This window comes from Lycium barbarum, chromosome 2 (genome assembly GCF_019175385.1).
Source record: "Lycium barbarum isolate Lr01 chromosome 2, ASM1917538v2, whole genome shotgun sequence".
In the NCBI taxonomy this organism is placed as follows: domain Eukaryota; kingdom Viridiplantae; phylum Streptophyta; class Magnoliopsida; order Solanales; family Solanaceae; genus Lycium; species Lycium barbarum.
The window spans coordinates 15,139,222-15,211,310 of record NC_083338.1 but is presented as its reverse complement, the minus strand read 5'-3'; the positions used below and the strand labels follow the sequence as shown (position 1 = coordinate 15,211,310).

Genomic DNA, 72,089 nt, shown 5'->3' with positions numbered 1-72,089 from the left:
TGCCCGAAGACCTAATCATGCTTTCTCCCGTCAATTCTATACGTATATACGACTAACTAATCAAAGTCTAACTCAAGTAAACTGTAACCTACCTCGATGACGAGCAACTATTCAAACTTCCATGAAGTATCCCCCTTCCCCGCCTGTAGCCGAAATCCGTGAGAGATGATAATTGACGGAGAAGATGTGAATAGTTTTGGAGGAGCCTCATTTTCTTGGTGTCAAGGGTTTTTCTTAATGTAAAACCTAATAGCAGTCTTGAAGGGTCTTTTATTAAAAAAGAGGGTGAAATATAAAACTAGGTGAAATATAAAACTAAGTGTGGGAAAACGCGTTCACTGGTCCATGATGTACGCTGATTTAATTCTATCAACTCAAAATGTTTTTGAACCATTGCCCGCTAGTGGGATAATACTGGGTATGTTGTTGTTTTGTTGTTGTTGTTGTCCGCTAGTGAAAAAATTCAGTTGGAGCACCGTATGGAGAAACATAATAGTTCTGTACAAGCTAATTTTACAAACTATTTAATTGTTCCAAAGGAAACTGTCACGCCCCAGAATACCCCCATAAACCCGACCATTTCTATAAGCATTGAGGGAAGATATGTGCAAGTCCAAGTGCATAAAAAATCATTAAATATGAAATAATAATCCAACCGAAATAATAATCCAACCAATATAATGAATCAATTTACGAAATCCAAATTTTAAATAATAATATCTTGCCCAAATCCCACACTAAGACCATTGAGCATCTATAGAGTAACATGAGTTTAAATGTCGGGCATACAAACCCAAGGAAAAACAATAAATGCTATAATCTAGATAGAGCTGAAACAACAGCCTCCACGAACAATGCGAAGTCTCACCTCAACAATAAGATCTACGCAAACGAACTCGTCAGCCACTAGTCTCGCCCACAGCAACAGTATCTGCATGAACATGCAGGTAAGGAGTGAGTTATACATTAATATAACCCAGTAAGCTCCTCAACCAGCCCCTTTGAGTACTCCTGGAACAAGGGTTAGAAAATACAAACATGAAAAGGGCACATAAATAATATGTACAAAATATTTTATAATATAAAGCTGAATAAGGTCCAAAAACATGGGCAATATGAACACTATATATCTTAGCACTGTCTACACGGACTTGTCATAAACGGTAGCACATATTACCCCAAAAGTATACTACGACAGCAAGTACAAGGGCCCAAACATATTACGGCAACATATGTATGCTACTAACATTTTACGACAACGTATGTAAGCCCCTAGTAAATATATCACGGCAGCAAAGAAATGATATCCAATGCCTCAACGCCATGGTACGAGACCACGCCATACCACAAACAACTCATAAAATTAGTTTTAATATTCTTTTCAAAATAATATATCTGCGGTTGGTCGAAGACCACCGATTCTGCCAAGCACACACTTGTTCCAACACATAGACCAGGCAGGCAAAACATATTTTTGAAGCAGGTTTGGAAAAGCAAGCATCAAAGCTTAAAGTCACACTTACCTCAAATTCACAATTCAAGCACCTTTCCCAATAACTAAAACTGCGTTCTCAAGTCTCCGGATCACCTCAAACTACACAAAAACAGATTTAGAATGGTCAAAACACTTAGGATTACCCACTTCTATATTTTTAGAGGCTTAAACGGTCATAGTCAAATTTTAAAGGGCGAAAACGCCCTCTGCCCAATGGGTTCAAAACCTGACAGGAGATATGTTTTCGAAAAGCTCTTGACGAGATGATTCCAACGATATATTGAAGTCTAAAATCTAACAATGTATTCCCTTTCAAATCAATTATTTAGGTTGAAGAACCCTCGGGCTAAACTTTCTCAATTCCTCAAAATATCGCCATGTTTTCACCATAAAAATTCACCCATAATTATGTAATAAACTTAAATAAAAGATTAGAGTCATTACCTTGATGATTTGGGTTGAAACTCTCTGTTTTTCTCCACTCTTTTCCCTTCTCTTTCTCCCTTTCTTTTCTTTTCTTCTATTGGTTTTCGGTTCTCTGTTACTCGTTTGTTTTTCTTCAGCGTTTTTGTGTTTGGCTTATCATAAGCCATCAGACTTCTTAAATAGTTAATTTCTTTTCCTTTTCTTTTTGGGCTTGGCCCACTTAATTCTCCTTTTATATATTTTTTTAATTTTTAAAATTCATTTTTCTTTTCTTTTTATTCCCTTTTAGCTAATCTAAAAACTGAGTTATTATATTCTCCCTCACTTAAAATGACGTTCGTCCTCGAACGGATCTAGAATCATACCTGCAGGGTCAAATAAGTGGGGATATTTATCTAGGATGTCAGCCTCGGGCTCCCAAGTAGCCTCCTCGATTGGATGATTGCAGCAGAATACTTTAATTAAAGCCACCTTCTTCAACCTGTCTCACTTTCCTATCAAGAATAGATATCAGACCTTCCTCATAATTCAAATTCTCATCAAGCCCCACATCCTCTAGCTGAATCTTGTGACTATCATCACGAACATATCGTTTAAGCATGGACACGTGAAACACAGGATGGACATTAGACAATCTCTGAGGTAAAGCAAGTCTATATGCCACCAACCCAATTCGATCCAATATCTCGTAAGCACTAACATACCCAGGACTTAGCTTACCCCTTAGGCCGAATCTCATGACTCCTTTCATAGGTGAAAATTTTAAGAAGACTTTTTCACCCTTCATGAACTCCCTATTACGAACTTTATTATCTGCATATGACTTCGGTCTACTCTGTGCTATCTTAAGCCATTCTCGTATCAATGCAACCTTTGCGTATGACTTCTATCTGCTTTGAGCTGTCTTAAGCTGTTCTTGTATCAATGCAACTTTTTTCAAGGCTTGCTGAACCAAATCTGGACCTAATAGTTGTGCTTCACCTGGTTCGAACCATCCAACTGGTGAGTGACACTTGCGACCATATAGAGCTTTAAACGACGCCTCTGTATACTCGATCGGTAGCTATTATTACAAGCAAACTCTGGCAAAGGAAATTGATCGTCCCAATGACCACCAAAATCAATCATTTAAGCTCTATGCATGTCCTCCAAAATCTGAATAACCCGCTCAGACTGTCCATCAGTTTGTGGATGAAAAGCTGTACCCAACTCGACCTTTGAACCCAATGAATGTTGAAAAGACTTTCAAAACTCAGAAATAAATTGTGCACCTTGATCAAATATTATAGAAGTAGGCACACCATGAAGTCTTACTATCTCACAGAGGTAAATATTCACTAGCTATTCTGCTGTATGAGTAATTCGAATTGGTATGAAATGGGCAGATTTTGTGAGTCTATCCACAATTACCCAAACTGAGTCGTGTTTCTTGAAAGTATTCGACAACCCAACTACTAAATCCATCGTAATCCTCTCTCACTTCCACTCTGGGATAATTAAATTTTGCATTACTCCACCGGGTTTTTGATGTTCATATTTAGCCTGTTGACAATTTAAGAAACTAGTCAAATGTTTCAAAATATCAACCTTCATACCTTTCCACTAGTACAATCAACGTAAGTCTTGGTATATCTTCGTAGCACCGGGTGGATGGAGTATCACGAGCTATGAGCCTCTTCCAGAATTAGCTGCTTCACATCACCCACCATGGGAATACATAGTCTACCATGTCGACGTAACACGCTTTTAATAGAGCATTCTTAAAGCCCCCATTTTACATTCGATCTCGTAGTCTAGCAAGGCGGGGATCTTCATATTGGCAAGCCTTGATATCTCCAACTAGGGACGATTGTGCCACCATCTATGCAAGTAATCCGCCCTGCACTGTATGATAAATCTGAACTCCCCGGTTGGTCAATGCCTGAATATCCTTAGCCATAAGTCATTTTTCAGCAGTAAATTGGGCTAAGCTACCCATAGAGTTTCTACTCAAGGCGTCTGCCACCACATTTGCCTTACCAGGATGTTATAAGATAGTAAGATCATAATCTTTAAGTAATTCTAACCACCATCGTCGCCTCAGATTTAGATCTCTTTGCTTGAATATATATTGCAGACTCTTGTGATCAGTATAGATTTCACACGGCTCACCATAAAGATAGTGACGCAAGATCTTGAGATCAAATACAATTACCGCCAATTCTAAGTCATGAGTCCGATAATTCTTCTCATGTTTCTTTAGTTTTCGAGATGCATAAGCTACCACTTTGCCACTCTGCATCAAGACACAACCCAACCTGACTCCAGACGCATCACAATAAATGGTGAAACCACTCTCATCAGTAAGTAAGGTCAAAATTGGAGCCGTAGTCAATGTAGTCTTTAATTTCTGAAAACTTTCTTCATATTCATCTGACGTATGACCACTGGAATACCACACATTGCTGAGTTAAATGTGTCAATGGGCAGCTATCTCTGAGAAACCCTCCACAAACCTTCTTTAATATCCAACTAGTCCCATGAAGCTGCGTATCTCTGTGGGAGTACTGGGTCGAGGTCAATCTCAAACTACTTCAACTTTCTTTGGATCAACTTGAATCCCATCTCGGGACACCACGTTTCCTAAAAAGGAAATTTTGACCAACCAGAACTCACTTTGTTACGGTTTGCTTTTACGCGGGTAAGGCATAAAAGTTATTACGAGGTTGTTGGTACTCTAATTGTCTAGTATTTTTAGAGTCGCCACCTAATTTTATAATGGAAATTAGAAAAATCGGGTAAAAAGGTTTATCAAAACAAGAGAAAATCCTTTTAAACCAGAGTTTCAGGTAAGGGGTTCTGATGATCCCCTAGGGAAGGTTTTAAGCACCCTAGTATTAAGGATCCGTAGAATACGGTTGACCAACCAGCTTCAATGTGTGATTTAACCGTATTTATTTGTTTAAAAGTGTTTAACTTTACACAAAATGTCATTCTTGTTCAAATCATAATTTAAAAAACAAATTCGACAAAAAGTCCTCTTATAAAAGGGGTTTTTGGGTTTGAAAAAGGGGTTTTAACTCACTTTATTGCCGAACTAAGACACATCCGGGATTTTTGGGTTTGAAAAAGGGGTTTCAACTCACTTTATTGCCGAACTAAGACACATCCGGGATTTCTCTCGAATAGAGTCTCTACTATTCTAGTCCTAATAAGATGAGTTTAGTTCTTACGGGTTTTTATTTTACATAAGAAAATGTGGAGTATTCTCCTATATATATATGAGAAAAAAGGAAGATCTTATTAAGTCCAAGTTTTATCATTTTTCTTAAAGCCCATACGATCAAACGATATTCCAAGTCCAAAGTCTATCATATATCAATTTGGTCCAAAACATGCTTCTTATTAATCCGTGCAGTATTGGGCTTCCAGGCCCGAAGCTTTTTTTTCCAGAAAAAAAAAAAAACATATCCAATTAAGACGTTCAAGTGATCTGAATTTTGTGTTGGACTTCCAGGCCCAAATGTCTCTTTTTGTCCTCGGTTCACAAACCTTTGTTCCAAATAATCTCCAAACTATTTATGTCAAAATAAAAGCAGTCCTTTTTTATCCCAAATAAGACCAAGACTTTGACTTTACCAAAACCTAGATTTTCTCAAAGTATTCAGAAGGTCTTTTACATATACAAAAAAAAAAAACAATTCCACCATTTTAGACAATATTCAGGCTACTCAAATTTTATTATTTTTTGTAAACAGTCCAGTTCCATCAGTGAGCTTAAAGGCCCAAAAACAGTCCAATTACTTCAAGATAATAATTTTCACAAAAGGGGGCTGAAGGCCCAAATCTCTTTACCGCTTGAATCCACTTTAAAATCATTTTTGCCCTTATTTAAACATCAACCTAGTTTTAAACTTAACTAAAAATTGGATTAGGCTCTATTTTATGCAAAGATTTAAGCTGTTTGACTTTGAAAAGATGTTTAGGCGACTTTCCTAAAACTCTAAATGTCATCCTAAGTTCTAACATCCATAGGGGTTCCAATATACAAGTGTTGTTTACAACAATATATACAAGCAAGATATATGTAATGCAAAGTAGGAGAGAAGTAATGTAGATTTTTCTGATGGGCCTACCCAAGCCCATTAGTGTCATTTTCACCCATGACTGGGCCTTCAACATTTTAGCTTCCATTTCTTCCCCATCGGACTCGATAAAAGAAGGTAGTTGGGCCTCTGGCCCAACGGGTTTCATGCAAGGATACGACCCAAGCAAGGTTGTTTTATGCAACAAAGAAGAAAGGGAAATATGGATTAGAGAGTATCTAAAAATTGAGACTTAATGAAAAAAAAACTTGATGTGAGAAATACATATAAGTCGTGTAATTTTAAAAATATACTTCATTTGATGAAATAGAAACTCAACTGGATATACACACCCACATGGACTGAAAACGATAAAGAAGCAGGCCCAAAAATGCAAATAACTATAGGCTTATAATTTTAAAGTCCACATAAATTGAAACAGCTTAGAAACAGGCCCAATATTGGAAATAGAGAGAATTCGGCCCATAAGATCATCTTCTTGAACAAACAAGCAATGCCACACAAATAAATATACACAACTATCAGCCAATAAATATACTATGGATATACACACCCATGGAGATACCAAAACAGCCCAATAAGGAAAGCTTTCACCCTATTGTTCCTGATGCCGCACATGATCCAAGGGGTTTTCAGGAACTCCAGGCATGGCATACAACAGGAAAGGTTCAAGCTTAATCCCTAAGTGCTATTTTGCCTCTCCATTAATATGTTAAGCTCATAATATATAGGAGAGGAGGTGTATACCTAATGGTGCCAACAAGTTGCCCCTAACAAGATATCTATGTATATCTAATCAAACTTGGCTAATTAACATTGACATCAAGTTTGAACACTTTTATCACACAGCCAAGACAAGGTAAAAGTAATCCACAATCACACAGACATAGAACCAGTATACACAGTCTATACATAGTATCAATACTTGATCAACTTTCAGGAGGACATTTTCCAGGTAAGCACACACAAAAGAGGTTTAACAGTCATGCAATGACATAAGTATTATACATCATCAACCAATTTAGAGAAAGAAAAAGGTAAAGATATACACTTATATATTGGGTATACCACTTAATATACACTGGAGTGTATATGAAGCTAGATATGCCTTCTATGTCAAATGTGTGTCTCACAGGCTCAGAAAATTAAAAATCAGAGGGGGCAAGAAAGGAGTGCAAGAAGGCTAAGATATTTAATTCATACTTCAGGCAGATGCGGGAATAAAACAGAAGAAACACACACCACATCTAAATATGGGATTTGACATCAAATAAGACAAAGTAGTCCCTACAGATCCTCTATTTCATTTACTTGCTTCAAACATACTCTCATACAAAATTTGGAGTCAAGCAGTCACATTAATTAGCACATAATGAAAAAGAGGATGAAGAGAAACAATTTTCAGACTAATCAGACACATACAGACCTAGCAAAGACTACAGGTCATGCACTTTGTTTCTTTTTTAGTAAGTTTGCATAACATAATAATCCCATCTTTCATACAGACATCATGTTTAGTGGGGTACTTATTTGGCTTGCTAAGTGGGCATAAACAGGTCTCATTTAGCACTAGGGTCAAGCAACACATTTGGTAAGTGCATCCCAACATGGCACTTCAAACATTCAATGTATAATTTTGACAGAATGCTAATGCTGGCTCAGAGATGCTGCAAGTCAAACTCAAGTTCCTTTTTGACACATTTTAGAGTTATGACACTGGAACAACAATAGACCCAAACAAGCATAAACCTCATAGCTTGGCATGAGATGATTCAAGAAAACATACAGAGGCTTTGGACATTACTCAGCTGAGCCATAAATTCATTTTAATCTCAAAAGATTCAGTTCAGGTCCAGTAAACATGAAGTTCATTTCTTTTTACCCTCAAGTGCATTTCAAAAATAGAGTTTGATTCAAAACAAAACATAGCATAGAGGAGACAGTCGCATGCCTCAGAGCATGAGTCACGAATGGTTAAGTTAAAGCATGAAGAAATATGGGCATTTGCCTATAGTCAATCACTAATACAAGTTGGTTCAAAATCAAGGAGGTGGTTTGGTACATCAGTCTTGCTGCCAACAAAGGGATTTAATAACCAATTCAATATACATATAGATTAGGAAGCTAAGTCTAATATTCTAAATGAACAACCACTACAAACAATCGACATTGCCCCAGGACTCATATCAGTCATGCTTGGCATGACTTTGCCCATCTAAACCTAATGCAACTTCACCAAACAACACAACAGGAGACCACACAAAGTCAACTCAGAGAATAGGCAAGGACATGATGATTCTCAGTGCATAGGTTTTTTTGAGGCATATTACTAGTTTAACCTTAGGCACTTAGTCCACAAAAGATTTCAGTTATGCATAAGCAGAAAAAACCTAGCATTTTAGGTGAAGAAAAATGATTTTAAAAAAAGGCTAGCATTTGATCACTCAGTGTTATTCCCTTTTGTCCTACCATCAGGATACCTCTAGCATAGCACATGAACCATACAAGATTTTGACTGGACTATATGATACATTTGATAAGGCAAGGAACAAAGGTCAAAATATGTAAACAGGTCCCACTACTAAGTATAACCAAGGAAGAGGGACATTACTCATCTAGTATAGCTGCCACACAAACACACTTAAACACATTAAGCTTGTACACAAAATCACACTTAACTGAGGTACATTAACCAAACAAGATGTGACCAACATTCAAGAGTAGGAAATCAAATGCAAATAGTCAGCAAGGCAACTTAAGCATGATGAAACTAACGATGTCAATATACTTGGTAGGCTTCAAAATCATATTGGAACATAACAATAGACAAACATCATTATTAGTAAATTCTAGGTCCATAGTTTAGCCTAGATGCTAACAAACAATCATGACTTCATAGTAGGGCTTAACCAAACTAGAATAACACTTGTAAAGAACAGATTTGGCTCAAATAAGTTAAACTAAACCTTGTTTAATATGATAGATGCATAAGACTAAAGCAAGTTGATGTACATGACCAAATAAGCTGGACTAAATCATCCTACAAAGAGTAGTTTTAACCACTAAACAAATATTAAGACATATGATATTTCATTTAACTAACATATAACCAACATACTGTAATGACCCGTTTGGTCGTTATTGAGTTTACAACCCTTTTGATCATTTTCAAGCTTGGTTAGCTCATTTTGACCCGAGAGGACTGTTGACATGCTTCCCGAGGTGTCTAGACTTGATTCGGGCGACTTTTTGTAAAATTTGGGCTTTAAGCAAAAAAGTGTTGACTAAAGTTGACTTTTGGGTAAACAGACCTTTTTTGGAAATATGTCAATTTTGAGAGGTTCAAATGGTCATTTAGAACTAGTGTGTATATTTGGTTCGATTCCCAATGCACTCGGATGCATTTTGGGACTTGAGTTGGGAAATTAGAATTAAGGTATCGGGGGTTGACTCGGTCAACGAGACCTCCGTTGGGAATTCCGAGGCCACGAGCGCGTTCGTAGCATGTTTTTATATGCGTTTATGTATGTGGTATGTGAGCAGATGGCCTCAGAAATTTGTCAAAAAATCGGATTGAAGTGTGAAACTTGGTAAGTTTCTAGTGTCTGGTGCCCACTTTGGCGGCACCAGTACCGCCGCAGAGGTGCCACTGGAGTGGTCCCCCTGCCGCTGGAGCGGTCCTGTCATTTGGGCTTGACCGCTGTAGTGATCAAGGGACCGCTGGGGTAGCGCCGCTGAAGCGGTTTGAGTGACTGCGGAAGCGGTGATCGGGCAGTGACTGAGGTATTTAAATGACATAAAACCCCAAGTCTTTTATTTCATTGTTATTCAGAAATTGGTTCATATCAGGAGCATTTCTAGAGGATTCTTAGAGGAGACTCTTGGTGGTAAGTCTTGCTAACCTCTTTACTAATTCCTTGTTCCTAATCTTCTTAGAAATTCCTCCTTCCTTGTTAGTCCCTTATTAATGGAAGATTAAAAGTGGGTTTTGATGGATCTTCTATCTAGGCTTATTAATGATGATGTTGATTGGGTTTATGCTAGATTATGATGTATCGAAGGATATTAATCATATATCTTCCATTATTAGTGTTGGATTCTTGAATCTAATAGTTAGGGTTTATACCCAACATTGGGGGTTTTACTTGAATTTCAAAATTAGGTGAATCTTTAAGTTAATTTACGTATTGGTTGATGGGATTCGATCACCTAGTGTTTAATTTGATATTATACCCCCGACTTTCTCGTTTTGCGCTTGTGGGGTCTGTTTCCCCAAATTCTAGGGTTGGCTTTTGTTACACCTCGAAAAATTTCATGTCGTTGCCTAGTGAATAGGCTAACGCAGGGTAAGGAGTATATGATGTTTCTATAAGTAAGAAAGGTTATTTAACGATTTTAATTAAGATTCCAAAGATGTTGGAAGTAAGAGAAGAAAGTTCGTTAAAGAATGTTGAGCACAAGTTGTATTTTGAAGAAGGATGTGTAAAGTATCGAGTTAATGTCGACTTGATGATGTCTTAAAGAAGAGTTATAACGCTCATTAGATTGGTAATGAAGTGTTAAACAAGTGTCAAAAAGGTTCCATAAGGATTGGAGATCAAACGAACGACGGAAACAATTTCTGAGAAATGGGGTTATATGACTGCTTATATGGTCCGTATAACACCCAACAGGAAGATGTTTTCCCTGATGGTGAACCACAGACACTTATACGGACCGCATAGGTGGTCCGTATAATACTCGACGGGCTGAATAAGTTGCAAGTATAAATACATGTTCCCACTCTTATTTTCTCATTCTTTCCACTTCTCCATCTCTCTCAAGACTTCTAGAGGGTTATACACATTTCATCTTTAAGAATAAAAAGGAAATCAAAGGTTCATATCATAAATTCAAGTGAATCAAGTGCAAAAATCTCACTAGGGTTCATCCAAGGCAAGAAATTCCTTTGGAAGTGGAAGTGGGGTTTTCCTCAAGTGGAGTATTGCTATCCGAAACTCATTCCTACTTAATCGAAGGTAAGTTTTATGATTATTCCATGTTGTTTAAAGTATTGAGAGGTTGAAATACTTGGATTGTGGAAGGAAGTAGAAAATGGGTTACAAACATGAGAATAGTGACATTGTTGAGTAGTAGATTAATATGAATCACGATTCTTGATATGTTGTGATTATAATTATGTTATGAATGATGTTAAGAACATAGGAGAAACATTAGATGATGATGAATGTAATGTTGTATTATGATCACGATTATGGATGACCTTGAGAGGGAGTTGTGGGAGTTGGATAATGATGAACTTGACAAAAGTTATTGATTAAGATATTATGAATGTTATCATTGATGATTGGGAGTTGATATATGATATGGAGAAAGTTGTATAAACAAAGAAGATGCTGCCCAATTTTCTCTAGCTTTAGTTCAAGCGTGTTTACGTTATCGATTATCTAATGTTAGTATGAACTCTCTTGAAGGTAGAAACGTGAATATTGGAGAGGAACGTTCAAGTGATAGAGTAGCTAAATGAAAAGGTATGTGAGACTAGTTCCTTCCTTTCTAAGGCATGAATCTTATGACATGATTTTCCCTTATTCTCCATGACCTTCTTACATGCCGGAAATTATGAGTCTATGTTCATGAAGAGCCTCATATGAGATAAAGATAAGAGATACGTTATGAGTATGATAATGATGATGATGAGCGTAAGTCTAAAGATTCTAAAGTTCATGATATGATGCTTCTACAAAGCTAATGATCCTAATTATGATTAATTGATGTCGTTCTTTGTGCTACACTCACCTTATATGCTAATTCCTTCAAGATGAGGCAGAATCCTTATGAAACTCCATAATGGAATCGGGGGTTCATGACCTTATGTCACCCCGATAAAGTATAGTTATCTTTGAGTTCCTATACATGCATTATGATGAGTACACGATGATGATATTACCCTGTGCCTATATGGCCGGGCAGACATCGCTAAGGCGGGCAGTGTATACATCATATCTAGATGGCATGGGCAGACACCACTGGTGGGCGACATGAGATGGTTACCCCGAACGCGGGAGGCCTGGACGCGGGCTAATGATTATCACACCGTACCTATATGGTCGGGCAGCTTATATATTTATATGCATACATGACATGATGATGTTTATGAAGTAAGTTAGCATGCATTATTTCCTTCTTAAGTGACAGTCAGTTATATGTTGTTCTTCATTTTATGTTTCCTTATTTATTGATATGTCGTTATTGCTTATGCCTTACATACTCAGTACAATGTTCGTACTGACATCCTTTTCTTTGGACGCTGTGTGCATGCCCACAGATAGACAGGGAGGCGACCCAGATTCATAGGAGCTGACCAGCAGATTTACGAGAGCACTCCATTATTCTGGAGGTGCTATTTGATTTATTATTTTGTGTACATATTTGGGCACGGCGGGGTCCTGTCCCATCCTTATGTCTAGTACTCTAGTAGAGGCTCATAGATATGTATGTGTGGGTGATATGGTCTCATGATTTCCCTCATTGTATATATATTATTTTGATAGCCGAAGGGCTTATGTATATAAAGGCAGATATGCTTGAAATTGAAAAATGGTTTTCCTTATGGTTAGATGTGTGAGGACACTAAATGTATGCAGGATAAGTTTGATGAGTATTAGAATGAGTGGTGCTCGGTAGTTAGCTCCGGGTACCCGTCATGGCCCCTCGTTGGGTCGTGACAGTTTTGACCTAAATTGAATGATAGTAATATTAGTATCGTTCTTCATGATTTCTAATCTAGATTTCGAATATGCCTAGACTTCTTTGATTTTGTTAGCGGAAGGAAAAGGAAAAAGTGTGATTGTTGGTGTTTGCTGTTCGGCTATCCAGGTTGGTTATGGCTTACCCTTAGTGAAACTTCGTATACCGAAACATATATTTAGATTATATTTTCGGAGAGAGAGCATGTAAACCTTTGGGTGTGAAGTTGGGTTGGATATTGTCTTAGGTTGGGCCCTTTTGAGTGATTGGGGCTAGCCACCCTGTTGTGTTATGACTTGATTGTTCTATTGTGTTGGCTTGATGCCACGTGTTGTTAGTGGCTACTGGAATCTGTTGCCCATCTTGATTGTGATATTGTAGTATCTTACGGCTTGATGTCGATACGAGGATAGAGTTCTATAATGACTTGTGTAGTCTTCACTGATATTGTTAGCGTACCCATGTTGGTACTTGTGACACATATATTATTGGTGTACCCATGTTGGTACTTGTGACTTTGATAATTTATTGGCGTACCCATGTTGGTACTTTTGACTTTGATATGTTATTGGCGTACCCATGTTGGTCATTGTGACATTGATTATATTGTTGGCGTACCCATGTTGGTACTTGTGATATTGATCAGATTATTGATGTTGACACATGCATTGCACGCATTCTCGTCCATTCATGATGCACTGTTGATACCTTGATGATACTTGATGAAACACTGTGATGAGCTGGGCTCGATTTTTACTTGAGTGACGTGAGAGTCTGATATCCGATGTTCGTTCCGAAATCATGGATTGAGTGAATTGATACTTAATAAAAACCCTTTTTACTTGAGTGACATGAGAGTCTGATATCCGATGTTCATTCTAGAATCGTGGATTGAGTGAATGCATGGACACCGCGGGTCCCCCATGGTGGTGCCTGTGAGAACCCCCCGTGGGCAAAGATCCGGAGTCTCGTCTGTCTATTGGAAAAAGATCAGGGCGAGTGGTACTTGGACTTCGCGAGTCACCTTGGGTTGTGCTACCGAGACGTCAATATTTCCATCCGGAGTACATGTGTACACAATATTTGCATGACATTACATTGCATTCATACATTATCGCATTGCATTGCATCTTGGCTTATATTATGATGATTCAGTGTTGTTCTTCTGTTATTTGATTTTCGGATTGTATATATATACTGAGACTTGACATACTTAGGTTTAGATGCTTCGACCTAGGTGATGACGGATACTTGATTCTGATTGTGTTTTGACTGATACTTGTTGATTTATCTAACTATCTTGCCTTATTGTCTGAATTATGTTATCTATACTTAATCGGCCAATGATACCTATCAGTATCGTTGTTTTGTACTGATCTACGCTTGCGACATTCTTTTATGGATGCAGAGTATTTGATAGGTTCCACTCTTTTCGCTCGTGATTGATTGGTGAGGCTGCTGTAGAGTCATTCCAGGGTGAGCACAATGACGGCCGCTGCTCGGATGTTCTTTCTTTTACTTATGTCACGACCCGACTAGGGGCCGAGACGGGTACCCAGGGCTAACCACCGAGCACCACTCGTTCTACTACTCGTCATACTCATTAGGCGATCTTTTATCAAATTCATACTCAAATCATAAGAAAATCATATTCATTTGAGAACATAAATAGTTTTATATACATAAGCCTTTCGGCTATCAAAATGATAATATATATATATATATATATATATATATATATATATATAGAGAGAGAGAGAGAGAGAGAGAGAGAGAGTAGTAACCTGGTGAGACCATATAACCCACGCTGCGTATCTACGAGCCTCTACTGGAGTGCTAGACATAAGGACGAGATAGGACCCCGTCGTGCCCAAACTATTCATATGTACACAAAAGAATTAATCAGAGGCACCTCCGGAACAATGGAGTGCTCTCAAATCAGCTACTAGCTCCTACGAGTCTGGATCAAGATCACCTCCCTGTCTACCTATGGGCATGAACACAGCGTCCAAAGAAAACGGACGTCAGTACGAACATTGTACTGAGTATGAGAGACATAAATGCTAATAATACATCAATGAGATAAAGGAAACATCAAATAAGGAGCAACTATATCTGACTGCCAATTATAAAAGAAATAATATATGCTGGCTTACTTCATAATCATCGTCATGACATGTATGCATAAATGTATAAGCTGCACGTCCATATAGGTACGGTGTGATAATAATTAACCTGAGTCCAGGCCTCCCGCATCCGGGGTATAAGCTGCCCACTGCAGTGGTGTGTCTGCCCGTGCCATATAAGCACGGTGTAATATCATCAACATATATTCATCATAATGCATGTATAATAACTCAAAGATAGCTATACTTTATCGAGGTGACATAAGGTCGTGAACCCCCGATTTCATTATGGAACATTTATAAGTATTTTGCCTCACCTTAAAGGAAATAGTATATAAGGTGAGTGTGTACAGTAAACGACATTATTAACTTTATGGTAATCTGCCTCACCTCGAAGGAAATGATATATAAGGTGAGTGTATACAATAAATGACATCATTGACGTTATAGGAACATCATATCATGAACTCTAGAATCTCTGTACTTACTCATCATCATCATTATTGGGCTCGTCATGTATCTCTTATCTCATGTAGCTATTCATGGACATAGACTCTTAGCTTTCCGGGATATAGAAGATTCATAGAGAAGAAGGAAAATCATACCATAGGATTCATGCCATAGAAAGAAAGGACTAGCCTCACATACCTTTTCCGTTTAATTAATCTATCGCTTGCTTGTTCTTCTCTAATGCCCACGTTTCTACCTTCAAGAGAAGTCGCATCAACATTAGTTAATCGACTATAAGAACGTGTTACTATTTCTAGGGAAAATTGGGCAGCATTTCCTTTGTTTATACAACTTTCCTCATATCATATTTCAACTCCTAGACGTCAACAATAACATTCATAATATCATCATCAATGACTTTAGTCAAATTCATCATTATACAATTCCCACAATTTCCTCTCAAGGTCATCCATAGTCATAATCATACTATAACGTTACATTCATTCTCATCTAATATTTCTCTCATACTCCTAACATCATTCATAACGTGATTACAATCTCAACACATCAAGATTCATGCTTTATATTAATCTACTATTCATAATTGCCACTAATCTCATCTTTTGTAATCCATTTTCCATTTTCTTTCATAATCCCAGTGTTTCAACTTTTCCATACCTTAAACAACATGGAATAATCATGAAACTCACCTTTGGATGCGTAGGAATGGGTTTTGGTTGGTAATACTTCACTTGGAGAAAACCCTAACTTCACTCCCAAGAGAATTCTTGACTTAGAGAAACCCTAGTGAGCTTCTTGTACTTGATTCACTTGAATTCTTGATACTGATCTTTGCTTTCCTTTGAATTCTTGTGTATGAAGTGTGTATGGAACACTCTAAAAGCTTGGAGGGAAGTGGTTAAGTGAGGAGAATGAATAAAGTGAAGTGGGATCACATATAAATACTTGGAACAACTCAGCCCGTCGGGACTTATACGGTCCGTATAACATTTCACGGGCCGTATAAGTGTCCGTGGTTCACCACCATGGAACACATAGTTGCTGTTGAGTTATACGGACCATTATACGGTCCGTATAACATTCCACGGGCTGTATAATGTGGTCGTGTAACTCATAGTTTTTCCGAAGTGGTTCTCGTCGTTTCGTTTAATTTTCAATCCTTATGGAACCTTCTTAACACTTGTTTAACGCTTCAATACCAATATAAGAGACATTATTACTCTTCTACAAGGCATCATTAAATCATCATTGACTCGTTACTCATAAGTCTTTCCGATACACAACGTATGCCATACCTTTCTTGACAACTTTCTTCCCTCACCTCCAATGTCTTTAGAACTTCGGCTAGGATCGTCAATTGCTATTTATTACTTATCAAAACATCGTATAAGTCGTGCTCTTCGTCAGTCTATTCACTGTGCATGAACGGGAAAAATTTTCTGAGGTGTAACAACTTACTTGTCTTATTCTTATTTCGAGACAGTTGTATTATGAGACTTTATCATCCTTCGGACTTGTAGTATTTAGTTAGTGCTCTTGTATGAATTAGATCAGATCTATGGGGTTGTATTTAGTATTTTCGCACTTTATCTTATATGGAAGATTTGAGACTCATTCTATATTTATTTCTTCCGCCTTTGCTTAAATTAGTTATATTGGGATAATGGTTTGCCTATCGCGGTGGGAACGATAGGTGCCCGCACGTCCTAGTAAAATGGGTCGTGACACATACATACTAAACTAAGCACAAGACATAAAGCTTTATCTAACTAAAATAGATTAAACTAGACTTAATAAGAACAAAACAGATCTTAGACTAAGATTAACACATCAAAGCATACTTCAACTACATGGACTAAATTAACAAGCACAGAAAACATATTTAAACAGATTCAAGCAAAACTAATGCATAAAAGCATCTAACATAGATAACTAAACAACTAAGCAACTAAGAATTGCAAAAAATAAAAAAAAAGGGGAAGATTACCTCTTCTTGGAGCAGCCTTGAGTCAAGATTTGGACTTGGAGATCTTCTCCTCCCAAATTAACTCAACCACAAACCCAAATACAACAAAGAAGACACAAAATTTTAAAACTAATTAACTCAAAAAATTTAAAGGTCTCAAAATGTTGAAACCCTAGGGTTTTTCGAGTTTTTTTTGTCTATGCAAGTGAAAATTTTCAGATTGGCTCTCCTCAAACCTTTTCATTTGTGGTTCTATTTATAGAACCTCCATAAATTATAAAACCCCATTCTCAAATGATGTGGGACAAGCAACGTTGCTTCTCCACATTGTTTCAAGGGCCCAGATTTCAGCAAATTGAAACATTTACGACTAAGATCTACTAAAAAAATACTCAGAGTAACAAATTTGACCTCAATCCGAGAGGTTTTCAACGAACCAATGCGAAATTGGCATTTCAAACACATGCAAACAAAACCCATTAAGATTTGCAGAGCTTTGAGACCGTTGTAATGGAAAAGTAGAGTAAGAAATACAAATTTATACCTCTTTTGGCTTGGTTTTGGATAAAAGAGGAAGAAGCATTAAATGCTTTTCCTCAAAAAGACCACACCACGAATGTGCCATGCCTATGGCACTCTGAAAACTTGCCAAAAATGGAGAACCACGTAGGAGAGAGGAAGCCACCTCCAGGTAGCGTTAGGGTTTAAACTCTCCATAAGAGAAACGTAAACAACCCCTTTAGGGGTCCGTTTGGATGAGCTTGGTCCTTTATATTTTTAGGCTATTGGGCCGGGTCAGTCCTTAATGGACTGGACTAGGCCATTTAAAAAAAAAGAGAAGAAACGCGCCGACCAATTAGGCATATGTATATATGAGATATACACATATATACGTATATTCATGTGTATATCCATGTATACATATTGTTATACCTCGCACTTTCAGAGCATGAGCATGCCATGTACTTCACCATATTAATGGAGTATCAGAGACGTCCCATGAAGTTTTGGAAGGTACAAGCCATGGGAAAATGAAGTAAAGGATGAATTACGATCTTGTAAGTCATAACCGGGAAGGACAACCTTGAAACCAAAGGACATGGACATTATCAAGTATTATTAATGATACATATCATGTATGGAGAGTTTCGGAAGATTCCGAGACCAAGCAGATCGAAGAAAATAAGTGTCGAAAATTTGGAAAAAAGTTGGCAGAATTTTGGGTCAAATTTGGAGGGGTGTATATCTAGGTATATTAGGAGTTTTAAGGTGTTTCAAAAGCATAAAATTAAGTTCGTCGAGTCTAGTTTTCAGCGCAATAAACCTCTCGGTGATACGACATCATAGTAGAGAATTATGGACGTTACAAGTTAGGCTGACAGAACTGAAATGCGCGCTACAGTAATCGAAGACTCTAGGTCGGTCCAAACCGACTCTAGAGCTCTTGAAGAAGGGTTTTACCCCTATTGTTTTTTCATCCAACACCTCTAAAACATTCCCCAATCCTCTATAATGTTTCCCCAAATTCCACCCACGAAATTTTGGCCCAAATCAAGTGGAAAGAACCAAATCATCCATCAAGAAAGTTAGAAACTACAATAGTAGCAAGCCTATGGTATTGTATCATGATTGAGGGTAAAGTTGAACTGATTCAGCCATGGTTATTGGGTTGTATGCACTACTTAAGGTACGTATAACACCCCTTTGGTTGTGTGTTAGCTTAATTAAAGGTTGGTAAAGTTGTTTGAGGCCAAATGCCGCACGACTACATCAAAATAAGTTAAGTTAAGCCACTGTTTTGTAGGGCCTGTTTTGAATGCTTAAATATGACTTCTAATGGTTGTAAATGGTGGATTATAACCTGAATATATTGTCCCTACGGTTATTGGGATATTCATGTGTAAGTTGGAAAGATGGAGAAGAAAATATATGAAATCTACGAATAGAAAGTAAAGGATGCGGTGTAGGAGTATGGATTGCTTTGGAATACATTTAAGGATATTTTGAACTAAAATATGATATGTTAAATATATGCATAATGTTATGAAGGGTGTGGACTGAATTATGAAAGGAGAGTTGGGTTTGAATGACATTTGTTATTCGTTAAACGAGCTTGCCGCTCGATATGATTCTTAAAGTAATCAAAGAAGGTTATATTGGATTATATTGTAGTTGTTGCTATTTTTGATTGTTGTTGTTGGGATGTTTGATGACCCTTAGTGGTCTTTGGGATGTAACATAAATAGTAGAGATACTACCCAAATTTTGGCAGATTTTAAAAGGAATTAATTTGAAGGAAGCCTAACAATAATATGAATTCTCTTGAATGTAGATTACGAGCTTGGGAGGATAAGCATTAAGTATTTAAGGAGACCAAAAAGGTATGTTAAGGCTAAACCCTTTCTTTTTAAAGGCATGATTCTTTTCCTATGAACACATACATGACTTCCATAACATTCTTATTCCCAAAAAGCTAGAAGTTCATGATTCTCAAAGTTCTTATGATAATTATTCCTTCTTTTCTTGGCATGTTTCCATATATGGTAATTGCATGATAAACCTTATAATTCGAGATTTGTCAAAGTATAGCCTGTCATATCGTTGTCTAGTTTTCGAGTGTTATGTTGTTCTTTCTGAGGGGCCACCTAGCCTTCCTATGTCCTGGAGTTCATAGAGAGATAGAAGAGGCATGTTACAGAGTCGGTACTTTTCAGCACATGCTCGATATGCATATATTTACATTCTATATTACTTGGCCTATGAGCCACGAAGTTATTGCCCGGCCTATGAGCTACGGAGTTATTACCTTGCTTATGAGCCACAGAGTTATTACCTGACCTACGGGTCATGGAGTTATTACCTGACCTACGAGTCATGGAGTTATTCCACTCAGCCGCAGTCAGTGCGCTCCACTAGGTCCGGAGCTGCAGTCCCTTTTTGGTATGCTATTTTGACATGTATGGGTATGACGGGGCCATGTCCTATCCTTTCTACAACTCGTGTTTCCTAGAGGTCTGTAGACAGTTGTATGTAGTTGGGATGTTATGTAGCCTTGTTGGCTCTTAGTTTTGTTGTTCAGCTACATAGCAACCTCGTCGGGTTGCTCAATTGTGTATATATATATTTTGGGTGTGTGTCTGCCCAGTTCAGACGAGATAGAGCTCGTTTTGATTGGCTTATAAGTTGCTTATAAGCTGTTTCCAGCTTTTTTGAGTATTTGGCTGGCCAGCTTAAATTCATTTTGTGCATAAAATAAGCCCAAAAAAATAATTGGGCCCGTTTGGTTTAGCTTATCTAAAGGAGCTTATAAGCTGAAAACAACTTGTAAGCCAAAAAAAATAAGTTAGCCTACCCCAATTTTTTTTTTGGCTTATAAGTTGTTTCCAGCTCATAAGCTGCTTATTTTAAGCCCATCCAAACAGGCTCATAGTCAGCATATATATATATATATATATATAAATCCATCCAGATTACGGCCTCGCCGACTTGTTGGTATTATCTGTGTGCAGGTAGTCCTTAGTAGAGTATCAGATTTAAAGTGGTTCGCTCGGGCCTAGTTTGGCACCGAGTGCCGGTCACGCCGCTCCAGATTTGGGGCTTGACACATATATATTGGGAGGAGCCTTATTTTAAACAAATAACCACATTTAAAGGAATGCCCGCTAATTAAACACATTTGTTTGCAATTAAGACCACTTTTAAATTAATTTGCTAATTAATTCTCTACTTTGCAAATATGGCCCTAATTAAAATAAACCATAAATTTTGCCATTTTAGTTAAAGTGAAAAATTAGATTATTCAATTGATTATTTCAATTGTAATCCTATTTTAGCCATAATGACCTACTTGTGCAAAAATTTAGAGTTAAGTGGTAAAATTGAATATTTATTTTAAATAACCAATTTCCTTGAATTAAAAGAAGTGAAATATTTACAAAATTGATTTAATTTTTCTGGAAAATACCAATATTGTTCTAATAATATGTAAATTAATTTCCAAATGACTTATAATATTTATAGAAATTATTTCACCAAGTGAGAATGGTAAAATATTATCTATATAATTTTATAAAAACATTTTTTTAACTCTGTTTAATTTTGAAGGACTCAGGATGATTAAAATAAATTATGAGAGGTCAAAACTTGGGTGTCAACACACATTTTGAGAATTTGGCATAGAGCTTCTGTTCTTTATGTGTTTGTAGCACAATTATCAAGTGTTGTCCATGTTCAACCTCACTCAGAGAGTAGAAGAAAATATGAACACAATAAAAAATGATCTAAGTATGGCTTGAATACACTGTTCATGAGGTCCATAAATGCTGTGAGCACATTAGTCAACCCGAAGGACATCACCAAAAGTCAAAGTGCCCATATCTGGTCCGAAAAGCTGTCTTGGATATATCCTCAGTCTTGATTCTCAGCCGATGGTAACCTGATCTCAAGTCGATTTTGAAAAAATGAGTATCACCCTACAACTGATCAAATAAATCGTCAGTACGAGGTAATGGATATTATTCTTAATCATCGCCATATTTAATTGGTTGTAGTAATGCACATTTTCATTGTGTAACGACCCGTTTTGTCGTTATTATTTTTTCGATGCTTTTGACATTTTTTCGAGCTTTATTAGCTCACTTTTGACCCGAAGGGGTCGTTGACACGCATCCCGAGGTCTTTGGATATGGTTTGGGTGAATTTATGGGAATTTAGGCTTAAAGCGAAAAAGGATTGACTTAAAGATGATTTTGGCTAAACCGACCTTTATCGAAATTTTATCGATTCCGAGAGGTCCGAATGATCATTTGTGACTGATTGGTGGGTTTGGTTCGGCTCCCAATGCACTCAGGTGTGTTTTGGGACTCGTGTTGGAAAGTTGGTTTTGGGTCTTAGGGGTTGACTTGGTCAACGAGACCCTCGTTGGGAAATTTGAGGCATCGTGTGAGTTTGTAGCATATTTTTATGTATATATGCATATCTATTTTGTGTGTATAGGGCCTCGGGTGATAATCGAATTTTAGAATGAGTTTGTGGAACTTGAATTATTTTTGGTTTCTGGTGTGCCGCAATTGCGGCACCAGTACTGCAATAGCGGTGGCCACGCCAAAAAAGCAGCTAAGTGCATTTCTAGGTAACCGCTGTAGCGGTGGGGTGAGTACTGATGCTGGACCATTATAGCGGTCCCGTGATCGCAGAGGCGGTTGACAGGCAATTTCTTCATTTAATGACTTAATAAAACCCCAACCCTTATGTCATTATTCTATTATCATAACCTTAAGTTTTGGAGGAGAATTTAAGGGGTTTGGGGCAGATTCTTCATTAAGGTAATTCTCTTGGTCTTAGATTCTACAAGCTATTATTCCTAATCATGATCTAATGCTAGAAATCTATAGAATCAAATAGGGATTAAATGAGTTTTCATGAAAGTTTCTTAAAAGAGGGTTTAGACTTCCTAAGTTGTTTATGTTGATGAAATTGGCTAAGATAATCATAAAATCTGATGTATTCAATGTTGTAAGCATGTATAATCTATTATTAGAGGTTAATTCTTGAATTGAAAAGCTAGGGTTTATACCCAAATTTGGGGGTTTTGACTAGAATATGAATTTAAGTGATTTGTTAGTTCTTCTAGCTTATAATTAATGGGAATTGATCACCTAGAATATTAATTTCATGTTGAGACCTATAGATTCCTAATTTCATCTTTCTAGTTCATAAAACCCATTGAATAGAAGTAAGGATTGAATGATGTTCTTCTTGATTTTAATTCCATATTCGGATATGGCTATAATTTCATTATTTTGAGGCATAAAGAAAGGGAAAGTAATATGTTTGACACTTCGAGTTTGTTGTTCGTCTTTCCAGGTTGATTACGGCTTACTTTCTGGTTAGACTTCGGTTAGCGAAACTTATGTATTATTAGTTTGTGTTGGAGAAAACACGTGGACCTTCGGGTATGAAGTCGGGTTGGATATTGTCTTAGGTTGGGCCTTGTTGTGTGATTTGGGGGCTAGCCACCCCGTTGTGTTGTTGACTTATCTTGTTCTATTTACTTCTTGGATCGTTGCCATATTGAGACATCGGATATTGGTGATTAGTGAAATATCATGGATATGATATTGCAGTACTTTAATTGATTGATATTGAGATGAAAATTGTGATGCCATTGTGGCTTATAGTGTAGCCTTATTATTGACATTACTTGTGTGCCACGTGTGGTACTGTTTGGGATTGAATTGGTTGTTGATATTATATTACATCATATTCATACTCATTTCCATGATACATTGATGTTGTATGGTTATGATACTGATGATGATAAGTGAGAGAATGTAGCCTCTAAGATCTTTACCGAAGAGCGTCAAAGAGAGATGAGAGTCCGTGATCCGAGATCATTTATCGGAGCAGATGAGTGTAGATATTATGAGGTGTCCATTTGGGGCACTTTGCTAATTGATATGAGATCTTGTCATTGTCATTTTTATACTTAAATCATACATTGAACACTCATCTTGCATATATATATATATATATATATATATATATATATATGACTGGGGGTGACGACGTGGCCTATGTTGTTTCTTGGAAAGACTTGGGAGCTATTATACTGGTTGCGCGACCATTCTAGGATGTGTGATACGGGATGGTCAGCAGGTGTGAAGGGTGGAAAGGTCGTCTCTAGTCTGTGTGTTACGGAGCGACATAGTACCTAGACTTTGCGGGTCCCCCATGGGTCATGACCATCGAGACGTGATGTTCCGCTCGAGGCATGTGTGTACACGGCACTGATACATGGACATAGTCCATATCATCGCATTGCATTGCACCTGTTATCATCATTGTGATTGGATTGTTATTGTGTTGTGGATAGTTGATCGGATATTTTATTGATTATGATGAGTACTTTGAGCACTTGAGATTAGGCTCTAACAATAGGCTTGATCGGATATGATGAGACTGGGAACACTCGGGTTTAGATACATCACTATAGACTTGATTGGTTATGGAACCTTGTTGGTAGCTAAGGGTTCAATACTGATGTGAATTGTTGATACTTGAGGACATGATATGTATTGATGAGACTGTATTATACTTGTATTTGATTGTGAGCATTCCTATCTTTCATTTACTTTCTATATATATGTTAGCTAACTGAGGACAGCCTATGATACCTACCAGTACTCTTTGTTTGTACTGACCTGCACTTGTTGCATTATTTTATGAATGCAGAGTACCAGAAAGGATCTACTTCTACCCCTCGTGGCTGATATTCGAGGATTGCCGATTCGAGTCTCTTTAGGGTGAGCATGAGGACGTTCGCTGCCCGAAGACTCTTCCTATTATTGTGTCTTGCTTTCTATTCTGAGACATGATTTTGAGACTATTATGTATTATTATTTAGACTTGTAGTATTAGTTAGATGCTCTTATATGACCAAACCAGATACTGGGGTGGATTTCTTTTACTTCCCCACTTATTTATATTATATTTGTGAGACTTACGTTATTTTTCTTTCATCCGCTATTTTTTATAAATCTTGAATGTTGGGTTAAGGGTTCGCCTACTGAGGTGGGAAAGGTAGGTACCCGCATGACATAGTGAAATTGGGTCTTGACACATCGTGCCATCTTTATTTTTCAAAAATAACACAGGTGCACCCCAAGGCGATACACTGGGCCTGATAAACCCCTTATCAAGTAGCTCTTGGAGTTGAACCTTCAATTCTCTCAACTAAGCTGGAGCCATGCGATATGTAGGAATAGATATAGGTTGAGTCCCTAGCACTAAATCAATGTTGAACTCAATTTCCCTCATTAGGGGTAGGCCGGGTAAATCTTCGGGAAACATGTCCGCATATTCTCGAACAATAGGAACACTGCCAGTAGTAACATTCTCCGCTCGAGTATCATGAACTGCTGCAATAAACCCCAAACACCCATGATTAATCATTCGGCGTGCCTTTACACAAGATATTATTTTTCATTGAGTTACAGTAGTCATGCCTTTCCACACTAAAGTTTCTCCAGGAAAATTAAAACGTATCAGCTTAGCATAGCAAACAACCGATGCATCACATGACACCAACCAATCCATCCCCATAATTACATCAAAAACGGACATCAGTAACGCACATAGATTATCTACGGTGTCCCTGCCCTAAACATATATCATGCAATCTCTACAACTCTATCAACTAAAATACTCTTCTGCACTGGGATTTTTACCATATATGGACGATTAGATAACCTCCAAGGTATGTTAAGGCTATCCCTTATGTTAAGGCTATCCCTTTCTTTCATTTTGGTATGATCCTTATGATACGAATGAAAGAAGTAAACGAGCAAGTTCCAAAGACTCTCCTAGATAGTATAGAATTCATTGTATCCTTGATTCTGTATGTTTCACATCTATAGCTTCGAGAGATCTATTATAATGACATACTAGCTTCTTACGCTACTGGGAGACTTTATGTTATCCCGAGGAGTTCAGAGTATCTTTTTACGAGTCTTTCATGCATTTATATATATATATATATATATATATATATATATATATATATATATATATATATATATATATATATATATATATATGTACATCTATTTTCTTACACCACGCCACTCTATAGTCGGCCGGGTAGGCACGAAGATGTGCACACCACTGCAGTGGGTACAGTATGAGATTACCCCGGACGCGGGACGATATGATATATGGATCGAGCTGTGCATTCCACAACATTGACATTATGGATCGGGCTGTATGTTCCACAGCGCTAACAGTTATATTATGATATATGTATTTTTTTTAAAGGAAAGCATGCATCTCATACGCCCTCAGAGGCACTTTCAGTTATACAGGTACTTCCAGATGTTCAGTCACGCCGATGTAGTCAGATCCTTGGATTAGCTTCCATGTTTCAGCTCTCTTTCATGATTCTTATGTATATGTTGCTCTTATGCCTTACATACTTGATACATTATTCGTACTGACTCCCCTTTACTTGGGGGGCAGCGTTCATGCTCGCAGGTTCAGGTAGACATACAGTGGTCCAGCTCAGTAGGACTTCCACCCAGCGATAGTCAGTGCGCTTCACTTGGTTCGGAGCTGCAGTCTATTTTTGATTTGCTATTTTTGATATGTATATATGGGTATGATGGGGCCCTGTCCCGTCCTTTCTACAGCTTTGTATTCCATTAGAGGTTTGTAGACAGTTGTACATAGTTGGGATGATATGTAGCCTTCTCGGCTCTTATTTTGTTGTACATCATATGTAGCGGTCTAGTCGGCCTGCACTGTTATTTTCAGTATATATGTACAGGTGGTTGTGAGTTCTTGATTGCCGAGTTCATAGTGTTGTTTTTAAAAGAGTCATTATAGTATAGTTATAAGTCATATATGGGCCACCTTGTTGTTTAGTGAGATCCAGGTACAGGTATAAGGGTGTCTCGTTAGTAGAAGTCAGGCACTCGTGGTGACTCATTGATTTGGGTCATGACAGAAGTGGTATCAGAGCAGTTCTGTCTCAGGGTTGTCTAGAAACCGTGTCTAGTAGAGTTTTGTTAATGGGTGTATTGTGCACCACACTTATAGACATAAGGCTGCAGGACTTTTAGGATGTTGTCAATCTTTCTATCTTAGATCGTGCGATAGATCTGTGTGATAAGAGTTTACTTTCTAATAATTTGTTATGATTTGAGCGATGCCTCAGAAGAAAGCTACAGCTGCCCAGAAGGGCAAGACAGTGACTGGAGAGGCTACTAACCGTACACCCCTGACTACCAAGGCTCGGGGAGAGTTTCAGAGTGAGACCCCATCTCAGACTTCTCATACCCCGCCTGTACCAGAGGATTTTAGAGGGGAGCCATCCCCAGCTCCAACACCTGCCCTAGTGCCTCGAGTCCCTCAGCCAGATGCACCAGGTCAGGATATGCGAGATGCTATACAGTTGTTGACTAGATTGGTAGCCGCTAAGGCTCAGCGTCAGGGAGTCGGCGTTGATCAGGCAGACTGAGCTATTAGTGTGAGGGTAAAAATTTTTCTTGGTTTGGATCCCCCAGAATTCTCTGGGCTGAGGCAGAATATGGACCCCGAGGACTTTATTGATAGCATGCAGAGGACATTTAGGGTCATGCAGTTATATAGCAGTGCAGTGGTACCAGACATGTGAGCTATCTAGGGGAGAGGATGCCCCTCCAGCCATTTGGTAAGAGTTTTCAGAGGCCCTTAATCACCATTACTTATCGCCAGAAGTTCGACAGGCCTGAGTAGATAGATTCCTACATATTGAGCAGGGTGGTATGAGTGTCTGGGAGTACAGTGTGCACTTTGATTCATTGGCTAGATAATCCCCAGCTATGGTGGCTGAAATGGAGGATCGAGTTCACTATTTTTTCGTTGGTTTAGGGACACATTTGATTGATGAGTGTATGACAGCTGCATTACCGCCAGGTATGGATATTTCTCGAATACAAGCATATACACAGAACCTGGAGGATTGTAAGCGTCAGTGGAGGACAGAGCGTGAGTATTATCGGGGCCATAGTAAGAGAGCCAGATCTTTAGATACTGTTGGTGAGTTTAGAGGATGACAGAGACAACGGTATTTTCGGTATCCATCACATCCAGTGGCGAGTACACCTCCGTGGTTATCAGGTCAGAGATTTAATCAACCTTCTTATTTTAGAGCGGCTCAGAGTTCTAGAGCTTCGAGCTCTCAGTATAGACAGGAGTCAGGAAAGATGGGGCCACCTTTGCCACGGTGTACCCAGTGTGGTAGACTACACGCTGGGTAGTGTCGATTTGTGTCAGGAGCTTGTTATGCTTGTGGATAGCCAGGTCATGTGATGAGGGAGTGTCCTTCGAGAGGTGGTGTAGGTATTGTTCAGCCTACAGGGTCCGTAGCTGTTTCTTCTTCATCGGTGTGCCCTTCAAGGAAAAGTTCTCAGACACTAGCAGGACGTGGTAGAGGAAAAGGTGAAGCATCTAGTTTGAGCGGTCCTCAGAACAACATTTATGCATTAGTTGGTAGACAGGATCGTGAGTCGTCTCCTGATGTTATTACAGGTATATTATCAGTCTCCTCCTATGATGTATACGCATTGATTGACCCAGGTTCTACTTTGTCATTTGTTACTCCGTTTGTTGCTGGTAAGTTTGGGATAGAGCCTGAGTAAATTAAACCTTCTGAGGTGTCTACGCCAGTTGGTGACCCAGTCACAGCTCGACGAGTATATTGAGGTTGTGTAGTTATAGCTTGTAATCGCCATACCATAGCAGACCTGATTGAGTTAAATATGATCGATTTTAATATTATTAGAGGTATGGAGTGGTTGGCTTCCTGTTATGCTAATGTTGATTGTAGAACGAAGGTAGTCTGATTCCAGTTTCCAAATGAGCCTATTTTAGAATGGAAGGGTAATGTTGCCTCGCCGAGGGGTTGGTTTATTTCCTACCTTAAGGTAAGTAAGATGATCAGAAAAGGGTATATTTATCACCTGGTCCGGGTTCATGATGTACAAGCAGAGTCACCAACCCTTTAGTCTGTCCATATGGTTAATAAGTTCCCAGAGGTGTTTCCGAATGAGCTTCCAGGCATTCCGCCAGAGTGGGAGATTGATTTCACTATCGATTTATTACCATATACTCAGCCAATATCCATTCCTCCTTATAAAATGGCACCTGCAGAGTTAAAAGAATTGAAGTAACAGTTCAGAGATTTACTTGATAAGGGCTTTATTAGGCCAGTACATCGCTGTGGGGAGCGCCGATATTATTTGTAAGAAAGAAAGATGACTCTTTGCGAATGTGTATTGATTACAGACAATTAAATAAAGTGACTGTAAGGAATAGGTATCCACTTTCGAGGATTGATGATTTATTTGATAAGTTGGTGGGTGCCAAATACTTTTTGAAGATGGACTTGAGATCAGGGTATCATCAGGTTAGGGTGAAGGAAGAAGACATTCTAAAGATGACATTCAGGACTAGATATGGGCACTATGAGTTTCACGTTATGTCATTTGGGCTAACTAAGGCTCCAGCTGTATTTATAGACTTGATGAATCGTGTATTTAGACCCTTTTTGGATTTGTTTGTTATTGTGTTTATAGATGATATCCTTGTTTATTCACCGTCAGAGACTGAACGTGCATATCATCTATGTGCAGTGCTTAGAGTTCTTCGAAATAGAGAGTTATATGCGAAGTTTTCTAAGTGTGAGTTCTGGCTGAACTCTGTGACTTTTCTTGGTCACATTATTTCAGATAAAGGCATTAGAGTGGATACTCAAAAGATTGAGGCTGTGAAGAATTTGTCAAGGCCCACGACATCAATGGAGATACGCAATTTCTTAGGTCTGGAAGGATATTATAGGAGGTTCGTAGAGGGATTTTCTTCTCTTTCAAGCCCGTTGATCGAGTTGACTCAGAAATCAGCTAAATTTCAGTGGACGGAAGCATGTGAGCAAAGTTTTCAGATACTGAAGAACAAGTTGACCTCAACACCCGTCTTGACTCTTCCAGAGGAAGCAGATGGCTATGTGATTTATTGTGATGCTTCAGGTATTGGGTTGGGTTGGGTTGTGTATTAATGCAATACGGTAAGGTTATTGCTTATGCTTCTAGATAGCTGAGGAAGCACAGGAAGAATTATCCAACCCATGATCTTGAGTTAGCTGTAGTGATTCTTGCTTTAAAAATGTGAAGGCACTACTTATACGGTGTCCATGTTGATATTTATATCAACCATAAGAGCCTTCAGTACATTTTTAAGCAGAAGGAGTTGAACTTACGTCATAGGCGATGGCTAGAGTTGCTAAAGGATTATGATGTTAATATTTTGTACCATCATGGAAAGGCCAATGTAGTAGCCGATGCTCTTAGTCATAAATCCATGGGCAGCCTGTCATATTTGCAGCTAGAAAAGAGAGAGCTAGCCCATGAAGTTTGTCAGCTAGCCAGTCTAGGAGTTCGATTGATAGACTCAGGTGATACCAGAGTTACGGTTCAAGATACAGTAACTTCATCCTTGGTAGCCGAGATAAAGGAACGTCAGTACGAAGACCCTATTCTAGTTCATTATCGATTCACAGCTCCTCAGAAAGAAAGGACGCGCTTTGTGATATTAGGAGATGGAGTACTGAGGTATCGAGGTAGATTATGCGTTCCTAATACTGCAGGTCTTCATCGGCAAGTTATGGGGAAAGCTCACTATTCTCGCTATTCTATTTATCCTGGCACAACAAAGATGTATCATGATATCAAGGAAGTGTATTGGTGGGATGGTATGAAGAAGGACGTAGCGGAGTTTTTCGCTCAGTGTCCAAATTGCCAGCAAGTCAAGATAGAGCACCAGAAGCCCGGAGGTTTATTACAGGCTATTGAGATTCTGACATGGAAATGGGAGGTAATTAATATGGATTTCATTGCAGGTTTTCCTTGTACTCCATGGAGATATGATTCAATATGGGTCATAGTTGATAGGCTTACAAATTCAGCCCACTTTCTGCTTGTTAGGACTACCTATTTAGCTGAAGATCATGCAAAGCTCTACCTTAGAGAGATTGTACGACTTCATGGTACTCCTACAACTATTATTTCAGATAGAGGGGCGCATTTCATAGCTAACTTTTGGAGATCTTTTTAGAACGGATTGGGGACTCTGTTAAGCCTTAGTGCCGCATTTCACTCGCAGACAGATGGGCAAGCTGAGCGTACTCTACAGACACTTGAGGATATGCTGAGGGCTTGTGTGATTGATTTTCGAGGTAGCTGGGATGATCACTTGCCTCTTATTGAGTTTGCATATAATAACAGTTACCATTCCTATATCCAGAAGGTTCCTTATGAGGCTTTATATGGGCAGAGATGTAAATCACCTATAGGATGGTTTGATATTGGAGAGAGTCAGCTAGTAGGTAAAAATTTAATACAGCAAGCCTGTTGACAAAGTGAGAGTGGTTCAAGAAAGGTTACTAGCGGCACAGAGTCGACAGAAATCCTATGCTGATAATCAGCGACGTAAGCTAGAGTTTTGACGTAGGTCATTGAGTCTTCATGAAGATATCACCTATGAAGGAAGTTATGAGATTTGACAAGAAGGGTAGGTTAAGCCCTCGATACATTGGGCCATACAGAATTATTCGTAAAATGGGTAAGGTAGCATATGAGTTAGAGCTACCTTTTGACCTAGAGTTTGTACATCCAGTATTCCATGTGTCCATGCTCCATAAGTGTGTAGGAGATCCCTCGAGAATTGTACCGGTAGTTGATTTCCAGGTGGTCGATCAATTATCATACGAGGAAACCCCAATGGCTATACTAGATAGACATGTTCGTCGATTGCGAACTAAGGATGTGGCTTCTGTTAAAGTGCTTTGGAGAAATAATAATATTGAAGAAGTGACTTAGGAGGCTGAAGAGGAGATAAAGACTAAGTACCCATACTTGTTTTCGTCATCCCAAGAGGCTTAGTTTGAGGCATCATCACCCCCAAGTATTGGTTTTATTTATAGTTGTTGTGATTGGTCGTGTTGGGCCATAATGTTGTATATTTTAGCATATGGCCCTGTGTGGCATTGTATTGGGTTGATGTGTGCAGGTTGGATTGGTATATTCACAGAGGAGACTCTGCCGAAATTTTTATAACTCATGACTTGTATGAACATTCGAGGACGAATGTTTCGAAGGGGGGAAGAATGTTACGCCTCTCATTTTCGTCGTAAGAAAGTTTATGGTTTCCTAGTTGTGTATGCCCTTACTTCGGAGATTCGTATCCGAGTTTATGAGATACTAAGTGCTTCACCTCATGTATACCGAAGTACAAGTATATGTTACTTGCAATATGATCGGATTAGAAGTTAAACGAATCGAAGTGACTCAGGGAATCTGGAAACCAATCCACGTTGACAGTGCAAAGGGATGACCCGTTGACACATCGACATGACGTCCTTTCAAGTCGTCATCGTGTCAAGGCCCCTGAATCTAGGGTGGCACGACGGTGCACGTCGACGGCCGTCGACGTGTTGATGGGCCGTCGACCCGCTCGTTGACCCTGATTTTTGTTCCACTTATATATATAGCCCCTCACGTTTTTATCCTCATTTTTCATTTCCCCAACCAGAGAAAACCCTAAAATATTTCCTCTCAATATTTTTTTCTTTATATTGGTGAGATTTTAGCAAGATCCGAGCCCCGAGAACCCGAGCTAGTGAAGGGAAAGTTGTTCCTAGGGTTTTATTGATGTTGTTGAGCTTAGGACTTGGATGTGAAGTTTGATTTTTGGAGTTATAGTTCCTTCAAGGTATGTATATGATTCTTACCTTTATTATTGAGTTGGTTACCAAGAGTTTTAGTGATTTAAAGTAAAAGAAATATAGTTAAGAAAGCGGTAAGTTGATTGAGAGTAAAGTTGAGATTAGGGGCTGTTTTGGAAGGGATTTGATTATATTTTGATAAGTAAATATTGATATTGTTGTGGTTGGTATTGTTGTTGATGTTTGGGTTGAATTGGAAATTGAGAGGTTGTTAAGGTTACAAAGGAAATGCTGCCCGAATTTCGTCAAGTTGTAAATTAGATTAAAGGTTGGAATATAAGCACATTCTAGTCTAATAGTTGGTACTTGGTCCTGTGTGTAGATTTTTCAAGATCAGGACATAAGCATAGTTAGATTGAGGAGCGGATAAGGTATGTTAATGCTTTCTTTTCTTTCATTTTGGCATGATCCTTGTGATATGAGCTAACAAACGAATGAACGAGCTTCCATATTGCTCTACTCTTAGAAGCATTAGGAGAACTTTAGTCGTTGACGTTCCTATACCCTTTTTTGTGATTGTTCCTTCTGTTCTTGGGTCTTGAGATCTCGTACATTGATAGTGTTAGTTTAGAAGATGTCTATTGGAGGTAGTACGACCTTATGTCACTCCGAGAGTTCTATCTACTCATTTTACTATGCATTGCATTTATATACATATGCACATAGACCCATGACCAGAAGGCGTTATATACGCATATATTATATGTATATGGGGTATGGGGGAAGAGATAGGCGTTATATATGCATTACCATCTGATCAGTTGGTGTACAGTGATGATGATAATGATGATGGCCGCAGAGAGGCCGATGGGATATGATATATGGATCGGGCTATACGTTCCTCAGTACTAACAGTTATACTATGACCTATGCATTTCATACGCCCTCAGAGGTACTTTCGGTTATATAGAGTTACATAGATACTCCTAGATGTTTAGTCACAGATGTATTCAGATAGTTGGATTGGCTTTTGTGTTTCAAATTTCTTTCATGATCCTTATGTACATATTGTTCTTTTGCCTTACATACTCGATACATTATCCATACTGACTCATCTATTGCTCGGGTGGCTGCGTTCATGCCTGCAGGTTCAGGTATACAGAATTCCATAAGTTATTAGAATTGTTATTGATCATTCCAAATTAGAATTGGTTGAGATTGTGTTTTTCAAAGTTAGAATTGTTAAGTTATAGTATTTCTATAACCTCAATACTAAAATGTAGATTTTATTTCTCGAGATTTACTTTTCAATTTTTAGAATTGGTTGGAATTGTGCTTTTCAAAGTTAGAATTATTAAGTTATGTTAGAATTATTAAGTTATAATATTTCTATAACCTCAAAACTAAAATGTAGACTTTATTTGACTAGATTTACTTTTCAATTTTTAGAATTAAACTTAGAATCCATATGTTATTAAAGTTAGAATTGTTATTGAGAATTCAAAGTTAGAACTGGTTGGGATTGTGCTTTTCAAAATTATATTAAAGTTAGAATTTATAAATTATTAAAGTTATAATTGTTATTGAGAATTCAAAGTTAGAAGTGGTTGGGATTGTGTTTTCTTAAGTTATATTTTAAGTTAGAATTCTTAAGTTATAATATATTTCTATAACCTCAATAATTTGTGGGTATATTTTTGTAGATGGATCGTATGTGGATGTATAATATGAATAATAGTAATCGTGTGGGTGTACATGATGAATTTGTTGAAGGTGTTGATGGGGTTATCACACATGCAATGACACTTCACCCTTTTCAAAATGAAGGGGTAATTAGGTGTCCTTGTTCTCATTGCCGGTGTATGAAGTATTTGAAACCGGAAGCGGTTAGGGTTCATTTATATAGTCGTGGGTTTAAGCAGAAATATTATTTTTGGACTGATCATGGAGAGACTGATGGGGTCAATGGTATATTTTACAATATGGTTGTCGGTGAAAGTAGTGTGTCGCAGGAATATAGTCATGTCCAATATGATAGAGTTAATGATGCTTTTGGCGTACAGTCTGGGTTTGAACCTGAGCAAAGTTTTGAGGAACCTCCTAATGAAGAAGCAATGCGCTTCTATCAAGAATTAGAAGAGGCTAGTCGTCCACTTTGTGTAGGGAGTCAGCATTCTAAGTTGTCTGTTGCAGTTAGAATGATTAACATCAAATCAGATTGGACTGTTGCTGAAGCTGCTATGGACTCAATGATTAAGCTTGTAAGGGAACAAGTTAGTCCAGAATTCGACATACCTAAGAGTTACTATGAAGCAAAGAGATTGGTTTCCAAATTAGGATTGTCGTATGATAGAATTCATTGTTATCCAAACGGTTGTATGTTGTTCTATAAGAAAGATGCTGATTTAAATGAATGTAAAATATGTGGACATGCGCGTTATAAGCGGACACCTAGTGGGAAGACGGTTCCAATTAAGGCGATGCATTATTTACCTATTATACCTAGGTTAAAGAGGTTGTTTGCATCGCCGAGTTCTGCTCCTCACATGATGATGGTAGCGGTGTAACTGTTAATTATTACGGTGTGCTGTAGGAGATCATACAACTTAAGTATCCAGGTTACCCTAAGAAAAAGATAACATTATTTCGGTGCAAGTGGTTTGATCCAAGCCAAAGAGGTACAAAGGTGAATCGTCAACATAACGTAATTGAAGTCAAACACACAAGACAATACAATCGCTATGATCCCTTTATAATTGCACAAAATGCTAAGCAAGTGTATTATGCTCCATATCCTTTATGTAGGGATAAGGCTGATTGGTGGGTGGTTATAAATACTAAGCCTGTGGGGAGGATTGAGGTCGATAATGCATTAGATGTGGCGTATCATAATGATGTACCAGTTGTTCATCAAACGGTTGACACAGAGTTAGAAAATAGTTTGGAACATCCTCAACACATATTAGAAGAAGTTGATGAAGATGATGTAACTATCATAGAAAATGTCGATGAAGAATCGACCGATGGACCTGAAACAAGCGATGAGGAAGAATCATCTAATGAAAATGAAACAAGCGAGGATGAGTGGGAGGATAACTAGTTGCATGTTAGTTTATTCTATACTTGATAATAACACAATTCTATACTTGTTAAATTTTAACCTACTATCAATATATCATTATTGAGTTATTAATTTTATGTATGCAGATGTCATCAGGTGATTACGTAAGAGAAAAGATAAGAGATGATGACGGTGATGATGATGACGGTGATTACGTAGCCCGGATACCGGATGATCAGTTGTAGTAGTTTGGATTTAATAATGGACTTATGTTAAAACTAGCTAATGATACTTTTGGTTGGACATTTACATATTTCTGAACTTTGAAGGTCTATTTAGATCATATTTGATGTGTTTAGATAGTGTTTGATGTGTTTTATTATTACTTAGGGTAATTTTATGTGTTGTAGCTCTTTTAGAATTGATTTGGAGCATTTTAATGCTAGTTTTGAGCAGCTTTTGGTACTGGTTTCTGTGCAGGTGTGGCTGCAGAAAATGCATGAATTGCATGCTGGAAATTTTCTAGAAAATCGACGTAGTCCGTCAGTTTTCTGAAAATTAATTTTGGAAATTTTCCAGAAAACCGACTCAGTCCGTCGGTTTTCTGGAAATTAATTCTTAAATTTTATGAAAAAACCGATGCACTGTGTCGGTTTTTTATTTAAAATAAAAAAATTTAAATAAAAAACCGATGCAGTGCGTCGGTTTTTTCATAAAATATTTATTGTTTTTAAATAAGATCAAAAATCAGAAATTAAAAAAACCAACTCAGTCCGGCGCAGTCCGGCGGAAAGAATCGACGTGGTCTGTCGGTTTCCAAAAAGTGAGGCTATGTAAACCGACGGACCGTAAAGGGTCGGTTTACCGTCGGTTTCATTAAAAAAATCGACGTAGTCCGTCGATTTTCGTCGTCGATTTTTCCCCTTTTTTTTAGTAGTGATTGTCACACCCCTTTTTTTTCGAAATAAATAAAAATAAATTTGATTTGTTTTAAATTTATTTAAAAGGTTTTTTCCAATTAAAGTGACGTTTTGAAAAGAGATTATTTTATTTGTTACAGAGTCGCCACTTGGAATTGAGTTTTGGTGTTCCAAGTCACCTTATGAATCCCTAATCAAAAGGAAATGACTCTATTTTTATTGGTCTGCGAAAACAAAAGTCCGGGTAAGGAATTCTGTTGACCGAGGGGAAGGTGTGAGGCACCCCTCGAGTCCCGTGGTTCTAGCACGATCGCTTTATCAACTTGTGTTCGGCTTAACTATTTTTCTGGATACATTATGCTTACGAGCTTAAAAGTACTTATTTTTAGCCTCTTTATTGTTTTGGAATTATTAAAAAAAATTGTCTAATTTATTTTTTGTTAGTGTGTGATGTACTGGTAGCAGCACTTTCCAGCCTTACCACAATTCTGATCTTTTATCTCGTGCCTTATTCTTTTCAAAGTTTTAAATAAAAAAAAACGCTTGATCAAATTCAAATCACTTTATCTCAGCAAAACATGGATATCTATTCAATAAGATACAGTGACCTATTGAATATTAAGCACTCAACTTCAAACTAAGGAGCGTCATTAGGCTCAAATAGCATTTTTATTAAGTGATGAAACATGATATTAAGTTTATTCTTTATTTTAAACACTATGTGTTCTTTAATCACTTTTAACTAGTGCTTGCCAATGTTCTATTATACGTTACTTTATTTAGACACAACAGTAAGCTAATATCTAGCAAAAACAAATAAAACTTACAGCAATTTTTGAGAACCGACGAACAGAAAACAAAAGAATAAAAAAAAAACCTACTATCATCTACCTAGAAAAAAGAATATTGAGCAAAGATAAGCACCCAAGTCATAAATAACTCAAAAATCACAAACGCAGCATGGCATGCAAGTATTGCCTCTTCGTACTGTTTTTTTTTAGTTCATAACCAGTTAAACCTCATGCTTAGATATTCATACTAAATTAGTAAAATATGAACTGCACATACGCATGAGCTTTAAATGAATCCTCACATCTGTACTTCAAATATAAATCTCAACGACAACGAATATTGACTTACCAACACGAACCAAATCCTTTTTTTTTTTTAACAAAAAAAAAAAAAAAACTCAATATCTGTTTTTTTTTTTTTTAAATTGATTACTAGCAATAGCCTATTCATATTAAAACAGTACTCGTTCTCGACCAAAACGAAAGACCGAAACACTTTTTAATGGACCATAAACTTTATTATTTGGCCTTTAATCTAAACAGGGTCTAACAAAATATCGAACTCAAAACATGGTGACGTGAACGAAATAAGAGAAAACAACGCTGATAATCAAACATAATATGCAATTGGAAATATAACATGATTAGCTCAAAACATACATGCTAAATAAGCTAAGAAACCATTTCTGAATCGTCTTGCTCAAGTTTTATTCACAATAAAGTTGCCAACATTAAATAGAAAGAAGTGAGAAACTAACTGAAAATAGCAACAAGAACGTCGTCACCGGAACTCGACAGGAACCACAACTCAAGCTTGCAAACTTGCAAAACTCTTTTGCTAAAACCACTCTCTTTTTTTGTTGAAATTCTTTTCCCCTCTATATCATGTGCTTGTTTGAGTTTTTCGTTTTCCTCTGTGTTTTTGTGTTTTTTTTTTCTACTGCTTCTGATGTGTTTTTTTTCTTTTTTTTTTCTCTTCCTACGTTTTCTTTCTTTCTTTTTTTTCTGTTCCTTTTTTCTTTCTTTTTATCTGTGTTGTGTGTGTCGTGTGTGTGTGCTGTGCATGTCGTGTGTGAGTGTGTGTGTTACATGAGAGAAAAAAAAATGGGACGTGAGCGAGTGGGGAGTTGGGAAGTTTACTTGCCTTTTTTTTTTCAAATTTCTTTTCTCTTAAATAAAAACGAAAACAAGATTTATTTTAAAATGTGACTCTATTTTTAAAGTTCTCAATTTTTAAAATAAAACTAACTAAAATTGACATAAAAATCAAGATGTCTAATCTAGACCTAAAAGAAATATTTAAAAACTAAATAGGGTGTAAAACTTATGTTCGGTAAAAAAATTAGGTGTTTACAGAATGTCCCTCTTTGCTTGGAAACATGAAGAGTTTTCAGGCAAAGATGTGAACACTGTGACTGATTTTTGACCTGACTATTATTTGAAAGACGAAAAGAAATAAAAGAACAGGATGTGAACGAGTCCTGGTTTTGGGCATCCTACATATCCCGGATTATAAGTGAATCAGGTCACGTCTAGTTCAAGTGGGTAAAAGGATGGAATGATGAGTTGGATGATCGAGTGAGGTCCCTTCGAGGTTCCGGTTCGTGGCTCCTGTTATTACATTAAAGAAATGAAAAATACAACAAAAGAAGAAAGGAAATACAAGATCCTATTTACTATACTTGTCTTGAATATTCCTTTAGACCTTCACTTGGATCTTCAGTTATCACCTCACCTTCTTTCGGTGGGTACCTTGATCTCAAAGTATGATCTTGAAGTTAGAATGTGTGACTTAGACTTGCAACTTGGAGTAAATTGTTGATTATCTTCCAAGTAACAGTTCGTAGAATATTCTTGGATGCTTGTTTCTTGACTAGAGGCTGAGAAGATGAATATTGAGATGTTGGGTTGCTTTATATGTCCAAGCTGACTCTAACTATCCTTACAATTGAGCATTCTTCTTTTCTCTGACCAATGATGGAACTTCATTCTTGAATATCAATTCTGTGCTTCACGGGAGAACCTGCAAGCCATCAAAGACAAACAAAAATGAACAAAATTTTTCTGTCCCAGTTTGTACCAGGAAAATTTGTGAGTTTTAGGAAAATCATAAATCACCTGGGACTGTATTCTGAGGTAGTCAACCTGAGATTTAAAAACGTGACTGTATTCTGAGATAATCAACCTGAAATTTAAATACGTGATTGTGTTCTGAGGTAGTCAACCTAAAATTTTAAAAAAAACATGACTGTATTCTGAGGTAGTCAACCTGAAATTTAAATACGCGACTGTATTATGAGGTAGTCAACCTAAAATTTAAATACATGACTGTATTTTGAGGTAGTCAACCTGAAATTTAAAAACATGACTGTATTCTGAGGTAGTCAACCTGAAATTTAAATACGCGACTGTATTCTGAGGTAGTCAACCTGAAATTTAAAAACATGACTTTATCTGAAATTTAAAAACATGACTGTATTCTGAGGTAGTCAACTTGAAATTTAAATACGCGACTGTATTCTGAGGTAGTCAACCTGAAATTTAAATACGTGACTTTATTTTGAGGTAGTCAACCTGAAATTTAAATACGTGACTTTATTTTGAGGTAGTCAACCTGAAATTTAAAATACATCACTGTATTCTGAGGTAGTCAACCTGAAATTTAAATACGTGACTATGTTCTGAGGTAGTCAACCTGAAATTTAAAAACATGACTGTGTTCTGAGGTAGTCAACCTGAAATTTAAATATGCGACTGTATTATGAGGTAGTCAACTTGAAATTTAAAAACATGACTGTATTCTGAGGTAGCCAACCTGTGAAAATATGACTTTATTTGGAGGTAGTCAACCTGAAAAATACGTGACTGCATTCTGAGGTAGTCAACCTGAAAATATGACTTTATTCGGAGGTAGTGAACCTGAAATTTTAATACGTGACTGTGTTCTGAGGTAGTCAACCTGAAATTTAAACACGTGACTGTATTCTGAGGTAGTCAACCTGAAATTTAAACACGTGACTGTATTCTGAGGTAGTCAACCTGAAATTTAAATATGTGACTGTATTCTGAGGTAGTCAACCTGAAATTTAAATATGTGACTGTATTCTGAGGTAGTCAACCTGAAATTTAAAGACGTGACTGTATTCTGAGGTAGTCAACCTGAAATTTAAATATGTGACTATATTCTGAGGTAGTCAACCTATGAAAATATGACTTTATTGTGAGGCAGTCAACCTAAATTAAAAAAAACGTGACTTTATTTTGAGGTAGTCAACCTATGAAAATATGAGAAAAACAAGGGTTTTTGTTCCCTAATCTGCAGCCAGGGAATGTCGTGCCCTGTGAAGGCATGCAAATAAATAGGGGGTTTTGTTCCCTAAATTGCAACCAAGGAATGTCGTACCCCGTGAAGGCATCATAAAAAGTAGGGGTTTTGTTTCCTAAAATGCAACCAGGGATTGTTGCACCCTGTGAAATCATGAAATAAAGAGTAGTTTTTTTTTTTTTTTTTTTGTGTAAATACTTCAGTTTTTTAAACTGAGGAACTTTGAATTTTTTTTTTTTGAAATGATTTTTTTTTTCGAAAAAAAAATGTCCCAGTTTTGATCTTTTGGGGATATGAGACTTATTATTGAGTGAGACCGAGCCCCCGTGTAGGACTGCCTACGTATCCTGCCATAGCAAGAATCAGGTCAAACGTAGTTCATAAAAAGCTAAGTTTTTTTTTTTGTTTTTTTTTTTTCAAAAAGGGTGTGTCTCTTATAAAGAGCACCAGAGGATGAAGACAAAGAAATCAATTCATCGGTTTAGTATATCTTGACTTTAGTTGGCACCAACTATTAGTATTATGCATCGAAAATTACCATCGATGACTCTCGGACGAACCGGAGGTCAAATTAGAAGTGACTCCTATAGTTTCAAATGGTACCTCAAACATACCTAAGTATTGACATGATCTATTCATTTTGCATCAATTAGAGGTTTTGAATATTCTTATCCTCATGTTTCAAGTGCCCTTACCACAAGTAAAGTCCTAATTCACACTCAATTTAAGCATTTAGATCTTAGGACGTTCAAGAAGTAAACTCACACTCAGAAGGATGTTCAATGCGTGCAATTGAGATGCCATATGCTTGGCCTTCATTGTTACATCCCGTATTTTTGAACGTCGGGTTAATTGTAAGTTGAGGTGGGGCCCACACGTCAAGATTTTTTTTTTGGGACATGTGACAAATTATATGAATCACATATGTGAAGTTAAACACAACTCAAGAAGGACCCTTGAGCCAAATCAAAGTGGAAGTCCTCCAAACGAATATTTTTAAGAAAACGTTTTCGGGTGACCTGACTTTGGGGGGCAAAAACTGTATTATATGTTTGGAATGTGGAAAAATACCAAGAAATAGAATTTGTAGATAATTGAATTAGCTTTCCATCCATATGTCGTGGGTTCCCAGGTGACGTCGGTACAAGGAGATATGGACGTTTTAAGGTCGAAAGGTCAGTGGGCTAGGCCCAACTCAGGACCAACCGAGTTGGCCCAAAAAAATGAAAAGAAAAATTTAGGCCCAAAGTGAGGGGGTGGCCGGCCATACCTGGTCCAAGCCCACCAAATTAATGAATATTTTCCATGTGCCAAATAATATAAGGGACCATATATGTATTATTATCCATTAGATGATTCAAGAAGCAAAGAAGAGAAAAACAAGAACAAGAGGAGCAACATGAAGGGCAATTTCGGCCCTAGCTCCTTACTTTCACCCCTCAAAAATTTTGATCCAAAAATTATTGTCTTGTGGCTTTCCTACTATATTAAGGGTCCTCTACAACTTGGTGCAATTGTTTGGGAGAATAGAGCACTTGTTTCACCAATCTCACACTTGGGTTAAGTGAAGAAGTTGAAGAAAAAAGGTAAGAATTTATCCCTCCTTACTATGTTATGAAGGTTGGTTTATGTTGTAGTATGTGGAAATGAGTAGAAATTATGGAAATAAGGAAGTTTGCAAAGTGGGTATGTATATATATATGTATCCATGAGTGTATATATGTTGTACACATATATGAGTTGAATTTTATGTTGTATTCTAGTTGTGGTTATGGTGAAAATTATATTGGGAATGAAAGTTGAATGAATTTTGGTTGAAGTTGGAATGTAGAAGATTATGCCACTTTAGAATGATTTTGCGATATTATGGAAATGAAGTTGTTAAGATGTGAATTATGATTATGGTTGATGAAATTGGAAGATGGAAATATGTTATGGATATGTAGGTTGAATATTAGAAGTTTTGGATGAATTATGACTTTGGTGGAAAGTTTATATATTTTGTATATCTTGTGAATATTTTGTGGAAATGATGTGAAATGCTTCCAAATTATATTGTGATAATCTAGATTAATAATGAATATGAAAACATTGAGATTGGTTTGGAAATGGGAAGTCGGAATGAAAGTTCTTGCATTATGTCGGAAAGAAGACTAGTTATGTCATATTGTGTCCTATATTGATTGTTGTTGTTGTTGGTGTTGTTGTTGGGTTGTTGTTGATTATTTTGGCCGAGTTAAATTCTCGGGGATGCTATATGTATAGGGGAGATGCTGCCCAAATTTCTGTAGGCAATTATGAATAAAGATTGAATACTTAAAGATTGGAAATTGAGAATTGGTAAATGTGACCAATTGCAGATTTTGGGCGAAACGGGAATCGAATTTGGAAAGGCGTAAAGAGCATATAAGGTATGTAAAGCTATCCCGATTCTTCTTTTGGCATGGCCTAGGTGTACTAGGATCGGATTTGAGCCTCGGAAAGTGTTCTGCTCATCGGAATCCGCATTTGAAAATACCCCTTTCTCGTTCAATGGAATTGAACCCTATAAGTATGCTTTATTGAAAGAATTGTGCAAACTTTCGCAAATTGTCTAGAAAGTTATGGAATGCCCCCAGAACCTCCGTAGGTGACTTTATAAGCTTAAAATACATAATTCGATCCCACCGCTTCGTTTGTCCCGAGGTGGGCCCACTATTTCCGATTTTACCCTTTACGCGTTTATGACTTGTCTTCGAGTGTTTTCTTTTAAAATATTCTAACTACTCTTTTAACTACTAAATAAAAATTGTTTTAAATATTTCATTAAGCCTTATGAATTGTTTTGGAACTTGGAAACGATCTCAGAAAAATTATGCTTCCGTAACCCATTTTGACATTCGAATTTCACTTACCCTGACTCCGTCCGATTTCATTGATTTGATCTGTCATTCGATATGCTTCATTGAGTCTCTGGAAAAATATATGGTATTTTTATTGCATTTAGTTTCTCACTACTCCATTCGTGGATGTCTCAATGTTTCCCTCACTGAGCCCGGGCTAGGATATGTTGTCAAGCGTATTCCACTGCATTGTTCGTCGTGGCTCGATGTGAGGGGGCAGGTATATATGTACATGGGTTGTGGAGTATGTTGTGCCATGTACACACATTCTGATATGATATGATCTGATATGGCCATCTGATATGATATGTTATGTTACGGGGTTATCCCCTATTCTGCTCCTTATGTGTTGTGGCACCAGCGTCGGGGGGGGGGGGGGTGGCCACGTTCTGTTTGCCGAGTCCCTTGGCAGGGGTCGGATATGATATGGTATATGTTTCTGTACACACTTCTCATGTTTTGGAAAATATGCATTTGATACTTCAGATGTTACACTCACTCCTCTGTAAGTTCTGTTTCGGTTATGATCTTGTTCCGTAATGGGACCAGGTACGACATATGTTTTCAGCGAATACTATTTATGCTATATGATCAGCATTTTGCTAATCTGGATATTCAGTTCATTTTTTGTATCTTTTGCTTCGATTATGACTTTGTTTACTACGTTCCGTGCTTTACATACTCAGTACATATTTCGTACTGACCCCCTTCCTCCGGGGGCTGCGTTTTCATGCCGCGCAGGTACAGACGACAGATTTGCTGATCCGCCCGCTTAGGACTTTATTCTGCTCTTTTGGAGCGCTCATTTATCCGGAACCCATATTTTGGTACAGTCTTCTGCTATCGTATATATGTACATTATTCAGGGGTACGACGGGGCCCTGTCCCGTGTTATGATTCTGTTATGTTCTGTAGAGGTCTGTAGACATACTTGTGTGGGTTCTGTATATGTTTTGGGTTACTATGATCTGTGACGGCCTTATCGGCTTTCACGTGCTATATCTGTTCACCTGCACTATCTGGTAGCACCAATTGACTTTTATATTGATATATTCTGCAAATATGCTCGTTTGGGTTATTGGGTACGTTTGGGTGTCTAGCACGGACACTAGTCACGGCCTACGGGGTTGGGTCGTGACATTCATGTAAGTATCCACTAATGTGAGGACACTCAGAATGGGATCAAGTAGGACTTGTTATTGGCTTGTAATGTAGGCTTATAGATGGGTAGGATATATATTTGTAATAAAGTGACTATTCCCTCCTTGAGCATAACACTATACTTCTATATATATATATATATATATATTTTTTTTTTTGATGTTCGCACTCGATCTTTATTTGCTTTGCTTTTTTTTTTCTTTAACTTTCTTCTCTCTTTTTTTGTTTTGAGCTTTCCTCCATTTTTTGGAGCTTTTTTTTTTCTTTGCAGCTCTTCTTTTGTCGTTGTAATTTACTTAGACTTTTGCATTTTTCACCTTTCCACTTTGCCAGCTTAGATTTTGTTAGTGCGCTCAGGGAGGTGGGGCCAAAAGAGGGATAGTGCACTTATGCACTCGAAAGGATATAGGCTAAATTGTGGTTTATCCAAAGAAAATGTTTTAGGCTCAAAAGGGTAACACTAGGGATCATATGTCATTTGGTAGGCTTGAAAGGCACAATCGGGTCAAAGAAAGCCTACAATCCTTTCTCAAACCAAGTGTTGCTCGATATTTCGCCTCAACAAACATTCCGGCCAAGTTCTAGATCAACAAAGCAATGTTATTGAATTTTCAATCTAAAGCTCATCACACAATGCACATAAAACGATGAGGTCGGATTAATTTTGACCCTAACTTTTAGCCAAAGAATTTCTCAAGTGTCACTTAGGTATAATCAAGAGGTACCAAAAGAATCTATGGTTCACAACAAAATTGGTCCTCTCTATCATCCTCATTCTTTTAACTCTTGTTTTTTTTATCATGCACACTCCTAAATATGTTGATACCTACCGAGTCAATATATTTTCTTATTCATTTTTTTGTGGGACCGAACCGTAAAGAAGGGTTGCCTATGTATCTTGTTGAAACAAGAATCAGGTCAGACGTAGTTCATGAAAAAAAGTATACAAACATTTTTATTAAATTTTGGGATAATGAAATAAAAGCTCTTTTTTTGTTCTTTTTGTGAAAGAATAACAACTCTTTTTTTTTCATATTGTTTTTTTTTAATAGGAATACCGAACCCAAGAAGGGCAGCCTACGTATCTCACCGGGATGAGAATCAGGTTTGCGTAGTTCTTGATGAGAATGGAAACTTGTTTTTTTTTTTCTTTTTTTTTTTTGAATTTTCTCTTATCTTTTTTTTTTATGTTTAAAAGAAAAGAAACCTTTTTTTTTAATTTTCCAAGGAATGAATAAATAAAAGAAAACATTTTTGGTATTTTTCAAATGTTGGAATTTTCTACAAAGAATAATTCTAAAAATAAGGTAAAATCTTTTTTGGATTTTTTTGAATAAGGAAAACTCTTTTTTTTTTTTTTAATCTTTGAATAAAGATCACCGAACCCAAGAAGGGCTGCCTACGTATCTCATTGAGGTGAGAATCAGGTGCGCGTAGTTCGTGATGAGAATGGAGAAACTTGTTTTTTTTTTCTTGAATTTTCTCCTTTTTTTTATCTTTAAAAGAAAAGAAACCCTTTTTTAATTTTCCAAGGAATGAATAAATAAAAGAAAATATTTTTGGGATTTTTCAAATGTTGGAATTTTATACAAAGAATAATCCGAAAAATAAAGGTAAAACCTTTTTTTGGATTTTTTGAATAAGGAAAACTCTTTTTTTTTTTAATCTTTGAATAAAGATCACCGAATCCAAGAAGGACTGCCTACGTATCTCATTGAGGTGAGAATCAGGTGCACGTAGTTCGTGAATACTAGCTTAGACTCTTGGATTTTTTTTTTTTTTTTTTTTTAAATGGAGGATAATTATTTCTCTCTTATTCTTCCTAATCACCTTAAAAACCGGTCAACATGCAAAAACCTTCCAAATAAATATGTTTTCGGATAGCACATAAAATAAATATGGTGGTCTTTTGAGATAGACACCTGTCTTAGACAGACCCAGCCCCTGTGCCGAGTCCTATTAGGTCAAATGCATGTGATGTAAATAAAGCGTAGCCTAATAGGGATAATCATTACTTGTGGCTTGTTCTGCTAGGTTTAACATCCTAAAGGAGAAGGTGTCTAGACTGGCTTACCCGAGCGGACAACTCGAGCCGGGGAAGGGCCAGATTGCCGGTAGCAGAGCTTTTCCGGCTTCACTGGTGGTCCAACCCCGCCTAACATGTGTGACTGCTAATTATCCTGAACCAGGAGCGTAACCGCCCACAGGCTCATTCAGACAGAAAATTTTGTGGAGCGTACCCGCACACACAGTGAACAGTGGTGAATGTGTTCAGAGACTCAGAGGGGTGCGCAAGAGAAGACAATTTACATATGAAGTCACATAATATCAAAGCGGTAAATAAGCAGCAAATAGCACATTAGGCCAACAAGCACAGAATATATATCCAAGAAATAAAGAAAGCCAAATACAAGTAAATATATCAAGCTCGAATTCTGGTTATCCCCAGCAGAGTCGCCATCTGTCACACCCCTTTTTTTCGAAATAAATAAAAATAAATTTGATTTGTTTTAAATTTATTTAAAAGGGTTTTTCCAATTAAAGTGACGTTTTGAAAAGGGATTATTTTATTTGTTACAGAGTCGCCACTTGGAATTGAGTTTTGGTGTTCCAAGTCACCTTATGAATCCCTAATCAAAAGGAAATGACTCTATTTTTATTGGTCTGCGAAAACCAAAGTCCGGGTAAGGAATTCTGTTGACCGAGGGGAAGGTGTGAGGCACCCCTCGAGTCCCGTGGTTCTAGCACGGTCGCTTTATCAACTTGTGTTCGGCTTAACTATTTTTCTGGATACATTATGCTTACGAGCTTAAAAGTACTTATTTTTAGCCTCTTTATTGTTTTGGAATTATTAAAAAAAATTGTCTAATTTTTTTTCGTTAGTGTGTGATGTACTGGTAGCAGCACTTTCCAGCCTTACCTCAATTCTGATCTTTTATCTCGTGCCTTATTCTTTTCAAAGTTTTAAATAAAAAAAAACGCTTGATCAAATTCAAATCACTTTATCTCAGCAAAACATGGATATCTTTTCAATAAGATACAGTGACCTATTCAATATTAAGCACTCAACTTCAAACTAAGGAGCGTCATTAGGCTCAAATAGCATTTTTATTAAGTAATGAAACATGATATTAAGTTTATTCTTTATTTTAAACACTATGTGTTCTTTAATCACTTTTAACTAGTGCTTGCCAATGTTCTATTATACGTTACTTTATTTAGACACAACAGTAAGCTAATATCTAGCAAAAGCAAATAAAACTTACAGCAATTTTTGAGAACCGACGAACAGAAAACAAAAGAATAAAAAAAACCTACTATCATCTACCTAGAAAAAAAAATATTGAGCAAAGATAAGCACCCAAGTCATAAATAACTCAAAAATCACAAACGCAGCATGGCATGCAAGTATTGCCTCTTCGTACTGTTTTTTTTTTTAGTTCATAACCAGTTAAACCTCATGCTTAGATATTCATACTAAATTAGTAAAATATGAACTGCACATACGCATGAGCTTTAAATGAATCCTCACATCTGTACTTCAAATATAAATCTCAACTACAACGAATATTGACTTACCAACACGAACAGAGAATAGAAAAGAGGAGAAACAGGAGAAATAAAAAAAAAAACAGTAAGCAAAGACAGCAAAATACACAGTAAAAAAATATACCAATTTCGAAAAGGTTTGGTTTGAATGCGTTGGAGTTCGAGGTTTCTGCTCACGGTTTTGCGTTTGTGGACCAGAAAGTTAGCGCTGTTAACTTTGGAAATCATTAGAGTATAGCCGTTTTCTTGTTGCAAATTAATATACGCAAAGGTAACAGTCTATCTTCTTTGTATGATTAAATATCATGATTATATGAGACCTTATTCCATTGTTATGAAGTTGTTAATATTTCATGTGTCTAACTGGTTATTATTCTTTGACTTTATATTATGAATCATGTTCAAATTTTTGCATTGTTAAATTAAGGGAAAGATTGATAAAACGTGTAATTGTTAATTTACAAATAAAGGTGCAGCGTTTGACTTTAATAGCATAAAAAGTTGTACTTTGATTAGGTGTTATCTACTTTTAAAAAAAAAACTTGTGATTACTTCAAGTGTTTAAATGGATTTTTCATTTCTTTGCTTAATCTGTTTTGTCATGTTATATAATGCTTATTGGTTTAATGTTTGCTACAGTAGTTAAACGTTTTTTTTTGGTACTTAATTAACTATGTTTTTTTAATACGCAAATGTGTTGACACTTAAAAGAAGTCCAGCCCTTTAAATTGGTTGAAGACTTGTCACGATACATGAAGTTTCTATGAAAACAAAGTTTGAGAAGGAAAGTAATGTTGTAGGACTTTTCAGCAAACTTTATTGTTTTCAAGTTAAAAGGTTTCCACTTGAGTAGCATGATTTGCACATTTATACGCTAACACCAAATCTGCAGTACCACAAGCATTAATATTTATAGGTGTTAGTTGTTTAAAAAAAAAAAAACGAAAAAAAACAGAGAGAGCAACAACAAAAGAACAATTTCAGTAAAAAAAAAAAAGAGTATTTTAGCAAAAATAGCTTTTAAAATTTGAGTTTGGTTCTTATTTGACTCTCCCGTCAACGAACAGATTCACTATTTATAAAGGAACTTCCACATTTAAGTTTTTTTTTTTTTGTTCTTTGTTTGATTGAAGTAAATTTGTGTATATGGATAATTTTATTTATAAATTAAATGGTGTAGTATTCTAGTTCATGCTATAGTGCTGATAACGTGTTGCTATTTTAAATGATTCAAAAAATTGATTCTTGGAGGTATTTGGTTGTCTTAGATAGTTTTTCTTTTTGATGTTAGGTAAGCATGCCATTAAAATGTTCATCTTGATTTACAGTCCTTTGATTCAGTCGTATACCGATACAAATAATTTTAAATCGGTATCTTCGCTTTGAGCCGTACATTTTGATGGAAATCATGTCCTTGTGCGAATGTCTTATATATGTGTTTCATTTTTATGATGAAAGATGTACGTATTAGCAATAAGTATCCAATGATAGTTAGTAGCATATTTGATATGGATATACACTCACAGTTCTATCTTGTTTTAACATTCCCAAGTTATTCGTAAATATGTTCATTATTCAAGTTTTTGCACGTGAATGATTTTATTCTGAGTTGAAGGCATACAAGTGATTTTTATTTTTAAGAAAAATTTAAGATGTAGTCGACAACCCATTCCTGTTAAGGTATAAAATTTTATAGTTAATTAATTTAAGTGGTAATTATGTTAATGGTCCATTTTAAGGCCCAATTAAATAAGTTAGAGATGACCGAGATGAGATGTGAATTATTTCAATCTTGTTGTCCCATAAAATAATAAAAGGAAAAGAGCGAAAGGAATACATATGAGGGAGTGAGGCACGACCAAAAATATAAGTCATTATGTTCAAAGCGAATTAATTGGGCAAACTAGAATTAAGGCAAGCACGATTTTATCCAAGATTGGTTTAAGCTCAACATTAGTCGATAAAAGCGACCGTGCTAGAACCACGGGACTTGGGGAATGCCTAATACCTTCTCCCCGATCAACAAAATTCCTTACCCGGACTTTTGTTTTCGCAAACCAAAAATAAAGAGTCATTTCCTTTGGCGACTCTGAATAAATAAAATAATCCCTTCTCAAAACTTCACTTTAATTGGAAAAACCCTTTTCAATCAAATCAAATTAATTTTTATACGTTACTTTATTTAGACACAACAGTAAGCTAATATAGCAAAAACAAATAAAACTTACAGCAATTTTTGAGAACCGACGAACAGAAAACAAAAGAATAAAAAAAAAACCTACTATCATCTACCTAGAAAAAAAGAATATTGAGCAAAGATAAGCACCCAAGTCATAAATAACTCAAAAATCACAAACGCAACATGGCATGCAAGTATTGCCTCTTCGTACTGTTTTTTTTTTAGTTCATAACCAGCTAAACCTCATGCTTAGATATTCATACTAAATTAGTAAAATATGAACTGCACATACGCATGAGCTTTAAATGAATCCTCACATCTGTACTTCAAATAGAAATCTCAACTACAACGAATATTGACTTACCAACACGAACCAAATCCTTTTTTTTTTAACAAAAAAAAAAAAAAACTCAATATCTATTTTTTTTTTAAATTGATTACTAGCAATAGCCTATTCATATTAAAACAGTACTCGTTCTCGACCAAAACGAAAGACCGAAACACTTTTTAATGGACCATAAACTTTATTATTTGGCCTTTAATCTAAACAGGGTCTAACAAAATATCGAACTCAAAACATGGTGACGTGAACGAAATAAGAGAAAACAACGCTGATAATCAAACATAATATGCAATTGGAAATATAACATGATTAGCTCAAAACTTACATGCTAAATAAGCTAAGAAACCATTTCTGAATCGTCTTGCTCAAGTTTTATTCACAATAAAGTTGCCAACATTAAATAGAAAGAAGTGAGAAACTAACTGAAAATAGCAACAAGAACGTCGTCACCGGAACTCGACAGGAACCACAACTCAAGCTTGCAAACTTGCAAAACTCTTTTGCTAAAACCACTCTTTTTTTTTTTTTTGAAATTCTTTTCCCCTCTATATCATGTGCTTGTTTGAGTTTTTCGTTTTCCTCTGTGTTTTTGTGTTTTTTTTTTACTGCTTCTGAAGTGTTTTTTTTCTTTTTTTTTTCTCTTCCTACGTTTTCTTTCTTTCTTTTTTCTCTGTTCCTTTTTTCTTTCTTTTTATCTGTGTTGTGTGTGTCGTGTGTGTGTGCTGTGCATGTCGTGTGTGAGTGTGTGTGTTACATGAGAGAAAAAAAAATGGGACGTGAGGGAGTGGGGAGTTGGGAAGTTTACTTGCCTTTTTTTTTCAAATTTCTTTTCTCTTAAATAAAAATGAAAACAAGATTTATTTTAAAATGTGACTCTATTTTTAAAGTTCTCAATTTTTAAAATAAAACTAACTAAAATTGACATAAAAATCAAGATGTCTAATCTAGACCTAAAAGAAATATTTAAAAACTAAATAGGGTGTAAAACTTATGTTCGGTCAAAAATTAGGTGTTTACAGTGATCCAACGAGGGATCTGACTTCTAAGCACCTCACCCTTGCTAGTACCTGCAGTCTCTACTATGGTGTCAGAGAATTTTGGGAGAGCAGACCTTCTCATACCTGCCTGGTGGGGCATAGACTTCAAAGCCTATTCCTCCCCATTTAGAGTGGCCCTACGGCCCGTCACTTGTAAGGAAGTATTTGAAAGGATGATCGCCACGAGAGTATCTTGCACCACTAGGACCAGGTTGCCACCGCCCGAGTTGGTGTATGCCTACAAAAGGTGCCGATTTCACTGAAAGCAGGTGGTTCATACCTTGAATGAGTGCCTGGGGAAGATAATTTATAGTTTGATCGATGATAGGATCATCGGGACTTTGTGGGGACCATACACCCTACTAGTCCATGACCCTATTATCCCCGGAGAAAGGGTTACCGCTGGTACGCTGATTTAGAGATATGATTTCACGATCTTCGAGGAATCATACGCCTGCATCTTCTCAACTCTGGCTACTTTAAGGAAGATCAAACCCATGGAGCTTGTCCACAAACCCGCGCCATTAGGGCCCAACAAGAACAAATTTTGCTTGTACCTTACTGGAGCTATGGGACATGACATAGAAGAATTTTACGCGTTCAAGCTCGAGCTCGAGCATAAGATCAGTACGGGAGAGATTTTGGTCATCCTCCCGCCACAACACTAAGAAGAAAGGAAAGATAAGAGAGCGAGTTTGTAAGGACAACAACTCGCAGAGTTATATTTTTGGGTAGATATTAGTTGTCCCCTACTTTTGCATATATAAAGTTACCCGCTCCCCCATAAATATTGTAAGGAACCGCACCGACCTGACGTCCCTATGGAAGGATACGCAGGAAGCCTTAGCTGGGCCTGGTCTAGGGATGTCTTTAGTTAGGGTTAGCCCAAAGGATATTTAGGGAAAATGTATATCCTTCTTTTGTAAACGAACTATGATAGGGCCTGAATTCCTCTGGTGGGATACGTAAGCAGTCTACGTAAGACTCGACCCCTATATAATATAAATTATAATCCTCCCATTTGTCTCGTTTTTGTAACAGGAAAAAGGTTTGCCAAAGTAAGTCGACCATAAAGCCCACTGAACAAAGGATCAAAAAATATTCAAGCTTTAATATATGACTTTATGTGCTACATGTGCTTTAAATACCAATATGTGATATCTTGCTTTTACATTTATATCCAAGTAACTAACTTTGTCTACCGTTGAGTTATTCTTATCTTATAGAATGAGGCCGATTAGTGTAGTACCGAAAGCTGGCATACTGCACGAGATCAAAAGCTGTGTCAGCATCTCTCTCAGATAAAGGAAAAGAGAAAATGAATGGTACACCCGATACTAGTGGAAATGAGCTCTTTCTCAGCGAGGGAGATCACCAAGACCCACAGGAAGTATCGTCTCAAGAAGATGTTATTGCGACATTACTGACCACCGTCACGGCCTTCTAAGAAAAGGTGGTTAGGAATAAGGCAGCCAATGCCGACAAAGACGCCTCGACGGAAGAAAAAAGGCCTCATCCTCCATTTCCTGCACTAAGCTCCCCAATGCCCAATCACTTTCCTATATACCCACCAGGAACCATCCCACCTCTACTAAACTCCACCAATCTAAACCACGCTGGTCCTTCTTACCGCACCTCACCACTAATAAAATACACCCAAATCCAAGGGACCACTCACTCGGTCCCTTCTTACCAGGTTCCCCAGCTGGTATTCATCAATCCGGCAAATAAAGTACGTGTTCCAGCCCCACCAACTGGGAAAACCACCACTGCCCTGCTTAACCATCCCACCCACCAAGTATCTTTCGTCACTCCCAACATCCCAAGTGAATCCTCCCCAGGGCATAAAGAGCTAGATCATTACGAGGAAATGGAGAAGGTGTGGAGTGCCGAACAGGATAAGCGTGAGAGAGAAATGAAAAAAAAGATAGAGGAGTTACTAAAAAGATCCAACATGTCTGCAAGAAAGGCTACGGGCCTAAGACGTGATAACCTGTGGAAGCATCCGGATTTGGACTTACCAGAAGGGTTCAAAATCCTAAAAATTGAAATGTTTAATGGGACAGGGAATCCCAAGGCACACCTCCGGTCCTACTGTGACCAATTGGTCGGGGTTAAGAAAAATAAACCTCTAATTATGTGACTACTTAGTCGTAGTCTGACTGGGAAAGCCGCTGAGTGGTTCACAACTCAAGACATGTGCCAATGGCTCACTTAGGAGGACATGGTAGAATCCTTCATGGAGAGATTTCGCTTTAATATTAAAACAATACCCAACCGCCACTACCTCAAAAAGGTCAAACAAAAGTCAACAGAAAACTATAGGGAGTGTCCTAGTAGGTGGAGGGCCGAGGCAGCCCATGTGCAGCCACCGACATGTGAGGGAGAGATAGTCTCCGTGTTCATTAGGTCTAGGAGCCTGATTTCTACGATAGAATGCTATCCATAGCTGGAAGGCCATTTGCCGAGTTGGTCAAAATGGGGGAGGCCATTTGCCGAGTTGGTCAAAATGTGGGAGGCCATAGAAGATGGTTTCAAATCTAGGAAAATAGTCAGCATCTTTAACAAAGCATCCGGACAAACTACTGCGGGAATCTTCCGCAAGAAGAAAGAGCATGGCAAACATATCCCACATTCTGATCCCAAGCCCAAAAAAACCACAATCCTCCCACATAGCTCCGCCTCTCATGAATTACTCTACACCTGCCTATAATCCAACACCTGTATATTACACACAACCAAGCTTCACCACCACTATACCAGCTTACACGGCTTCGCCTAGTGTCCATGTGTCTGCTCCTGCTTACCAAACACCACATCAAACATATGAACTACCACCTCAGCAAAACTACCGTCCACCGCAAAATAACCCAACACAAGCTTATCCACCTCCAACTTACCAAAATCAACCACCGTCCCCAACATATAATGCTCCACATCCTGCTTTTGAGAGAAAGCCAGGAAGAGAATTCATAATACTTCTCGAGCCTAGGGCTCGGCTCTTCGAAAGGCTATTGGCCGTGGGCCTAATCCAGAAGGTCCCTCCAAAACTAGCACAGTCGAGGAGCAGATTCTACAGGGCTGATCAGATTTGTGCCTACCATTCAGGAGGAAATAGGAACAACACATAAGATTGCATAAATCTCAAGCACAAAATCTAGGATCTGATTGACAAAAGGGAAATCATTTTGGAAATCGTAGCTCTCAACGTGAACACGAATTTGCTACCCAACCATGGAAATAATAGGGTCCACATGATTGAGAGGGAAGAAGACTGGGAAGCTTGCAGAGCGTTGGTCCCCAAAGCGGTTGAATCTGCGGAACAAACAGTAGTCTCCCTCACACTCCAAGAACGTCCCAACTTCAAAGTTTTGGTCCTAGCGCCAGGAGCTCTAAAAGGCTATACCAGGGTTCAAGACTCTAGTCCCAGCACTTGTAGTAGTCCAGACGGCACAACAAACTGTGCCTACCCTCAAAGAGCCAATCATTGTGCAAGCAGCCATTGCTCAAGAAATGACCTACTCGGGGAGATATTACACTACTGAAGAACAGGCTCAGAATGCCGCAAGGAAAGAAAACACCCAAAAGAGAGCGATAACTGAAGGAGAAGCTGAAGATTTCTAGCAGCGTATGCAACCAAAAGACTACTCTATCGTTGAGCATTTAAAGAAGACACCGACATAAATATCAGTGCTATCATTACTGGCCAGCTCCCCATCACACAGGCATGCCCTCATGAGAGTGTTAGATGATGCATACGTGCCAGCTGGTATAAGCAGCGAAGACTTGGCTGGGTTGGTAGCCCACATCATTGGAGAACATAAAATCTGCTTCTCCCAAGAAGAACTGCCAATAGAAGGAACCTCCCACAACAGAGGTCTTAACATCACCGTAGAATACTGTGGCAAGGCAATAGGGAAAGTGCTCGTGGATAATGGATCGGGCCTCAACATCTGCCCCGTCACTACATTAACACAGCTCGACTATGACATGGGAAAAATTCGCCAGAGCGGGACAAATTCCAGACGATTTGATGGTTCCCAAATTATTCCCTGGGAGAAGTAGACCTACAGATCCAAGTTGGGCCTGCCTCTTTCACAGCGTCATGGTGATCACGACTAACTACAACATGCTCTTGGGAAGACCCTGGATACCTTCAGTCGGTGCAGTACCATTAACTCTGCACCAAGCTATAAAATTTGAATTGGAGGGATGGAAAATTGTGGTCGCAGCTGAGAAGGATACCCAAAAATATCCTTACAACATCATACCAGTGATCGCGGGGAGTCTCCACAGATTTAACTTCCATGTGGTGAAGTGCGCTGGGGCTACCCATTCAGAAAGGGAAGTCGACCAACTAATGCCAGCAGTCTACAGAATAATTGCCTCCACCATGCTGAGAAATGGTTTTGAAGCAGGAAAAGGCCTGGGAAGGGACTTTGAAGGGATAACAGAGCCTATGCCAATCCCAAATGAAAATTACCACTTCGGTCTAGGGTATACTCATAGTGAGGATGAGCTCCCAATGGCTATCAAGAGAGAACCCAGAACGGGGAATCTATCTCATCCAATTCTGAGTTTATAACAGTCATTTCGCAGAAAGATATCAATGCTGAATGGAGAAGAAACTAATTGGGGTCTCGAGTCGCTGTTTCAAGAAGAGGGACACTACACAATCATTGAGAAAAGCCAGGAGACGCTCACCATACGTAGTCTGAAGCTAGGAGAACGCTTGAACAATTGGACATCTACTCCCCCTCTTGGAGAGACAGATTTTCCTTAAAATCTTTTGCTAAAAAGCGGTGATATCGGCTGAGGCCCGAATGATCACCTTTTCTAAATTACTTCGTGATGTTTAAAAATGGAAATGGTCTGACGTTGTTCCAAACCAGGACCACAACTTATAAAAAATTACTCTTGAATTAATAAAAAACTTCGAGCTACGTAAAACTGCTATCCTTATCAGATACTAATAACAAATTTTTCTAACTAACCACGCATAATGGAAAATGATAAACTTAACTTTACTTTGCCTTGCCTTTTCAGTAGTAAGCGTAATAAAACAACCGAAAATGTCATGACATGCTATGAAACGAATGAGAGAAATAGTCAGCAGGAATACGAGGAGTATGACAGAGTGACAGTGCTGCCAGAGGGACTGGTAGAAGAGTTGGAAGAATTAGAAGATAAGCAGAAGCCAAATATGGACGAAACTGAGGTGATCAACCTCGGTGACGAAGAGGATGTCAAAGAGACACGGATCAGTGCTCACTTGAAAGCTCCACAGAAAGAGCTCATAGCTCTGTTAAAAGAATATATGGACGTCTTCGCCTGGTCATATGCAGATATGCCAGGGTTTAGCACTAAAATAGTGGCCCACATTTTACCCATCAAGGAGGATTTTGTCCTGGTCAAATAAAAGGTGCGAACATTTAAGCCAGTCATGAGTATCAGGATAAAGGACTAAGTAGAGAAACAGATCAAGTCTGGAATGGTGGAGGTGACATCCTACCCCACTTAGGTGGCCAACATAGTGCTAGTCCCCAAGAAGGATGGAAAGATTCGAATCTGTGTGGACTACCAAGATCTCAACCGGGCTAGTCCAAAAGACAACTTTCCTCTCCAAAACATCCACATTCTAATAGACAACTACTCCAAACACGAGCTGCAGTCATTCATGGATTGTTTCGCAGGGTGCCATCAGATACCTATGAGCGAAGAAGATGCAGAAAAACAGCCTTCATCACCCCTTGGGGAGTTTACCATTATAGGGTAATGCCGTTAGGGCTCAAAAATGCCGACGTTACATACATGAGAGCTATGACTACCCTGTTCCATGATATGATGCATTGAGAGATTGAAGTCTATGTGGAGGATGTCATCATAAAATCAAGCGAAAGCTCAGAACATACGACACACTTACTCAAGTTCTTTGACAGACTTCGCAAGTTGAAACTGAGGCTGAACCCTGCAAAGTGCACATTTAGAGTGGCTGCAGGTAAGTTGCTAGGATTCATAGTCAATCGCAGGGGTATTGAGCTAGTACCTAGCAAAATCAAAGCAATTCGGGAGTTGCCGCCTCCCAAGACTAAGAAAGAATTCATGAGCTTCTTGGGAAGTTTAAACTACATTGGCTGTTCATAGCCCAATCAATTGTGATTATTGAGCCAATCCTTAAATTTCTCAAGAAAGACGCTCCCATAAATTTAATGGAAGAATTCCAAGAGGCATTTGACAAAATCAAGAGATATCTTTCAAATCTCCCGTCTTAGTGCCACCCAGGCAAGGGAGCCCTTTGCTACTGTACCTGTCAATATCAGAAAATAATTTTGGTTGCATGCTCGCCCAACATGATGAGGAAGGCAAAAGGGAACATGCCATCTATCTAAGTAAGAAGTTCATATCCTGCGAGTCACGGTATACGCTCGTAGAGAAAACCTATTGTGCTCTGACGTAGATTGATCAAAAGCTGAGGCACTACCTATCGGTGTTCACCACTCACCTCATGTCCAGAATAGATCCCTTGAGACACATTTTTCGACAACCGATGCCCGTAGGAAAATTGGCTAAATGGAAAATGGTACTAAGAGAATTAGAAATTGTATACGTAGCACAAAAGGCAATCAAAGGACAAGCCTTAGCTGACTTACGAGTGGAAAGTCCCATCGATGACAAACTTGAACCATTACGGACTTTCTTCCCAGATGAGGAAGTGATGGTTATAGAAGAAGAAGTGGCAGAACCATACTCAAGCTGGAGGCTGTTCTTTGATGGAGCAGTCAATTACAAAGGATCAGTCATCGGAGCAGTGATAGTATCAAAAATAGGACAATACTATCTGATAGCCGCAAAGCTCAACTTCAGATGTACCAACTACATGGTGGAATATGAAGCATGCATCCTCAACCTCAGGATGGCATTGGACATGAACATACAAGTTGTTAGTAATCGAGGACTCCGATTTGCTCATAAATCAAGTGAAAGGAAATTGGGCAACCAAAAATGACAAGATACACCCACATGTAAATCTAGTGCAAAGGTTGTGCGGGAGATTCCAGAGTATTGACTTCAAGCATACTCCAAGGGCCCAAAATGAGCTTGCAGATGCTTTGTCTATGATAGCCTCCATGATTTAGCACCCCGAGAGTACACACATCGATCCACTGCAGATCACAATAAAATAAGGATAGGCACACTGCGTCCATGTCGAGGTCAAAACAGACGGTCAACCATGGTATGCCGATATTAAGGCATACCTGGAGAAGGGAGAACACCCCCCAGAGAGTTCAGCGAATCAGAAGAAGACCATCAGGAGGTTGGCTAATGGGTTCTTCTTAAACAAAGAAATGTTGTACAAAAGGACCCTTGACCTTGGGTAACTCACATGCGTGGACGCCGAAGAGGCTACGAAACTGGTGAAAGAGGTACACGCAGGGGCATGCAGACCTCGCATGAATGGATTCATCCTTGCTAAGAAAATCCTGAGGACAGGATATCACTGGATGACCATGGACCATGACTCATGCAAATTCATCCAGAAGTACCATCAGTGTCGGATACATGGAGGTCTGATCAAAGTTCCTCCCCACAGAGTTACATGTGATGAGCTCGCCTTGGCCATTCGTGGCATGGGGAATGGACGTCATAGGAAGCATCGAGCCTCCAGCCTCCAATGGACATCGCTTCATTTTAGTCGCCATCGATTACTTCACTAAATGGGTGGAGGCGACTTCCCCCAATTCAGTGACCAAGAAAGTCGTGGCTGACTTCGTTAAAAACAATATGATATGTCATTTTTGTGTACCAAAATCTGTCATCACTAACAATGGTTCCAATCTGAACATCCATTTGATAAAGGACTTCTGTGAACAATTCAAGATTACTCACAAAAACTCTACCGCTTACCGGCCACAGATGAATGGAGTCGTAGAGGCTGCCAACAGAACATCAAGAGAATCTTGAGAAAAATGATCAACAACTACAAGAATTGGCACGAACAGTTGTCTTCCACCGGGGAAACCACGTACCTCCTTGTCTACGGTACAGAAGCGGTCATACTCGCAGAAGTGGAGATCCCTTCACTCAGAATCATCTAAGAGGTAGAGCTAAATGACGCAGAATGGGTCAGATATCGCTATGAGAAACTAGCCATGATAGATGAAAAGAGAATGGTGACGGTATGCCACAGATAGCTATACAGACAAAGAATGTATCGAGCCTTCAACAAGAGGGTCAGAGCTCGACCTTTCCAAATTGGAAAACTCATTCTCAAACGATTCTTTCCCCACCAAGATACAAAGGAAAATTTGCGCCAAACTGGCAAGGGCCGTACATGGTCAGGAAAGTACTCTTAGGAAGAGCCGTAGTCCTAGCCGAGATGGATGGATAGGAGTGGCCCAAAGCTTTCAATGCAGACGTACTCAAGAGATACTATGTTTAGGATTCTATTTGCTTGTAATTGCATTATCATTTCCTTGTAATCGTATCTTTTGCTTGTAATCATATCTTATAATAGAACAAGAAAAAATAAATCATCTATGTAATAAACTACGCAATGACTTGACTTTCCCACAGTGGGATACGTAGGTAGTCCATATCGGACCCGGTCACATTATTAGCAAAAACCAACACTCAATTACTTTATTTCGAACTACGTTCGACCTGAATTCCTACTGCAACAGGATACGAAGGCGCTTTCGAGCTCAGTCGTCGTAAAAGAAAAACTTAAGAAACCCTTAGGAAACCTCAGAGACAATAAAGCAGGAGAAATCAACAAGATCAAGCTATAAGGTTCGACACAAGAATCAACCAGCATCAGCCTTACACTGGGGTAGAATTTTTGAGGTTTCCTAAAAAATTCCTATAAGAAATCAACAAAGAAGATGGCAGAACAAAGCCATACAATGGGGCATAATTTTTTAGGGAACCTCAAAAATTCCTGCATGACAAGATAATACAAGAGTCAATCAGAGCAAGACCCGGAACTGAGGCAGAATTTTTGAGAAAGATGTAAAAATTCTACCAGTTCAGAACTCAACAATCACATCTTCAAGAAGAATAGGAAGACCTCATTCGAAGAAAACAAACGCCATGACACAAAAATGAAATAATTACTTCTTTTAAGGAAAAAAACAATGCGCATTTTATAAATTTAACTCTAGATTTTCAAAACTAGCATAAGTACATACTAAAATCATCTCTCGAAATACCAAGCCCAAGAGGGTTCAAAGAAGCATCAAAAGGAGACACAGACGGGAGGACAGTGACGCTAATTGGCCTCTTCGAAAACTCATAATTTTTCTGTGGATGCAGGTTTGAACAGGACAGCAGGCACATCATCTACCGGTTTACTCACAACAAAGGCAAAAAGCAAACTCAGCCAAGCGACAAAAGTACCAGGAGGCCACAACAGAGAATGGGCGATAAAGACATATCTGACCACAAGGGTCACAATAAAAATGGACAAAAGCATATCTGACCATGAAGAAAGAATGAACGACAAAGACATAGCTGACCAAGAGGGTCACAATGAATGAGCACAAAGATACATACGACCAAAAAGGTCATAAGATGGGCGAAGGGCAAATCCGACCACAAGGATCAACAACCAATACAACGGATAAAAGAAAGATCATCCAGTAGCAAGGGATATATTTGTCATTTGCATGCCGAGAGGGACATTCATGCAAACAGCCAAGAGGGCCATTCATGCCAACAGCCGAGAGGGCCATTCATAAAAATTGCTAAGAGGGCCATTCATATCAAATTGCCGAGAGGGCCATTCATGCCAACTGCCGAGAGGGCCATTCATTAAAATTGCTAAGAGGGCCATTCATATCAAATTGCCGAGAGGGCCATTCATATCAAACTGCCGAGAAGGCTATTCATAACAAACTACCGAGAGGGCCACTCATACAAATAGCCGAGAGGGCCATTCATTTAAAATTCCACGAAGAATAATTGCGATATTGTCAAGTTCAGGAGACATGCACACAACCGCAAGAAAGGAGCCGACTTGTTGGACTAGATCCAGACGAATTGGTGCCCATGAGAGTTAAGCTTTCCGGCCAAGATTTGACTGCCATCCAATCTTAGACTCAACCACAGTTTGTCTTGTTTTTATTTTCTTTACTAAAAAACCGCGATCGGTCAGACACACACAGGGAAATCTAAAGGTATTCCTGCATAAGAGACATACTCTTCTCCAACGAGTTGAACTACATGTGACCTGATTCTTAGAGACCAAGGATATATAGGCAGGCTCAAGACCACAGAGTCGGTCACACTCTAACAGCTGGCCAGAGCGACCTCTGTCACTTCACCAAGAATTTCAGGACTCTCTTGCCGAATCACTTAAAAGTCCTTAGTTGAGTCGAACTACAAGCGACCTGAATTTGCGTACAACCCGAGACATGTAGGAAACCCATAAGCCAGGGTCCCACTACGAATGTGAAAATTGTATGACAATGAAGGGTAGAATGAGTCGGGTTAGTAAAAAATTAGGGTCAGTCAAATTTCATTACTCAGGGATGGTCCCGCCATCCCCGAATACCGAAGGGGCAGTTGTTGACACCTAATTTTTGACCTCCCATAATTTATTTTAATCACCCAGAGTTCTTGCATAACAAATAAAATGAGTTATGCATCTTAAAGCGTTTAAATAGTTTTTATATAAATTGTTCAGGTCAATATTTTACTCCTTTAAATTGATAAAAATGTTTTTTTATGACATCATAAATTATTTAGAAATTAGTTGGTATCTTTGTGACATTTGTGGAATATTTTATTAGAATTAATCAAGAGAATTTGTTTTTTTTGAATAATTTTTTACTTAATTGTTAAATTGTCGAAATTCAAAATTAAATAATAATTTACTCCCTTAAACCCAAGGAACTTGAGTAATTTAAATAACTGACCATTTTACCCTCAATCTTTAATCATGTATGTTTGCATAATTGTTTGAAACAAATAAATTATTTTAGTATTAAATTAGGTTAATTTAAATAAATAAGAGGGTCATCATTGCAAATTGGTTTTAATTACTAATTGTTTACATCATGGCCACAATTGAATTAACCAATTCATGGTTTAAGACATTTGAGGTCATTTTTGCAATTTTAGCCTCCTAGTGACTTTAAATGAAATGACCAAATCCATTGGCTCAAATTAATTAAGGTTGTCAATGTAATTTAATATTAATTGGTTAATTAGGTTAAGTAGAGTTATAATCAATTAGGATTAAGTCAATTAACGCCATACTTGAAAAGTAAGCCCATTTACATGATTAGCCACATTTTAAAACTAATTAATAGGTTGATTACGTCCTAAATTGACTATAATTAGAATATTATGGTCAACCATCAATGTTTTAATGTTTACCCATCTTTTGTTTTACCCATTTTACCCATCAAGGGGTGAGGGAGTACCGAGTAGGATTGTTTAAAAAAATAGTAAAAAACCACACAATATTGCTAGCCATATTTATATTTATATTGAAACAAAATATATTTTTTTGTGTTTCAATATAAATATGTTTCAATAGAAATATGAATACGGCTAGCAATAATGTGTTTTTTTTAACTCTGTTCAGTTATGAATCTTATTACACTGTTCATCTCTTTCTCTTAATCTTGGTTCTTAATATTCTTCTTCTTTAACTCTGTTCAGTTATGAATCTTATTACACTGTTCAGTTATGAATCTTATTACACTGTTCATCTCTTTCTCTTAATCTTGGTTCTTAATATTTTACTATTGTTTAAAATAATAGTAAAAAATCACACAATATTGCTAGCCATATTTATATTTATATTTAAACAAATATAAATATAAATATGACTAGATATATTGTGTGGTTTTTTACTCTTATTTTAAACAATCCTACTCGGTTACTATATATACATACATACATACATATATACATACATATATATATATATATATATATATATATATATATATATATATATATATATATATATATATAGAGAGAGAGAGAGAGAGAGAGAGAGAGAGAGAGAGAGAGGGAGAGTATACAAGCTAAGGGACCATGTCCATTTCTTTTAAATTGGATGGAGCCCAGTCCAAAACGGACGTGACCCGACCCAGGCCTGCCAAGACATAAGGGCTAATACCCCTCTCATTTCCCCAATTTTCATACCAAACGAACCCTTATACTACCCTCTCTCCTCCCCTTTCCCTTTTTCCCCTAACCCTAACGCCGCATTCGATTCTCTCTCTCTCTCTCATTCATGCCTAGAATTGCAATGGTACAGAGATCTCAGAGTTCTCGCAGGTTTTGTACAATCAAAAGCATGAAACAATTAATGTTTCAACATTTTTTCAATCGGATCCGTCCAAACACGGTATTAATCTTCTCCTCTTTCACTTTTCTGAATCAAAGCACGATTTTCACATTTTTGTTGTCATAGTCCCGTGACTGTACGAACTTGACTACTATTGGTTCGCAATGGTTTGGTTTGGATTGACCTAGAATGGGTCAGATCCAACTGCATACATTTATCTTTAGTGAATCTTAGCCATTAATTTCATAGTATTATGTTTTGCATCTAAAAGATATCTTGGTAACACATCATTTGTTTAGATATTTCAATGAACTTTGGGGTTCTATAAGGAGAGCACACGAAGAAAAAGGGGAAAAAGAGAGAAGCAAAAAGCTGGAATTTTGAGTGTAACTTAAAATCTAAGCTTGTTAGTAAAATTTTAGACTTAAACCCTTAAAAGGTATGAGTCTTTCAGTTCTAAAAATTTATCTACTTTCATTTTTGGCATGGCTGAGCTCTGGGATTGGAAGCATTAAGGCTCAAAGTTCAATTCTTGATACGGCTGCACACACAAAAGGAAACATTTTATCTTGGTATTCCTTTTCTTGTATTTTCCTTGGTTTAGTTGTAAGCAATGGTGATCTGTTTAACCTAGGAAGCATTGTTAATATGAGTTTAAAGATTATCATGTTATCATTTTTCCTTCCTTTCTTTGTTTGATTATCAGTGATGGTCTACTTAGTTTAAGAGTACTGTTAATAGGAATAGTAGTTAGTTGAAGTCATTTTGTGATCACTTTCCTGTAGCCCTCCTTGCTTAGTTGAGTAATGATTTGTTGATGTTACCAATGTACTTAGCTTGAATTGATATCTGAAGGCTTAAGTCATCGAAAAACCCTTGTACTTGTCCATGAAATCCATTTAGACCCCCAACTGAGACTCTTACCATTTAAACTCTTCAAAATCACTTTTATTGTTTCACTTGGACATGTCGGGCCTGCTTGGCACTGTGCGTGCTGCACACTGCTCATGAGAGCGTGAACTGGGTTAATAATGTTGTTGACATGGGTCCCAATGACAAGTGTCAATGAGAGAAAAAAGAATTAAAAAAAACACAATTCTCTATTTCTCCCTTGTTTCATCTTCTCTTCACCCGCCGTCATGGACTGGCTCCACCTTCATAACCACCGGCTTTACCACTAAACCATCATGGTTTTCCTCTAGCACCAAGCCTACCCATCTCCATAATATTTTTGCTCTTCAAAATTTTTAAAGCCACCGATATTTCACTTCTTGATTGCTCCACTAACACCTTACACACACATAATCAAAATTAAACATTACCAGCAAAAAACGTTAGATAGCCTATCTATAAACATAACTTAATATCACCACAATAAGAAATTGGGTGTCAGAATCCACCACCGCCATAACTGCCTCCACCAAACCACCATCATCTCCGCCAATATTCATTTAAAATTAGTCAATATTCATCTATCAAAAATTATATCGCCCTGTTATCACTAAATACCATTTTTGATCAAAAAATAACTTTGTTTAATTTTTTTCAAAGATAAAACGCCTAAAACACCAAGTCATACACCATACACGCCACCCCAACACACCATTGCCACAACCCTCACTGAACGAGGACGAAGAAGAACCAGAAATACTTGAATTATGTTAGTATCTCATGATTGAAGAAAAATAATGAAATTTCTAATGTCTTAAAAGGGAGAAAGGAGAGGGATTTGTGGATAGACATGAAGGATATTAAAAAGTGAAGGTTATATATATATATATATATTAGTAAAGATAGAAGATTGAAAAGGGAGAGAAAATTGGGAACCTTGGTCATCAATGGCGGATGAAAGTGTGAAGACGAGAGAAAAAAGGATTGGGAACATGAATGAGAAGAGAGAGATAGTTGCCTTTTTTTTTTTTTTTTAAATTTCAATGTTGAAAAAACAAATATCTTTGTATTTATTTTTATATTTGGATTATGTGGAATTAAATGCCACATGTCTCTTTTTCATTGGATTGTTTTTACCACATTAGCGAGTATGAACTACACGCATCGTTTCTTAATTTTGTTTAAGCTAGGGGTGTCTAAATGTCACATTTTGGGTAGAAGTGAAGTGTTTAGATGGTACTGGGCTCTGTTGGGATGTCCAAGTGGAATTTTTTGACAAGTTTAAGGGTCTGTCGATGACCTAAGCCATATCTTAATAATCCTACAATAGTTTATGGTTATTTGTGGAAAATATGTGACCATCATTAATCAGTAGCATTTTACAAATTGAGTTTTAAATGTGATTCTGCTTGGTTTAAGTATAATTCATGCTTTGTCTTGATCATTTATTTGAGTAGATTAAGTTTAGAGAATAATGGGAGAAAATTGTTGAATGAGCTTGAGTCTAGAAGGGGTCTGAACTAATTATGGGACTGTTAGGGTGGAAGGTGTGGACTAAATATAGGTCATTGACTGTTAATGATGAATTAAGAAGATGAATTGCCTTATAAGACTGATCTCTTTAGTATCTAAGATAAAGTAGGAGAGGGAAAGGGAGAAATGAATCTATTTAGACCTCTATGATTTTGGCATATGTACTGTTTATTGATATGAATTGTCCCACCTAAGGTCCAAGCTGTTAATGGTCTAAATTACTGAGTCATAGTCATGGGAGTTGAGAATTTGAGTACTATTGTCTGCTTGATAACATGAATATCCTGCTTTCTGTTGGCCTGTGCATCTGTATGGTATTTCTTAGGACTTATTTGGGGTTAGTACTCTGCTTCTGAGAACCTAATTGTGCCAAGAATCTTAAGAGCTTGTCTATGTTGAAAGATTGAAAGATCAGTCTTGAAAGCTAATATTAGATCCTAGTCTGTCTAATTACTTGTCTGCCTGCTTTCTCTTCTTTTCTTGAATGGAACTGGTTTCCCTCCATGTGTGTGATTGTTCCCTATTTGAGGTCTGTAAAAGAGTCTGAGTTAAATACCAAAATTAAGTTCATTATTTAAATCATAAAGTTCCTACATATTCTTGTTTAAAGTAAACTGGATCAATGAAAACCTGCTTGCAATGTCCCTCCTTGAACTATTTTGAGCCTTTGATCAGAATTTGATGATTGATCTATATGATTTGGTGTCATTATTTGATTGCCTACCCCTTTAATATAATAACATATAGCTATAGAGCTTAACAGTAATGGCCTAAATGATCTTAAATGATACCACTTAAACTCTTTTTGAATGTCTGAAACTATTAATGCATCTATGATGACTCATCTAAGTTTAACCTAAGGATGTGCCAGCCTAACTAGTTGGAACATAAGGCCTTAAGTTTGAGTTAACAGCTAACAACTTGAAGATTCTGTGTTGTTCTTCTTAATAATCCACCATTATAAATAAACTAAAGGTTGTTGATAAGAATATCATGGACTTGTGTGTGAGCTATACTTCTAGTGATGAAGTAATAAAAATTTGGAATTAGGAAGAAGTTTTGAAGTATGGTTCTTACTATTTAATAAGGGAATAGGTCGGTTGAGTCAATCTGTAAATGTTAGTTATCATTCCTGTGTGACACTTAATTTGGTTGAATGATAAGGTGAGAAGGACATTGTGTGTGCGTAGGTGAACTCTAAGTCACATGATCTAGGAAAGCCTTTTAAAGGCACCTTAGAGTGGGGATTGAGAAGAACCAAGTTGTTACATCTCGGAAATTCTGGATTTGTTGTCTTGTGAATAGACCAATGTGAGCCTAAGATGAACATGAAGTCCTTACAAGATTAAGGAGAGTATTAGGTATCTTAAAGTGCGTACCATGATATTTCGAAGTCATATGAATATATGAGCCTAAGTTCGTTGAAGGAAGTGAAATGTAAGTCGTGTTCGGAAAGGTTTTCGCTATAATTGAGCTAATATTTATTTGGTAATGTCTTGAGGGGCTGCTACATGGCCTATTGTATGGTTAATGAAGTGTTATATAAGTCCCAAGAAGGTTCCACAAGGATTGGAAGTCAAACGAGTCGATGAGAATGAAATTCGGGAATTTCCAGTTGTAAGGCCATTTGTACGGACCGTACAAATTATACGGCCCGTACAATGGTCCGTAGAAATCTTCTAGAGAGGGGTGATTTCCTGGGGGATTATACGATCCAATTATATGGACTGTATAAATTATATGGGACGTATAATCGGGTCGGGTCAAATTTTTTATTTTATATACATGACCAACCCTTGCTTTTTTTTCATTTCCCACACTTTCTCCAAGCTCTCCAAAGCTCCAAAACCCTTCTCCAAGCATGTTCCACTACAACCCAAGAGAAAACAAAGATCAAATAGTAAGAATTGAAGTGTTCATGTGTTAGAAGACTCTCTAGGGTTAGTAGATTTCAAGACTTACTTGGGTATGTAGCTAGGGTTTGGCACAAGTTGATAACTTGCTCCAAAGCTCATTCTTATAAGATAAAGGTTATTTTTCATGTTTATTTCATGTTATCAAGAATGTTTAGTTGTTGAACAACTTGGGTAGAAGGAGAAAGTAGAAGAGGATGTCTAAATGTAGTTTTCATGATGTTTTTGAGTAGTGAGCTAACTTGAATGATAATTCTTAGTATGATATGGATATAATATTATTGTAGAAGGTAATAATGATGATGAGGAAGCGTTCTATGAAAAATGTGCAAAGGTTTGGTGTGAAGTTGTTAGTGTAAGTTGAATGTGAGAATGAATATGGAAGACTTAATGGAATATGATCACTTGATTATGATATTGTGGACTTTGTTATGGTTGTTGGGGGTTGTTTTGTAATATGGTAGAAGTTGATAAAATAGGGGAAATGCTGCCCAATTTTCGTTGACTCATGAATTGCTCTAGTTTGAGTTTAAGAGTATCTTTAAGGCTTAACCAAGGTATGAATCCTTTTAAATGTAGATTTTCGAAGCTTCGACAGTGAACGTTAAGTAGTTAAGAAGACAACGAGGGATGTAAGGCTAAACCTTCTTTCATTAAGGCATGGTCCCATTGCTAAATACCTTCATATGAGTTCTATAACGTCTTCCAAATGACTTCATTCGTAGAATCGCTAATGCTGATGATCCTTGATAAATCTCATGATACCATTGGTCCCATCCTATGATAGTTGATTCTCTAAGGAAGGATATAATGAAAATGATGATGACAATGATAATGTTGAGAAGGGGTATGTACTCCTATGTATCCATATTTATGTATTAAAGTATGACTACTAAGAACACCGAGCTTATATGGCTGGGTATGATACCTATCGCGCACATACCACTGCAGTTGGGTACGGAAAACACTGAGCCTTGGTAGGGCCAGGTATGTATTACACCGAACCTTATCATGGTCGGGATTTAAGACACCGAACCTCTATGGTCGGGTATGATACTACTACAAGTATAAATGTATGACATGGAAGGTTTCCATTAGAAAGAGGGTAAGTAAATACGATGAACAACGCTAGAGGTATAAATGGCTTCATTATCTCATGACTTCTCTATCTTATGCCATTTCTTATGCTTCTATTATGATGTTGATTATGCTTTACATACTCAATACATTATTCGTCCTGAAGTCCTTTTGTTTGTGGACGCTGCGTCATGCCCGTAGGTGGACAAGGATATAGACTTGATCCTTAGGCTGCTTATCCAGAGATTGCTTAGAGGGGCTCAATTTGATCCGAAGCTGCAACTTGGGTACTATTCTTTTGTGTATATATATGGTCATGGAGGGGTCCTGTCCCATCCTTATGATGATATTTCATACTCTTCTTAGAGGCTCGTAGACAGTCATGTATAATAGATGTGTTTTTCCTTGTCGGCTCATACTTTTAGTATATTATTTTGTTAGCCTCGTTGGCTTTTGTGTTTGAATATGGGCGTAGTTGTTAATGTTGATATAGAAGTGTCATTGACCAATGATATTCGTATTATTGATGTATAGAAATCATGAATAGGCCATGTGGCTCACCTAGAGGTGAATATGAATATACGATGAGAGGTGCCTAGTGGGTTAACACCGGGTGCCAGTCATGGCCCTCTGGTTGGGTTGTGACACAAGTATAATTGGGTTCATAGTAGCTTTCCCCCCAAATAAAAGGTGTCATGGCATGCCCTCAGGTATATGGGATATGTGTTTACCATACCCATACTATCAGTCTTTCAGCCTTATCATTAAATCAAGAAGGGCAATAAAATGAACCTACTGTTTGATCAAGTATGGTCAGCATAGTTAAGGGAAAAAAACTATCCACCTAAGAACACTGATTCTCAAAGAAAGGGAGAAAAGACCTGGCTAATATTGAAACTGGGATAGTAAAGTCCTACTTTAAAATGAAGTGCCAAGTGTAAGTCACTTAGTCTATTTGAAAGCCTTGAGTTATTCTTTTTCCTCAGAATTTTGCTGCAAACTGGATATCATAGTTGTTGCTTTCTTTCCTTTCATTTCACCTAAGTCTTGGTGCATATATATCCTGTGTATCTTTGTGCTGCTTTTACTCTACTAAAAAACTTGACTAGGACTTGAAAGGCCATCCTTATGCTGAGTACTTAAATATATTTAAACCTTGTTCTGCTTGTGCTGTGCTTGCTGGTTCAAAACTGTAGGATTTTTATACTTCTGCATCCTGTTTCTGAATACTCAGACTTAGTTAAATCCTATTTTTACTTATGCTGAACCTGTCTGTCTAAGTCATGGGCTCCTATACCATGTGCATTCTGTTTGATTGTCATGACAAAATATTTCCCATGGCCTCTCTCTTATTCTGTCTTTGGTGCACTGTATGAAGATGTTCTTCCTATTTTGACATTTCTTAGGATAATGAAATTGTTAGGATGTCTAATTAGAACTTCCTGCATGCTGCTATGTAAACTGCTAGGGGCCTGAATTTATGCCAAGCTTTGTCTGAATAGATTACCTACTTCAGCATTGGTTTGACTAGTTTGAACCTAAGATAGTCTTGGTGTGGGATAGATGATCATTACCTACAAAATTAAGAGTAGATGTTTAGATTATTGGTGGAATCATAGGTTCAAAGACATATTCAACGCTAGATAGACATAAAACTATACTAAGTTATTAAGAAAAGAAGAAGGCATACACATGGTATATATATGGTATACGCATTATGTGTGCATATCATAGGCATATTGAGTGTATATGAGTAAGCAGGCCAGTCACATATAGGGTATATATACAATAAATGAGCAAAAAGGGATAGAAATCCCATTAAGCATTAATCTTTTAACTTAGCTTCATTTTAGAAGATAGATGGGCCTAGCCCAATTCAGACTCAATTAATAGGGGACCATACTTCATTAAGTCCAAAAGTAAGAAGAAAAAAAAGTGAGTCTGTGTGATCTCTATAAGTGTTAGATCTGCTGTTTACCTCTGTCCATGCTGTGTCTATCATTTCAGTCTGCTACTGTTTTCCTCACATCTATATAATGTAGCCTATTTTGGTTCATCTCATGATTAAGTGCTTGAGTGTTGTTTCTGTTTACCTTATATTTACATGCTGCATTTTCTGTTTTGGTTCCATTTTATGACTATGTGTTTGGTTTTTCCATTATTTATCTTATGCCCACATATTTCAGTTTGTTTTGATTACTGTATATCCATGTGTCTTTGTATGCTTTTGTTCACATTGTACCTGCTGGTTCCAGTATTACTTTTAATTACACTATATCCACATATGTTGGTCCATACCATACTTGTGCATTATTATGGGATTCTGATTTATCATCCTTCCCCTATGCATATATTGGTTTGGGGAGCTGAGGTGATTTGGGGCCTGGTCTTAGCCCCCCCCCCCCCCCCCGATGTCCTGCCATGCCTGGGGTTCATAAAACCTCTTGGATTTTGTGCGGCGTCTAGAATACGGATGGTGACGACTTTCCCCTTTTACTGTCTAAATCTTTACCAGTGAAGCCCACTAGCATATAATCAAATACCTTCA

General features: G+C 37.6%; 1 long non-coding RNA gene across 1 annotated transcript; it reads left to right on the top strand.

Annotated features, from left to right (window-relative positions):
- The first annotated feature begins 42,044 nt into the window (after positions 1-42,044).
- On the top strand, positions 42,045-46,846 carry LOC132629354 (uncharacterized). The gene is made up of 3 exons (XR_009578199.1): positions 42,045-42,258; positions 43,033-43,083; positions 44,296-46,846. It is a non-coding gene; the product is annotated as an uncharacterized LOC132629354 (long non-coding RNA).
- Positions 46,847-72,089: the final 25,243 nt, after the last annotated feature.